Source organism: Spea bombifrons, chromosome 10, assembly GCF_027358695.1.
Source record: "Spea bombifrons isolate aSpeBom1 chromosome 10, aSpeBom1.2.pri, whole genome shotgun sequence".
Lineage (NCBI taxonomy): Eukaryota > Metazoa > Chordata > Amphibia > Anura > Pelobatidae > Spea > Spea bombifrons.
Window position 1 is genome coordinate 1,004,055 of NC_071096.1, and position 70,149 is coordinate 1,074,203.

At 47.2% G+C, this 70,149-nt stretch overlaps 5 protein-coding genes across 6 annotated transcripts in view; 4 read left to right on the top strand and 1 right to left on the bottom strand.

Annotated features, from left to right (window-relative positions):
- Positions 1 to 1,371, top strand: part of EIF4G2 (eukaryotic translation initiation factor 4 gamma 2) — a 7,864-nt gene extending 6,493 nt beyond the window's left edge. For both annotated transcript variants that reach the window (XM_053449624.1, XM_053449623.1), the window contains 3 exons: positions 1 to 42; positions 150 to 271; positions 545 to 1,371. The exon at positions 1 to 42 is cut by the window's left edge and continues 167 nt beyond it. In XM_053449624.1, the coding sequence (XP_053305599.1) occupies positions 1 to 42; positions 150 to 271; positions 545 to 610 (230 nt within the window). In that variant the 3' untranslated portion in view covers positions 611 to 1,371. The remainder of the gene's footprint in view (positions 43 to 149; positions 272 to 544) is intronic.
- Positions 1,372 to 3,587: 2,216 nt separating this feature from the next.
- CTR9 (CTR9 homolog, Paf1/RNA polymerase II complex component) lies at positions 3,588 to 13,447 on the bottom strand. The gene is made up of 25 exons (XM_053449622.1): positions 13,351 to 13,447; positions 12,315 to 12,413; positions 11,687 to 11,926; positions 11,383 to 11,500; positions 10,964 to 11,053; positions 10,471 to 10,619; positions 10,271 to 10,378; positions 9,720 to 9,827; positions 9,245 to 9,481; positions 8,957 to 9,046; positions 8,585 to 8,713; positions 8,279 to 8,462; positions 8,026 to 8,114; positions 7,596 to 7,781; positions 7,401 to 7,488; positions 7,062 to 7,210; positions 6,864 to 6,980; positions 6,603 to 6,748; positions 6,364 to 6,435; positions 6,136 to 6,271; positions 5,668 to 5,814; positions 4,927 to 5,084; positions 4,642 to 4,723; positions 4,292 to 4,407; positions 3,588 to 4,016 (listed from the first exon to the last, which is right to left on the bottom strand). The coding sequence occupies exons 1-25, from the start codon at positions 13,393 to 13,395 to the stop codon at positions 3,656 to 3,658; spliced, it is 3,444 nt and encodes a 1,147-aa protein (XP_053305597.1). The 5' UTR covers positions 13,396 to 13,447; the 3' UTR covers positions 3,588 to 3,655.
- An 11,831-nt stretch (positions 13,448 to 25,278) lies between these two features.
- IRAG1 (inositol 1,4,5-triphosphate receptor associated 1) lies at positions 25,279 to 54,062 on the top strand. The gene is made up of 20 exons (XM_053449632.1): positions 25,279 to 25,520; positions 39,100 to 39,258; positions 41,970 to 42,076; positions 42,791 to 42,867; positions 43,726 to 43,899; positions 44,425 to 44,502; positions 44,601 to 44,650; positions 44,958 to 45,497; positions 47,013 to 47,091; positions 48,939 to 49,056; positions 49,587 to 49,617; positions 49,768 to 49,908; positions 50,014 to 50,145; positions 50,237 to 50,378; positions 50,702 to 50,751; positions 51,195 to 51,302; positions 51,421 to 51,485; positions 53,137 to 53,256; positions 53,478 to 53,606; positions 53,754 to 54,062. Exons 2-20 carry the CDS (start codon positions 39,202 to 39,204, stop codon positions 53,992 to 53,994), a joined length of 2,439 nt encoding a protein of 812 aa, XP_053305607.1. The 5' UTR covers positions 25,279 to 25,520; positions 39,100 to 39,201; the 3' UTR covers positions 53,995 to 54,062.
- A 2,499-nt stretch (positions 54,063 to 56,561) lies between these two features.
- LYVE1 (lymphatic vessel endothelial hyaluronan receptor 1) lies at positions 56,562 to 60,199 on the top strand. Its single transcript, XM_053449628.1, has 6 exons — positions 56,562 to 56,738; positions 57,364 to 57,535; positions 58,161 to 58,300; positions 58,427 to 58,708; positions 59,140 to 59,218; positions 59,457 to 60,199. Exons 1-6 carry the CDS (start codon positions 56,573 to 56,575, stop codon positions 59,644 to 59,646), a joined length of 1,029 nt encoding a protein of 342 aa, XP_053305603.1. The 5' UTR covers positions 56,562 to 56,572; the 3' UTR covers positions 59,647 to 60,199.
- A 4,017-nt stretch (positions 60,200 to 64,216) lies between these two features.
- RNF141 (ring finger protein 141) lies at positions 64,217 to 69,651 on the top strand. The gene is made up of 6 exons (XM_053449629.1): positions 64,217 to 64,332; positions 65,247 to 65,450; positions 66,189 to 66,297; positions 66,883 to 67,076; positions 67,857 to 67,964; positions 68,967 to 69,651. Exons 2-6 carry the CDS (start codon positions 65,308 to 65,310, stop codon positions 69,118 to 69,120), a joined length of 708 nt encoding a protein of 235 aa, XP_053305604.1. The 5' UTR covers positions 64,217 to 64,332; positions 65,247 to 65,307; the 3' UTR covers positions 69,121 to 69,651.
- Positions 69,652 to 70,149: the final 498 nt, after the last annotated feature.

The following is a 70,149-nucleotide window of genomic DNA, read 5'->3' on the forward strand; positions in this document are numbered from 1 at the left end:
ATGCACTACAGGTCCATTGCTACAGTAAAAACTTCCCTAAAGGTGAGCGCGGCGTCCGGCTGTCCAACTCTGGATTTTCTGCCTCGTTTAATTTATTACATTTTCTGTCGCCTGCGTTACTGATGCCATGCGCGATCTCTCTGACACAGGCATGTTACTGCGCTTCTTTGTCCACTTCTACGACATGGAGATCATTGAAGAGGAGGCCTTCTTGGCTTGGAAGGAAGATATAACTCAAGAGTTTCCAGGGAAGGGGAAAGCTTTGTTCCAGGTGTGTATTAAACATCTTCCTCTAAAGTGGTTTACAAGCCAAAACGGGTGACAAATTATCTTTGGGTTTCTATTAATGGCCATCATGCCACTTATAACTTCTTGGGAATGTTTATGCGACGCCACAAAAGCCGGCACTAAAAAGTCGTCTGTATACCAACTATTGCTAATTCCAGGGGGAATGACAGAGCTTAGTCTCCTGCTGAACTTGTTAAAGAAATAAATCTGTCCTCTTAGTGAATCGACCCCTTTTTAACGGCCATGACTCTTTCAGGTGAACCAGTGGCTGACCTGGCTGGAGACGGCGGAGGAGGAAGAGTCCGAGGAGGAAGCCGATTAACGAGCGAGCAGCTGAAGCCTTAAGTTGTCGAACATACTGTTGCTACGATGTACCTGCATTTGACCCGACCACTGCGAAAAATCCATTCCGCCGTAACCTTTTCGCAATCTGCACACAGAGGCGAGTCCTTAGGACTCCTGCGTACGGATTTTAGTGTAACGTCTTAATCATAGTCTGCCATCGATATTTTAGCATCTTTAATGTTTAGGACAGTGTATTAGCAGCATGCAATAACTACATCATACGTTCACAAACCCAAGTGGTGTATGGAGCGGACGTTCTGTGCTGCCGGCTACCTTTAGGCTGTTAGGGGAAGACCTGAATGGCAACTCTGAATACTGTAGACTCTCGCCTTGCTCAGTGTATTACTTGAGTTGTTGCAATATTTGATTATACATTTTGGATGTTACAGAGATTAACTGTAATCAATGGTTGTTGCCGTAATAGTATATTGCCTGTATTTCTACCTCTAGTAATGGGCTTTTTGTGCTAGATTTTAATATCTCTGAGCCTGGGCAAGTGTAAAAGTCTCTAAAGAAACGCGAGTTTCCTTGCACACAAAAAACAAACAAAACCCCAGATCCGTTTGAGAGATTGATAGATGCCCTCAGCGATGGTATTGTGGGTGTGAAACTTAAACTGGTGACAAACTGAATCGGTCCTTATTATAGTATTGAAATTAAGTCTACTTAATTTATCAAGTCCTGTTCATGCCCTGATTTTATATACTTGTATCTATCAATAAACATTGTGATACTTGATCTGTGTGACTCTCTACTTAACTCGCCCCGTTTGGCTGCTGCGGGCGGATACGTTTTGGGGTTCTTGGGCTTCAGTGTTCTCCTTGCGTTAGGGTGGGATTCTCCAAGCGGCCATGGGTTGCATGGGTACAAGTGGGTCACCCGCCTTGGTTGGCGCTCCCCGGCGGGTATAACCTCTACACTCAAAGTAGGGAGGGGTTTCCGCTGTAAAGTCTGTTTCTTAGAAGAGGCTTTTATCCATAAACATGTGGCCACCAACTTTTTTTTTTTTTTTTTTTTTTTTTTTTTTTTTTTTTTTTTTTTTTTTGCGGTCCCTACATTTTTGGAGGTGAGATGAAGCTCTACAACCCCTGAACACCCCCCCCCCCTTCCTCTTGTCCTTTAGTACAATTATTAAAAATTACTTTGTATAATGCGTGAATCTATCTTCAGAAAGCTGCATTTGTAACATTTCTGCTCCCATTCGGGTACATTTTACTGTTTTGTGGGGCTTGTGTTGGCCCAGCAGATTGTGTGTGTGTGTAACACACACAATTACCCGTAACTGAAACCTTCAGATTCTGAGCTGTGAAATTAGACCCTGGTTGGGCTCTTAAACGCCTTTTCGCTTGTAGGATGGTGATGAGTGTTCAGAATTATGCTTCATTCAGGAATGGATGGTAATTAAACCTATAATGCACTCAAAGAAATGAGGTCTGTGCATGAAAACCTCCCTCTGCCTCTAGAGAGCATCAAGCTTGTTTTGTTCCTAGAGGTATATGGGGTATGTAAGTGTTTTGGATTTAAACCCCCCGCACACAGACTTTGAATATGGGGGGGGGGCAGCTGATGGTCACACAAAGGTTGTTTGGGTTTGTTCTGAGCTGTTTAAAGATGGGGAAGGTGAGGATTCTGCTGCCCGATTAACACCCGCCAAGGCGCAAAACCCCATTCACTAGATTAGCATATATATATATATATATATAGCTATGGCTATGAGATTGTAAGCTTGTTTGAGCAGGACCCTCCTTGCCTGTCAGTCAATGTTACATTATGTCCTGTCTACCCATTGTACAGCGCTACAAAATTTGATCTCTGTATAAAACAAATTGGCCAAAGTGAATTGTTACTCATGGGGTTAAAAGCTAAATCTGGATCTTCTGGTTCATCACCTGAAAACATATCACCGTGGCAACCAATGGAATGGTCCTGCTGATTTTACTAGTCTCTTGGTTGCCATGGCATTTAGTACATTTTTGGTAAAGAAATTTAATGGGAAACAAACTACGCAACAGCTGCACTTACTGATGTCTCTGAAAAGGGAGATCGGGGTTATTAACTACAACTAATTCAGCAACGCCTGGAGGCGCAGGTATAAAGAAACGCTACAGATCGTAAAATCCTAGAGCCGATGACAAAGTATCAAGGAAATGAACGACAAGCGCAGTGAAAGCGTGGATTGGCCTCCCCACGGCAGTAATCTGACCTAACAGGACTTTAAAACCCGCTATGGAGCAAAAAACAGCAGGGCTACAACATAGCAACAAATCCGTTTATTGAAAACAAAGATCTTTAAAGTGTTCTCTAAACGCTACAACTTTAAACAAAAATAAAAATACAAGTAAAACAAAAACCTCTCCGGGTATCTTTAAAGAAAGAAGTTACAGAACTGCTACTTTAACATTTCAGTATAAAAATTCTGCGCCTCGCCGCCAAAAGCCAGGACTGGATCCATGATCAACCTACTGGTGATGACAGCAGAGATCGCCGACAATTTCATGAACCACCGCCTTTATCGGTAACGGCCTTTCGCTGTGACGTACCGACTGCCAGCACCTGCTAGTTACTTTTCCAATCTAAATGGTGAATAAACTGAAGATATCGAGTTGGGGAAATAACGGGCTTTATTTTTGAAATTCCAATTGACTTCGTATTTAAAAAGAAAAGGGAAAAAAAAACAGCATGATTTCACATGAAGTACGTTCACGTAGAAGAAAAAAAAAAAAAAGAACGGTGCCAATTCCACCCGCAAATTCCAAAACCGAACAAAAACAAGTTTATCTTCACTCAAACTGCACAGAGCATTATTTCCATGAAAGATCAGTCGCTTGTAAAGTTATTTCGGCAACTTTGTTACATTTAAAGTCCACTTTCTGCTTCAGCAAGGTTCGGAGATGATATTCCTTACATCGTTAGCAGAACTCGTGTCTGATCACAGCTTCCGTTCTTGGAAATCATTCTGTTTTTTGGATGACGGTGAAAAATATTTACAATAAGTACAAAAGCACAGCAAGCGTTCTGACGGTTAGTCGCTGTCGTCAGACCCACGGTCGTTATTAGACATTTCTCGTTCGGATTCGTTTCCGGAGGCTCTGCCCGAACCTTCGTTATCCGATCCTCTGTCGGAAGCAGCGGGGGATTCATTGTCCGACCCCCCGGAACGGCTTCTCCGGGACTGCACGGAGCCGGCATCCGATCCCGAGTCGGACCGCTTTCTCTTCCTCGCCCAGTTGTTATCATCGGAGTCGTCAGACTGTTGGGACCGGCCGTGGCTCCCGGCCTCGCTGCCGGATTTGTTTGCATTGTCGGAATCGCTGTCAGACATGATTTTCTTCTTCGGTCTCCTTGGGCCGTCATCCGAGTCGCTGTTGCTGTTCCTAGCGTTCCTAGAGACAAAATAAATGGTTACTTAGCAACAAAAGACAAGAAAATGTGAATTAAAAACCCGCTATTAAACCCTTCGTGATGTTTTTATGACGTTTGGGTTCTAGCGGCGGAGCTTTAGGTATAAATCGCTTCCTCCTGGACTCGACGAGGTTGAGACCGAGTCAGTGCTTTCGCGACTACACAAAGCTGTCAGACGGCAGCTCTGGGACGTTTATCAGGTCCACACAAAGTCCAAACAAAAACCTTGAACCAAATAGATACGGAACGTCCTTACCCTTCATCTGCAATCTTGAGTTTGTCTTCATCAGAGGAGTCATCGCTGGAGGATATGATGGCTTTAGATTTGATCTTCCCTCGCATGGACGGTGGGGTACGGTCCTGTTTGATGGCCTGAAAGGGAGCACAGAATATTGGTTGTGACTTTTGGAGAGAATCACCAAATCTAAGCCTCCCATTTTAATGCAAGACACACAGGTTCAGAACTAAAGGGTGCCGGAAGATTCTACGAATGAGGCTGCGGCTGCTCTAATCATATCGTAACAAACGACATATAGTTCAGCCGCCTTCTCTCAAAGTTAATTCAATGTTTTCTTTCATACGATCCTGATGAACCCCCACACGTACCATTTGTTTCTTTTTAGGCTGGCGTTTCTTGGCTTGCGGCGCTTGCTCATCATCATCATCAGATCCCTCGCCTGCCTGGGGTCTAAGGGGCAGATGTAGACATTTAGAGAGGTTTCCTCACCCCCAGAGTTTAGCATCGTTTTACGCGTCCTGCGCATATTCTGTACCAGGAGGTATATGTCCAATAAGCCATTTAAATGGGTCCCCCACCCGGACCGGACCAGGAAGACAGAGACCCCCCACTTATGACATCAGACGCAGCACCCTACGTCCTGCGCATGTTACCTGCGCTTCCGCTTCCTCTTCTTCTTGTCTCCCTCTCTTTCCTCTCCTCCCTCGTGATCGCTGCTGTTGGCTCGCTTTTTCTTTTTCTTTCTGGGAAGCAGTTCCTCGTCGGAGTTATCATTAACAAACTCGTCAAATTCACCAGTTTTTTTCGATTTCTGGAACAAAAAGTAAAAATCGTCTCAGTTGGCGCGTTTTGGCCACAGATTAGACTTGATGTGTTCAGGTCAGCAACTGCTGGATATCAGCCTGACCGGACTACACCTCACAGATTAAAAATTTCACAATCTAGAATATCTACAATAATCAGAACTGGCAGGCAAAAAACGCGAGACGGCGATTACAGAGTAAAGCGCGCGTTTCTGCAGTCTGACCTGAGACCAGGCGGAAATCTCCTCAAAGTCCAGCCAGAGGTTTTAACAAACAAAGTCCGAGATCGTTAGCATTTATAGCTTTATACCCCATGCAGGTTACACCGCGCCGGGGGACAGCGACACACAGATTTACAGTGGTTTAAATATACCGCTCCAGCACAGAAAAGATTCATTGCATAAACCCGCGCACACCTCTCATATCATCATTTACAAAGCGCCAACAAATTCTGCAGCGCTGTACAATTTAAACGGGGCAGTCAGCACATATATATATATACATACACATATATTATACACATATATAATATATACACACAGACACGGCCTGTAAGCTTGCTGTGTAATAAAGGTTATAATAAACACGAACCCGTCCGCCGCCCCCTCCGCGCTTCTTCTCTTTGGGGGTATCCATCTCCCCGGAAAACGTCAGGATATTTTTGGTTTTCTCCACGAACTGAGCTCTCTGCTCCAGCAGCTTCTTCTGCTCCTCGATTTCCCTGAGACGCTTCTCTTCCTGAAGGAAAACGCAAAGATGGCGAACGGGTTAGACTTTTAACGAGCGCGAGTACAGCCCGTGTTCTGAGGCTACAGTCGCCGCCGGCTGCCACGCGGGATTTTCACCTCTCTACACGTAACCGAGTTCATGGAGGGATGAGACAAACCCGACGACAGCAGCCGGGATACGAGGATCAGATGAAAATCTACGGCCCGGGACGCGGCGTGTCAACACATGGAAAAGTCGTCTCCACCGAACGCATATCATGGACCCTGCTTCCCAAAACGCAAAGGGTCAGACAGGCTGCGGGGTAATAAGAGCCTCCGCTGGTAAACTAACCTGCTCTTTCAGCAGCTTCTGGCGCAGAAGTTCTTTCTCTTGCTCCTGCTTGGCGCGGAGCTCCTTCTCCTCCTCGTCCTGTTTGCGAGCGCGGGCTACGTGGTACTGAGCCTGACTCAGGAGATCGGAGCATTGCCTGAAACGCGGAAAACATTAAAAGAAAAAAGTTTAAAACCTCATTAAGGAACTGAAATAAGCTGCTTGACCAAAATGGCAGAAGGACCTCACCTGGCTTCCGTGGCTGCCAGGGCCAAATCAAATCTCATCTTATCTCCGACTTTGCTCAAGTAATTGAAGTATCTAAAATGAAAGGAGAATATTTGATGAATAGCCCATTAGTATTTCCCCGACGAGACCTCAGAGGTCTTCTCTAAAGATGGGAACAATCTGATCAGGAAGGCTTCATATGACACCCCCACCAGGGCAGGTGAGCTAGGATCCGTTTCCTTACGTGAACGTCACCTTACCTATGAGCCAACTCCAGCTCCTTCACCGCATTCAGTACCTCCTTCAGGTTACTCTTCTCATCCTTCAACACGGACGTTGCCAGTCGCTGAAGGACTAAAGCCACATTAAACATCAGGACGGAATCATTGGGAGCCACGTGACGTGCCTGGAATCGCATCAAAACACTGTTTTATACAATGAACGAGCGGTTGCACGCGCATGGTCACCACGCGGATACCGACCGAAGAACAGGTCTGAGTAAAGCTCGGGTCGGCGATTACCTTGAGCAGAATCTGCTTGCACTCCTGCAGCTTCCCGCATTTGAAGAGCGCCCGGGCCAGGTACAGGAGAACCTCGGTGTTCTGGTGTTTGTAGAACTTCCGTAGACAGTTTTCATACTGATGAGAGGAAAGCGAGGATCAGACCCTGTTTTATGTGCCCCCCTTTAATGTCTGGCATGATCAGTGTATAATTCTTACCATCTGAACGGCGCTGATGTATTGTTTCTGCTCCACGTAGATGTGCGCAAGATTCAGCCAAACATCGCTGATATCGGCAGTGGCTTCTCTGACCTGGGCAAACACGTCACGTGCCTCTCTCACGTACCCCTTATGAGCCAAAACAGCCCCTTGAATGAAACAAAGAAAGTCAGCCTTCTTGCTACTTACACAGAGCCTGCGCGGAATGAGAGGGATCACCGGTCGCCCGCTTCGGCCAGATGAGGCAGCAAGCAGGGAAATCCCAATTGTTTCATTTGCTGCCACGGATAACGCGCTGCCGACCGGCACACTCACCGATGCCGTTTGCCGCATACTCACCGATGCCGTTTGCTGCGTACAGATTCTTGGGATCGTTCCTCAGGACCTGTTTATAAATGGCCAGCGCTCGGTCCTGATGACGTTTTTCCTGTTGGAAATAAACAGCGGCTGATCAGCCTGGCGGTAACTTTCTGTGGCCCACATCTAATCTCTCGCAGATCTTGTAAATAATAAGATAAACCCCACAGAACGCACCTTCTCCCGATCGCGTGTGGGCTGGTGCAGCGTCTGCAGCCACACGTTGCCCAGGGCCAGCATGGAATACGTGTCGTTCTGAGTTGAAGGCTGCTTTAAAATTCGCTCAAACTTCTTCTGGCCCGGACCCCATTCCTGTTTCGCCAAATGCAGGTTCCCAATCAAAGACCAGGCATCCGGGTGATCCTGCAACACGACAGCAGAGTAATAAACATCCATGCAGTCATCCGACACGGAGGAATGGCTACCATCACTCAGTTCATGGCATGTGAGATTTGTCTAAGACCAAGAACATCCCAAGCCTTTCAAACATCGTTACCCAAACCGGATCTCACTGCGCTCCTGAAATTTAGCGTTAGCCTTAAAGCTATATTTCCGAGGGCAGCTCCTTTCGCCACATCAGAGACAGTGAACAGAAACGTCTTCCTACCTGATTGATCTGAAGAGCTTCTTTAAACCAGTCGGAGGCCTCGTAGAAGTTTCCTTTGTCTCTGGCCATGGCACCAAGACGTAAATAGCCTAAAATAATTTAAAAAACACTAAACAATAGGTTGCATGATACAGCAGGAGGCGAAAACGTCACAAAAAGATGTAAAAAAGGCCAGGCTTGGTCCATCTAACAGAAAAATACACTCATCGGGTGAAGAGCTCAGAACATCGGACAGGTCCCCCAGGACACTTACAATCCACGTAATTTGGATGCTCCCTCAGAATATTCTTATAGAGCTTCTCGGACTCGTGGAATTCACACAGGGACTCGTACAGCCGCGCCAGGTTATAGGTAGTGGTGACTGAGATGGCATTGTAATAATGCTCGTCGTGCTCCGCCTCAGCCTTGGCGCGATCCAGAGACGCCACAAAGTATTTCTAGAATCACCAGGAAAGAATGGAAAGTCTGTAAGTAAGAGTCAGTGTGGGATACGGCCAGATAATAAGCAGCAAAGCACAAACAGGACAATCATTGACATCATAAACACACAGATCGGTACCTTCGCCTCTCCCAAGTTTCCCAGCCGAAAATGAAGAGCGCCCACATTATTAAGGATCTCCGGAGGGACGTCAGCCTGGACCTTCTCCTGCAGGATGCGGGTGGCCGTGCCATAGGCGGACAAGGCATTCTGGAAACACAAGACAAAGTGAGCTCGGACAGAACCCACAACATAAAACAGGATAGTTTGTCGACACACAAAGCACAATGATTAAAACAAGGTGCTGGGAGAAGACGTAGCGCTTCCGAGATGGCACCAAAGGTCAAAATAAAAGAAACTCTGCGCCAACCCAGCGAGCTCGGCCAGAACCCATAACAACGTCAAGCACCACCATCCAAGTGAACCGATTCCAGCATCCAGAGACGGCCCTACCTGAATATCCGTCTGTTCTAGGATCTGGGCCAATTCTATCCAGGCCTCCACGTCATCCGGGTACTGCTCCGTCACCTTCTTCAAGTGGCTCTACAAAAATTAAAAGTCTTAATAAAAAAGGAGTACACGTGGATTTTCACCGTTTCTGGTCCTACCGGGACCAATCAAATGCCAGGGCATCAAAGGAATCGTGGGATAGAAGCCAAGGCAATTCAGAAGCCAGACGCGTGCAAGCTCTTCGTGGCCATTTCAACAGATCTCAGGAACGTTGCGTTAGCCGACACCGACCTTTGCAATGTCCCGTTTTTCCTGGTCGTCCGATGCCGCGTACAGAGATCCCAGGATCTTCATGGTCTCGTAGTTGTTGGGATAAGCCTTTAGCACCTTCTCAAAGCACTGAGCAGCATTCTCCTTGTCACCTCTGTAAATGTACATTTGGCCCAAACCAAAGAACGGGAGGACAAACGAGGCGGCAGCGAACTGCGTAGCCTGGTAGTAATACTGAAAGGCCTGGTCATAGTCCTCCTGGAAAACAAAAAGAAAGTGACCGCCAGACCACAACCCGCGGGCACAACGTGCATAAATAAAACTGCTGTCATTACTCAAACGCTCTTATTTTCTCACCAACTTAAATCTATTTTATGGAAGCAGCTAAAGCAGGACACCGGGGCCACAGACCAACCGCTGACAGCCGGCCCTGTGGAGCCCAAACCGCAGGTACTACCCCCTACCTGTCAGTGAAAACCCGCCAGTCCTCTCTTACCTGCACGTGGAAGGAGCGGGCCAGCTGGTAGCAGCTTTCCGCCTGCATGGCTTCCACCTCGGTATTGTGAAACGCGTGGAGGGCGAGGTGCTGCACTTTGCTGTAATCCTGCGAAAGACACACATACCCCATCAGCACACAAAGCGTCAGCGACCACGCGGCTCATCCAAACATGCCAGGTACATGAGCTAAAGCTTTCCTGTGCTTCGTTTAACTGGACTGTAAAACTTAATAACCAGAGTATGAATATTTGGTTACATTGATAAATAAGTGCTGACAGAGAAAATCATGCAAAAGTCCTCATATCGTTCAATTTATATCCCCAAATAATTGACTATTCTGTGAAATGCGTCGGCCGAGAAAGGCAGCGTTGTCAGCGGAGCACAACCTGCAAAAAGGAACGGATACAGACGAACGCACACTTCATCTCACGGTACCGGAAACGATTAATCAAATGTATTGTAAGGCAAAACCGACATGCAGAGCAGGTAAACGGGACAACTTCTGAAATTAACACGTGGACAGTGATGGAGGACCTTCATTTATCTCACCTTCTTGAAGAAGAAGTGATTAGCCAAATGGTTCAGGACCATGGGGTTGCTTGGGTCTATCGTGTAGGCTTTGGACAGTAACTGGACACCATTTTTAATCGAGTCGGCCTGTGGGGAAGAATCACAACGTCTTTCAATCATTTACATGCACAGCGGCAGAAAACAAGAGACGCGTAAAGAATAATCACAATAGACCCGACCTCTTTGTTGTTAAGCTCCAGGACGGCCAAACCGACCAAGGCACCAACACACGTGGGGTTCAGGTCCAGGGCTCGTCCAAACGCCAGGCGGGCTTTATCCAGCTTGTTCAGCTTCACAAAGCAGTGACCCATACCTAACCTGACCCCCGCTGCAAGATAAACAGCAAGACGGTCAAAAGCAGAACAGTAAGGAGGCTATCCACGTTCGAGTCAACCAGACCTGCCTGCTCTCCATAACACCTCAACGGTGTTACAGTAAATCCTAGAACCCTCAGCCAGCCACTGAACTGCCTGTGGCCCCTTGGACATTATTACAATTTACTTACAAACAATTGTGTCATTAAAGGGCCTATTTTTTAACGTAAATCCAAATAATTTTCTATTCGATACACGGAGCGACCTTTAGGAAAACGAATCTAGAGTGAAATAATACGGGAAGCGCCCGTGGTCATTATTCTCAATGAATATTTCCGGCACGAGTGGAAAGGCTCACCCGGACAGCCTGGGTTGGTCCGCAGGGCTTTCTTGTAGTAGGCCAGAGCCCCTCTGTAGTCCTTCTTGTTAAAGGAAATACAGGCTTTGCCTAAAAAGGGAAGACATATATATATTGAGGAAACATCAAACAAGACAAAAAGTCGTTAAAATTAAACCCAAAAAATATCTTATATTGTGAGACTAAACCCTTCCCCCACCGCAAGGCAGATGCGATAACGACCCCCGAGGACCCCGACAGGGTGCTGCTGGCTTCATTTCAGAGTCCAGCCACAAGAAGGAACGCGCTGGAAGTCACAGAATCTCCTCAAAGATTGCAGACCGGCAACTAGGTTCGCTTCCCTGACCGCCTGCCGGCCATCCCTTTACCATCCTCTCCCCGGTACCAGTACCGGTAGGGCCCACGGCCGCGTTTCTTACCGAGCAGAGCTGGAATGTTATTTGGCGACTGGTTGAGCACAAAATGGAACTGAGCGTCGGCCTGGTCCATCTTGTCTCCTTCCAGCAGACAGAAGCAGGCTCTCCCCAGCAAGTGGTTCTGGTTTGGGAGTAAAAACATACTTTATTAGAAGAGATTTTGGGACAAAGCCGGACATTTTACGCTTATTAGCGTTTGAATAAAGCCGTTTCGCCCCGCTGGTGGTAATTAGTAATAACTGCGTGCAGCCTGTGAATGAATCTCGCTTTATTGTCGTATAATCCGGTTCCATAAAGCGCAGGTTACCTGGTCATACATGATGATTTTATCGGCCATCGTGTACAGCAGCGTGGCCTGCGTGATCAACTCTTTCTTGTTGTCCTTGTTCTTTTCCTTGCGGGCCTGCTGCACATAATAGGCGGCCAGCGTGTCCAGACAGGTCATCTGGTCTTTTTCGTGGTCCCGATAATCTAAGTTTCCATCGATGCGAGCCGCTTCCAGCAGCTTCACGAAATCCTCCGTCTTCCCCTGCTTGTAGTATTCCAACTAGAGGGAGAAACGGGGGGGGGGGGGATCGTTATACGGCGCGTGAACTTCACAGAAAAAACCCGATCCTCGGATAATTCCCACGATGGTTCCGTCCAGCAACTGCTAATAAACCCCCCCGACCACCCCCTGCAGAGTTCCGGACCCTTCAGCTATTCCATCACGCACACACGTGAAGAACCTCTGACACGTCCCCCCGGCCGTCTATTAACAAACATTTCAACAAGAACAATAAAAATATAAAAAATTACAAATGCCAGACAAGTAAATTTAATCAAGGATTTTCACCCAAAAAGCTCTAAAATCTAGTGACCTACAGCAAGTTGCCCCCATAGTGAAGCGGGGCGGAAGGTTCAGTGTTTTGGGGGGGGACACTCAGCGAACTCACCGCTAAAGCGATCCATATGTGCAGCTGCGTGTGCTCCTGCTTGAGGATGCTGATCACTTCATCTCCCTCCGGTAACTGATCGAAGTCGAGCTCGATGACCTGCGAAGAGCAGCGGCAGAAACCGTTATTACCGTCTGAACACTTACACAGCCACGGGTACAGCTTCACACACGGGTACAGCTTCACACACGGGTAACGTTGCTGCCGGTAAACGCCACCCTCTGAGTGCCAGGAGAAAACGTGGCATCAGGTCACCTGCCTATCATCCACACACTGGCACACCGCTGATTAGCGTATTCATCAGTGAGGTATGATGTCATAGTTATATGCGCTGTTTCCACCATTCAAATTACCACTGCTGCTTAATGCTGTCATTTATCCGCTTTCACTGATGATGTCATGAAAATAACAGATATTCGCAGAGAATCGCCCTCCTCCAGACCGCAGACACGTGAAGTTGTTCTGCGGAGCACAGAGACCCCGGGAAGGTAACTTTTCCATTTATACGGCTCTTATTCCCCTCCCCGTTACCTGTACTGCTCATTAACCAAAAGTAACCTTATTTTCCACGCTTTTTGCATCAAATCCTTAAGTGGTCCTCAGCTGTTTCTGGCCGGCCCACGTCATCTATAATGACAGGCGTAATGGAACGGTGGTCGGACCCCCAGAACACAGTCTCTTGACGGGATAGAGCCCTAAACGTTTAGAAGTTGGACAAGACGTCGAATGCCATCACCTATAGACTTATTAGGGGTCAGAGGTCAGCTGCTGGGGACTTGTGTCCTGTTAGGGGGGAAAGGTCAGGTATTTGGGGCCTTCTCTGCAGGGGGCGGGAACAGTTTTGGGGGAACTGAGGTAAGTTAGGGAATTATTGGGAACTCAGGGCCAAAGTTATTTCACAAGAACTTCTGGAGGGGCACAGGGGAGCCGCCAATAAATGAGGAGCTAGTGCAGGTAATTCGGGGGATGAGGTCAGAGGTCACACTGGGGTGCAGGACTGGGGGGGGATAACTCTTCCTATGCTGCCCCCTCTCACCTCGTCCGTGTCCCGGAGAGGGATCTCAATGCTGCCGCGCGACATCCTGCTTGCTCCGAGCGTCCCCCAGCTGCGGACGGCGACTCAGAGCGGACAATCCACACACCGGAAGTGATGTCACGTCCTCAGTCTCTAGCCACATCCTCCCGGGAAAAGAGTGTCGCCGGATAGGAGGGGCGCGGCCATTTTATTGGTTACTTTAAGCCTGGGACATCTTGCACCCAGACAGGGAGATTTGGAGGTTTCTTTTTAATTAAAGTCTGATTATTAATCGGAGTCTGCCTGTTACACCTCTGTAATAATAAGAAGAATAACAAGAAGAAGCAGAAGAATAATACAATAAACATATTAGCGATCAATAATTACTCTAACAAAAATGGTAGATACTACAGTATGTATCACTAATGACTTCTATAATAATTATAATAAAAAGCAGATATTATGTATCACTAATAACCCTTATAATAACGATGAATACTGTGTATCACTATTAACTATAAATAATAATAGTAATCGGTTAATATGTATCACTAATAACCCTTATAATAACGATGAATACTGTGTATCACTATTAACTATAAATAATAATAGTAATCGGTTAATATGTATCACTAATAACCCTTATAATAACAATGCATACTATGTATCACTATTAACTATAAATAATAATAATAATCCGTTAATATGTATCACTAATAACCCTTATAATAACGATGCATACTATGTAACACTATTAACTATAAATAATAATAATAATCGGTTAATATGTATCACTAATAACCCTAATAACGATGAATACTGTGTATCACTATTAACTATAAATAATAATAAAAAGCAGATATTATGTATCACTAATAACCCTTATAATAACGATGGATACTGTGTATCACTATTAACTATAAATAATAATAGTAATCGGTTAATATGTATCACTAATAACCCTTATAATAACGATGGATACTGTGTATCACTATTAACTATAAATAATAATAGTAATCGGTTAATATGTATCACTAATAACCCTTATAATAACGATGCATACTATGTAACACTATTAACTATAAATAATAATAGTATTCGGTTAATATGTATCACTAATAACCCTTATAATAATGGAAATACAGTAATAATTCTGCATTTTACCCCCATGATTTTTAATACTTAATAGGGGGATTGCATGGTGACTTTTGGCATGTCTGTTCCTGATTATTTACCGTCAGGCCTGCAAACTCTCAGGGGCAGATTCTTGGGGTCACGCAGTCTGGAGCTGCCCTCAGTATTTTGTGGTTGATATCCCTGCTTGAATGCAGGTGACTCCATTAAGTGTATCTTTACATAATGACAAAGTCAAGGTTTCCAAGATGTATTACAGCCATTTGGCGAGTCACTACATAGAACCTTCACAATGGGCTATTGAAGGGTTAATGTTTCAAGATCCTCGGGGTCCGCTCATTCCCTACCGGGGGATTTAAATGTTGCAGTGAAGCGATAGGATACGTGGCATATCATCACCAAATGGTCAGCGATGGCTGCCAGACCACAAATTCTAAATCATTCCACCTGTTCTGTGTCAGGAATGCTGCAAGAAACGACCCCGTGGTCTGCAAAGCTTGCAATCTATCACAATTCAGTTTACCTAGAAAAAGAAAATTCTGTGAGTCCAACTCTAGGGGGCAGTCGCGAGACGACGAGAAAAAACACAGAGACTTTCAGGATAATAAAGGTTTCAGAGAGAATGAAGTATTACCCAAATTTACATACACCCCATGAGTCCCTGTTTGGTTGACCAGTCCCTCTTTCCTCCCCTACGAGGGTATCACGGGGTTCTACGGCCCCGATAATGTGTCCATGTGTTGTGTTTATGCAGATCCGCGCTCCTGATGTCTCTTTACTTTCCACGGAAATGACGGATACGCTGAGTAATAACGCGCCGGTGGGCTGTTTATAGAGCGTCAGGGAACGCGTTACGCTCAGATCTCTGAATTACTTTACTATTCATAGAAATAAGAACGCGTAAACAGAAGTGATCGGGACGGAGAACCTGATAATGTAACGGGGTTCTAGGCTGCTCCGGACCCCTTTACTCTGCCGACGTTCCAACCACAACGTGCCTACGTGACCCGGACCTTGGTGATGAAACCTCATTTAATTACGCCCAGGTCCCCTATGGCTCAGACCGTCGGCGTTGGTCAGGATACCGGGCCGTTGTTTGGAGGTTTTGGTTCATAAGGGGTGCTGTCGGTGCTTTTTCTTCTAATTTGCCATCTTTTGCACAGTGTGACCCGCCGTGCCGGCAGAGTGCGGGGTAATAACTTAAGCTTGGGGGTTTTTTGGGGGCCAATGAACTGAATAACGTTCTCTCTGCTCTCGGGAGACAAACCAAAGCTGCATTAACTCGAGAGACAAACACAGATGTACAAATCCTTTGCTTACATTCTGTCCGAGGCGCGGAGCTTCGCTGCATTCCTGTCTCTCCTGCCGCCCGGGGTCATAAATCATGGGAAGAAATGATCTGAGAACCAACCTTTCACTGTCAAGAAACACAACAAGATCCTTTTGCACGGACGTTGGTAGAAGAAAGCAGGATATCCCTGATACAGAACAGAACCCAAAACGCCGGTAATTACCCCAGAATGTCAACCATAAACCGATAAAAAAACAAGAGCATAACGGGAAACCTCCAAAACTCGCCAAATATTAACCCATCCGACAGATCCTATTCCAGGACTTTAGCTTTAATGACAGTATTTATCTAAACCATGACTTGTCAGGAGGTATTCTGAGTGAAGTCACCTGTATTCAAGCAGGGATTACAGCTGTGATATAGCAGGGAAAAAAGCGCCGATCGGGATGCTCTGATTTCTCTAACCAAGAGAATCCGGCCACTCACCCCAATACCGGGGCAGATTTTTAAGCAGGGTATTCTGACGGGAAGAGTCTATAGATATCTCTTGAGGTTGGGTGAGTTTGGAGCTGGAGCTCCTGTATGATGTGACGTGTAGGCCTTACAATCGCACGAGGTTTTCCAGTATATATTATGCTTCATACATTAAAGGTCCTTCTTCTCCTCCTTCACCAGCATCTCAGAAAGCTACGGGTAGACGGTCCAGGCGTAAACATCGGAGCAAATCAAATACCCGTCCGAATGAGGTGGCTCCTCCAGGGCTAGATACAGCAGAGGACCTTTGAATGCGACACATCTGTCGATACATTGTTACTGCGTCATTTTGCATCTAATTTCCCCTTTGACCAACCAATCACGTGTCTTCTTACAGTCAAGATGCGCCGTTCTCAGGAGCAGAAGAACCAGCGCCGAGCAAAATCACTGCCAATCCTTCAACTGCCGCCAAAAATAAAATACTTCCAGCCACGTGACGTGTCAGAAATCATGGATTTTGCAAAACTCCATTTGTCTTTGGACCTCAGCTGGGAAAACATTGTTCTGTTGATCCACTTGCTCCTAGAATAAATCAAAATGCTTGTTTTTCCTGTATTTTGTCCAAGGAAAGCAGATTTGCAATTTAAACCGTTAATCTCTGTCTTCCTCTGCACTTCTAAATGAATAATATGGAGGAGAATCAAATAAATAAAAGATAATAATAATAAATCTGCTGTTTGATATTAAATACTTAGATACCTCCAGCATGGACATTCTCATCTCCCCAGCTCTCCTCGACCCTTAGATGCCTCCAGCATGGACATTCTCATCTCCCCAGCTCTCCCCGACCCTTAGATACCTCCAGCATGGACATTCTCATCTCCCCAGCTCTCCTCGACCCTTAGATACCCCCAGCATGGACATTCTCATCTCCCCAGCTCTCCCCGACCCTTAGATACCTCCAGCATGGACATTCTCATCTCCCCAGCTCTCCTCGACCCTTAGATACCCCCAGCATGGACATTCTCATCTTCCCAGCTCTCCCCGACCCTTAGATACCTCCAGCATGGACATTCTCATCTCCCCAGCTCTCCTCGACCCTTAGATACCCCCAGCATGGACATTCTCATCTCCCCAGCTCTCCTAGACCCTTAGATACCCCCAGCATGGACATTCTCATCTCCCCAGCTCTCCTCGACCCTTAGATACCCCCAGCATGGACATTCTCATCTCCCCAGCTCTCCCCGACCCTTAGATACCTCCAGCATGGACATTCTCATCTTCCCAGCTCTCCTCGACCCTTAGATACCCCCAGCATGGACATTCTCATCTCCCCAGCTCTCCCCGACCCTTAGATACCCCCAGCATGGACATTCTCATCTCCCCAGCTCTCCCCGACCCTTAGATACCCCCAGCATGGACATTCTCATCTTCCCAGCTCTCCTCGACCCTTAGATACCTCCAGCATGGACATTCTCATCTCCCCAGCTCTCCTCGACCCTTAGATACCTCCAGCATGGACATTCTCATCTCCCCAGCTCTCCTCGACCCTTAGATACCCCCAGCATGGACATTCTCATCTCCCCAGCTCTCCTCGACCCTTAGATACCTCCAGCATGGACATTCTCATCTCCCCAGCTCTCCTCGACCCTTAGATACCCCCAGCATGGACATTCTCATCTCCCCAGCTCTCCTCGACCCTTAGATACCTCCAGCATGGACATTCTCATCTCCCCAGCTCTCCTCGACCCTTAGATACCTCCAGCATGGACATTCTCATCTCCCCAGCTCTCCTCGACCCTTAGATACCCCCAGCATGGACATTCTCATCTCCCCAGCTCTCCTCGACCCTTAGATACCCCCAGCATGGACATTCTCATCTCCCCAGCTCTCCTCGACCCTTAGATACCCCCAGCATGGACATTCTCATCCCCCCAGCTCTCCCCGACCCTTAGATACCTCCAGCATGGATCAGGTGCAGAACTTAGTAACATACTAGCTTAGTAACACAGTAGCTCAGTAACTTAGTAATTTAGGTTAAAAAAGTGGAATCCTTCTACTTTCTCTCTAGCTTTTGATTAAAGTGCTAGGGCCACCTCTTCATCGCCAGTCCGGCTCTGATTTCAGGAATTAAAGTGTCAGACGTGACGAGTTAAATCTTTATTGGTCCTAACTGAGTTTAAAGGCCCCAGCACTGTGTATAGGAGCGAGGTTCCAGAGGGGCCCTATGGAGGGCCATACTTAGGGCCCCCTTTGCTGCTGCAACCATCCCCAGCTCTCCTATCCCCCAAGATCATAAAAACGAAGTTTGAGTAGAAAGAAACGAGCTCTCGAGAAACTGATGACCTCTCGGGTCGCGCGAAACGTCTTTCCACCGAGCCGCAGATATTTTCTGGAGTCCTAGAAAAACAATGAAACGTTTTCCTGCCGATCTGTAGAAATGCGTCGGCTGTTTGTCCTCCGCTTGCCGGCTCGGTTTTTTTTGGGCCGATAACATCTGGATTTGAAAGAGATGTCACAGAAATGAAGAGAATTCTAAATTTGTCGCCGTGACCTTTGCTGTTACTTGGCTGCTTGAGTTTTATTTCGGTGACTTCGTCGCTATGAGAATCTGATCACAAGCTGGAAAGTTCCTGTTATTTTAACCCCTCGCGTGTGTTTTATGTGATTTTAATGTTCTCAGAGCTGTTGGGGTAGGAACAAAGTGTCAGGGGCAGAAAAAAGGACCCTCTGTCTGTCCGTGTAATTATTATTACCCCATTATAGAGATATTATAGAGCGCATCGAGCCCCAGAGGAGACCTTTTCTCAGCGACCCGGCCGCGATCTACGAGTGCATGGAGGGCAAGCTTTCAGAGACCCCCAAACCGCAGAGCGTTTAATCCCCGCGTGCCGAGAACCTGCGCAATGGTTCCATTCCAGTTGGGAATTGGGGGGAGACCTTGCCGGTTCCTCTGCCTCTCTCTCTGCTGTTTGCTTTTATTTTTTCTTAAATGCCCAAAAACCCACAACCTGCCAGCTGATCGGCCCCCGTCGGCCCCTGTCAGCCCCATTTAGTCGTCCGTTCCTTAATACCTTAATCAGTCGTTGGTCTCGTCTCAGATTGAGGAGCCGTATGTCTATCCCATGCATGTTTAATCCCCTCACTGTATTACCCTCTACCACCTCTGCTGGGAGACTGTTCCATAACTATTACTTTTGAGTTGAAAGGGACTGGTCTCTAACCGTTTCAGCACCCGAGACGCGTGATCTCCAGGGACCGGACTCAGCGCCTCCGAGTCGTGCACCGGGGATTAGAGTGAGTGACGTAAATCTCAGGTCCCGGGACGCACGTCTTGCAGATCTACTCGTTTCCCGCAGTTTTTTGCAGAATTTGTGTTTCTGGTGAAAAGCTGAGCGTTTTTGTGTCTTGTTTTAGGATGGGTTGAGTTAAGGCAGGTCCCGGCGGTTTAAACGTTCTCGGCGGTTTGTTTATCGATATCCCCAGAGTTTGTTGACTTCCGAGCGGAGTGTTTGGGGTCTGGGGCGCGCTGCGCGTCTGAGTAACCTAAATATTCCACGATATCTTCCCAGAACGATAGATGTGACGGCGGAGGCACCGGAAAGACTCGGCCCAATTACCCGGTGACATTAACCTTCCCTAATCCAGAGTCTTAACCGCTTCAGTTCCAGAAGGGTGAGCAGCCAATGGCGCTGAAAGGGTAAAGCCGGGTCGGAATAAACAATGTACCGGCTGCTAATATTTAGGATTTCCGGCACCGACTGGAATCTCTTATTTGGGATTTGTCTTTCTATGCATCCCGCAGGATAAATACTCGGCACAGGCAGCCCGGCCCCCAAACGAAAATAAAGCCGGCAAATTGTTACATCGCGAAAAAACGCCAACCGTAGCCAAACATTTCAAACGGTGCGGTTTTGCTAACAGTAGCAGTAGCGCAGTCATCCTGTAAATAAACATTCCGGGACTTTAAAGCGTCCGGGGGCAAAGAGTCACGTGTCCCTGTTATAGAACGGAGATTAGATTGCCAGCTTGTGAGCCAAGTCCCTGTCAGTTATACATAGAATGGAACCTACCAATTATTACACGGGTCTAACAACGCACCCCCGGCTCGGCCCCCCTAGTCCTCCTCTGTCGGCAGATGCCCCTGGGGTAACTTTACTAATATTTGCCCGCCCCCTTGTCCTCCCGTGTCAGCGAATGCCCCGGGGGTTGCTAATATTTCCCAGGATTCTGAAAGGAAGAAAAGTAAAGCCGTGTGAATGCGGCCCCCATCTCCCCGCGCACTCCGTAATAATTTAGACCGCCCGGCCCTCTGTGCGGATTTTATATAAAGCCCTAAAATTCTAAAGATTTCCCCAGAATATCAGCCCCATGGGGAGAGTAACCGTATCCATGGTAACATCTTCCAATACGATGTTCTAATGCACTAGGTATTATAAAGCGTCGGCCCCCATGGCCCGGTCCGGCCGCCGGCTCCTAACCGGGGATCTCGGGGAAATATTTTCTTTGCGTTCCGCTCCGCGCCAAGTGGAAGTAACGAAGCGGCCAAAAATACGGAGATCAAAAACGCATCAAAAAGAGGTTTTCTCTGTAAATGCTGGAATCGTGCAGTTTGGCGGATGCTTCTTTTCTTAACCCTTTGGCTCCCAGAGCAATGAACACAAATTCATGAAGACAAAATGAACCCACCCTGCCCAGGGGGCTCCACGCAGCATCGTGCTGCTCTTTTACCCCATAGGGGTCTTTTTTTTAACCCCTTTCATGCTGCATTGGTTGCCTTAGAGGGAACGCTGGGCCGGTCATTTCTCGGCTCCCTCCCGAGCTGCAGATTTTATCGTTTTGGGGAGATAAGCGGCTGTTTGCGGCACTCGGATACTAATAGGATATAATGAATAGATGAGAAACCCCCCACCGCCCCCCCCTTGAGCCCCAAGCATGGGGCAGATGGGAGCTTTCCAGTAAAAACATTCTCACGTCCCGGCCCGTTCTTTCCGCATGGACTCCATAAATACACTGTGCTGAGAGTACGCGGGGAGGAAAAAGGACCGGAGGAAACCACGAAACGACAAATCATTTGGCTACGAGGCAGCACTGCGGGGATCTGATCTCAGATTTAATGAGGATAAATGGAATTGACCTTTTCTTTAAATTAATTAACAAGGAATGTTGGATCATAAAATAGAGAATAATAATAATAATAAATCAGCTTTTTGTCTCCGATCTGTGGATTCCTCATCAGCGCTACGGAATATGACGGCGCTATATAAACAGCTATATAGAAAATAAATAATAATAATGTCTGTTTACCCCGCACCGTGCAAGGCCCAATCCATGCGGGTGGACGGTTTAAAATAGTGCAATCGTTAGGGAAATCCCATTTGTTGCTATGGTGATAAGACACCTTTTTTTATTGTTTTATTGATGCATGAGCCCCATTTATCGGAGTCTCCCCATCGCCCCCACGTCGTTAACAGGCGTGGACCGGGCCCACGTTACCCAGCGGGACAGAGGTAGGGATTCGGATCCCGGTTGCATACTGCACATGTGCAGAATAGTGCACATGTGCAGTAGCGCTGCCAGTTTGAGTGACACGCTGCCTCCCAAGCTCCGCCCCCCCGACGGTAGGTAAGTAATTAATGATGGAGGATGGGGGGCGGCCAAAGAACCCGAGTCCGTGAAACGAATCATCGCTGCGTTTGGCTGCAGCTTTTTATTTTAATTATTTCTCTAATAAATAAGAAGTTTATGCTGTTTGAGTGAAAATGTTGGGATAAAGCAGCAAACACCGGCACGGCCTGGACTTCCTTCTGCTTCCAGCCGGTAACCGCCGGCACGAATGGATCATACGGTACACCGCAGAATAACGCTAATGCCAGTGATCTTAGATTAACCCTTTGTGGGATAATAGCTAGCCAATGTGTGGGTGGTATGCTAATATTTGCCTAAAAGTGGGCGGTGACCTTCGATGCCGCCATCTGTTCTGCTTTTATTCGTTTATATGCAGAAAAGTCTAATTTCATCTATTTATCCGTTCCGCTCCCGTCACCGGGTCATAGCGGGGAATACTCGGAAAAAATGGAAAATAAACGCTTTTTTAGAAATCTCCGCACGCCAGCTTTGTATCTTTGCCAAAAGTTAATACTTTGTTACCATTAAATAGAGAATCTCACCAGATTTATTTATTAAACAAGGGGTTTATTGGAGCAAAATTAGATCAAACCAGGTTATTTTCAACACCGACCGGTGGGGGTTATATTACTGTATACAACACTGGGGGTTATATTACTGTATACAGTGCTGGGGGTTATATTACTGTATACAGCGCTGGGGGTTATATTACTGTATACAGCGCTGGGGGGTTATATTACTGTATACAGCACTGGGGGTTATATTACTGTATACAGCGCTGGGGGGGTTATATTACTGTATACAGTGCTGGGGGTTATATTACTGTATACAGCGCTGGGGGTTATATTACTGTATACAGCGCTGGGGGGGTTATATTACTGTATACAGCGCTGGGGGTTATATTACTGTATACAGCGCTGGGGGTTATATTACTGTATACAGCGCTGGGGGTTATATTACTGTATACAGCGCTGGGGGGTTATATTACTGTATACAGCGCTGGGGGTATATTACTGTATACAGCGCTGGGGGGTTATATTACTGTATACAGCGCTGGGGGTTATATTACTGTATACAGCGCTGGGGGTTATTACTGTATACAGCGCTGGGGGTTATTACTGTATACAGTGCTGGGGGTTATATTACTGTATACAGCGCTGGGGGTTATATTACTGTATACAGTGCTGGGGGTTATATTACTGTAGACAGCGCTGGGGGTATTACTGTATACAGCGCTGGGGGTTATATTACTGTATACAGTGCTGGGGGTTATATTACTGTATACAGTGCTGGGGGGTTATATTACTGTATACAGCGCTGGGGGTTATATTACTGTATACAGCGCTGGGGGGTATATTACTGTATACAGTGCTGGGGGGTTATATTACTGTATACAGCGCTGGGGGTTATATTACTGTATACAGCGCTGGGGGTTATATTACTGTATACAGCGCTGGGGGTTATATTACTGTATACAGTGCTGGGGGGTTATATTACTGTATACAGCGCTGGGGGGTATATCACTGTATACAGCGCTGGGGGTTATATTACTGTATACAGCGCTGGGGGTTATTACTGTATACAGCGCTGGGGGTTATATTACTGTAGACAGCGCTGGGGGTTATATTACTGTATACAGTGCTGGGGGGATATATTACTGTATACAGCGCTGGGGGTTATATTACTGTATACAGCGCTGGGGTTATATTACTGTATACAGCGCTGGGGGGTTATATTACTGTATACAGCGCTGGGGATTATATTACTGTATACAGCGCTGGGGGGGTTATATTACTGTATACAGCGCTGGGGGTTATATTACTGTATACAGTGCTGGGGGTTATATTACTGTATACAGCGCTGTGGGTTATATTACTGTATACAGCGCTGGGGGTTATTACTGTATACAGCGCTGGGGGTATATTACTGTATACAGCGCTGGGGGGGTTATATTACTGTATACAGCGCTGGGGGTTATATTACTGTATACAGTGCTGGGGGTTATATTACTGTATACAGCGCTGTGGGTTATATTACGGTATACAGCGCTGGGGGTTATGTTACTGTATACAGTGCTGGGGGTTATGTTACTGTATACAGCGCTGTGGGTTATATTACGGTATACAGCGCTGGGGGTTATGTTACTGTATACAGCGCTGGGGGTTATATTACTGTATACAGTGCTGGGGGTTATATTACTGTATACAGCGCTGTGGGTTATATTACTGTATACAGCGCTGGGGGTTATTACTGTATACAGCGCTGGGGGTATATTACTGTATACAGCGCTGGGGGTTATTACTGTATACAGCGCTGGGGGTTATATTACTGTATACAGTGCTGGGGGATTATATTACTGTATACAGCGCTGGGGGGTTATATTACTGTATACAGCGCTGGGGGTTATATTACTGTATACAGCGCTGGGGGTTATATTACTGTATACAGCGCTGGGGGTTATATTACTGTATACAGCGCTGGGGATTATATTATTGTATACAGCGCTGGGGGTTATATTACTGTATGCAGCGCTGGGGGTTATATTACTGTATACAGCGCTGGGGTGTTATATTACTGTATACAGCGCTGGGGGTTATATTACTGTATACAGCGCTGGGGGGGTTATATTACTGTATACAGCGCTGGGGGGTTATATTACTGTATACAGCGCTGGGGGGGTTATATTACTGTATACAGCGCTGGGGGGTTATTACTGTATACAGCGCTGGGGGTTATATTACTGTATACAGCGCTGGGGGTTATATTACTGTATACAGCGCTGGGGTTATATTACTGTATACAGCGCTGGGGGTTATTACTGTATACAGCGCTGGGGGGTATATTACTGTATACAGCGCTGGGGGTTATAGTACTGTATACAGCGCTGGGGGGTTATATTACTTTATACAGCGCTGGGGGTTATATTACTGTATACAGCGCTGGGGGTTATTACTGTATACAGTGCTGGGGGGTTATATTACTGTATACAGCGCTGGGGGTTATATTACTGTATACAGCGCTGGGGGTTATATTACTGTATACAGCGCTGGGGGTTATATTACTGTATACAGTGCTGGGGGTATATTACTGTATACAGCGCTGGGGGTTATATTACTGTATACAGCGCTGGGGGTATATTACTGTATACAGCGCCGGGGTTATATGATTTTGGTGGGACTCCCCCGGGGTTGTCTCGTGGTGTAGCGGGGGTAATAGACAGCAGACTCGCGTGGCCCCCGTCCTGTATTTACTGAAGGCTGAAGGGAAGTCGCGGAGCCGTCGGGAGAGAGCGCTTTATTTATTTTATGCGCAGAAAGCGAGTGGCTCGGTGGGCTCCGTGTCACTGAAGCCTCCGCTCCGTTTGTTCTGAGAAATGTAACGTTGACCTTAAATGGTAAAAGCTCCACGGAGTGAAGGGGAGGCCCGACGGGGAGAAAAAACTCAATATCTGACTTTTTGGTTGGTAATCTGCATAACTAAGAATAAACTGCATTTCCAGCCGCCAGCCGGGAGTGGATTTTTTCCCCTTTAATCTCTCGTTGAAGATGCAGCGAAGCGGCGTCCGGAGAACGTTCCGGAATGATAAACGCATCTGATAGAAGCCCGGCGCGGACGGGACCTTCTCGCCATCCAGCCTCAGACGGCATGCGCCGGGGCCAGCGGGGTAAGTGACGCTTCTAACGCGGCGAGAGGAGGGTAACCGGGAACTTTCCGAGAGACGCCGCAAACATTAACCCTTTAATAGCCCAGCACAGAGATACTATTGTAGCCACTTGCCCCGATGGCGGCAGCCAAATGGCTCTAATAACGGTCCTGGCGGGAGGTAAAGATATTCTGAATGGACTCACCTGCATTCAAGCAGGGATTCCAGCTGTGATATAGCAGGGAGAAAAACACCAATCGGGACATTCAGATATCATTAAATCAGAGGAGAATATGAAGGCTCCAGACTGTGTGACCCCAGAATCTGCCCCTTCACCCCGAAACTGGGGTAAAAACCAGGATAATCTGCCCCTTCCCCCCCGAGACTGGGGTACAAACCAGGATAATCTGCCAATTTAATCCGAGACTGTCTCGGGGTGAAGGGGCAGATTATCCTGGTTTTTACCCCAGTCTCGGGGTGAAGGGGCAGATTCTGAGGTCACACAGTCTGGAGCCTTCATATTCTCCTCTGATGTAATGATATCTGAGCGCCCCGATTGGTGTTTTTACCTGGGGTAAAAAACCCTGGGAATCCATTCATTCACCCCAAGATCTTGAGACTGGGGTAGAAACCAATAGACTCGGGGCAAAACCTGATGGTAAATAAGGAGTTATATGGGATCTCGTTACCTACCACAGAAACCCAAAAGAATGACATTTTAACCCTACGCTGGGCTACAGATTCGCCGGGAGCGCTTGGCGTGCGATATTAACCCTTATTGAGTGATAACCCGCGGGCGTTCTGACGCGTATACCTGTTACATACGTGTGCACGGAGACGGACGCGGAGCCGGAGGGGGTGTCAGGTGCTGCCATTTTACCCAAACGGGTTTATTCTCTTTATTGCCGAACGATTTCTTTATGATGTAATAATAGTGTGCGGGGGGGGGGCGTAATAATAACGCAGCCTTCGCGGTAACCCCCGCCGTAGGTTCCGTGGCCCCGCGTGTCACGGGGGTTTTCGTAATGAGGTTTCTATGAGGGGGCAAAGTGTGTCCGGACCCCGTTTCAGACTTTGATTGACGGTTTTGCTGATTGGGGGGTTTTGTGGGAATCCCCCCTTCGATAAACGGCATTTTTACAGAAAAGTTCCTGCTTCACTGTTTTGCTCGTCCGCTTCTCTTTTTTCTTGATCTGCTTTTGTTTTTTTAATTACTCTTTTATGCTTTAATTGGTTTTTTTTTGGTTATTTTGGTTTTGGCCCAGTGCCTTCACCCTTCTCTTCTCCCCCCCTAAACCCTCATCTCCCCCCTTTGATCCAAGCCTCCTACATCAAACGGCCAAGGGCCCTTAGGACCCGATCAATGTATCGGAGCCAGAGCGGGGCATTAATGTCGGAGTCACTGATTGGGATGGCGTCTGTCCTTCCATCATAGAATATTTAAAGTATTACAGACATTCTAGAACAGAATGCGGCAATGAAGAGAAAATGGCGGCGCGTTTCTTCCCAAAATCCGCCACCTTGGAATCTGTTTTTTTGGTGATTGTTTGGGAGGATTTGTCACATTTCCTCTCTCGCGCTCGTTTTCTGTAATATTACATTTTGTTCTCGTGATCTATAAACAAACTTCTGACGGTGACCGGATCTGAATTTATACAGTTTAAGGAAATGGACCCTTTTTTTCTCTGGAATTGCTCCAAACATCACATTTTGGGAAGATGCATTAGTCGCTGTGTGATAGAGTCCATTAATCCCCCCCCCTGATCCCCCCCCCCGAACCAACCCCCCCCCCCCTGATCCCCCCCCCCGAACCAACCCCCCCCCCCCCGTGTCTGGACGATCTGGATCCAGAAAATGTAAACTTCTGTGAAATTCAGTAAAGCTCACTTTTTAAACACAGTTAGCCGGAGATACCGGAAATTCCTTTTTGGTGATAAACGGAGGCTTTTGCAGCACAAACTCTGGGGAAGGAAATAAATGCCGGACTTTTAAGTGATCGGAGCGCTGGCCTCATCCAGAACGAGAAGGTCATTAGGGCCAATGTTCCGTTCCACCTTCCCTAATAATTACCCCCATCCCTTAGGCGGCTGGGCACAGCTCTGACACACCGACACACCGACACACAAACACTGACACACAGACACACAGACACCGACACACAGACACACACCGACATACACAGACACACCGACATACACACAGACACCGAGACACACCGACAGACACACAGAGACACACCAACACAACGACAGACACACAGACACCGAGACACAGACACACCGACACACAGACACAGACACACTGACACACAGACACACTGACACAGACACACCGACACACAGACACACCGACACACAGACACACTGACACAGACACACAGACACACCGACACACAGACACACCGACACACAGACACACCGACACACAGACACACTGACACAGACACACCGACACACAGACACACTGACACAGACACACCGACACACAGAGACACAGACACACACCGACACAGACACACCGACACACCAACACACAAAGACACAGACACACCAACATACCCCCTTAAGGACAATAGGGGTTATTACTCGTAGTATATTGTGGGACAATGGCTATTTTAACATTTTTCGGTGTTCCTGTTTAGCTGTGATTTTCTTCTTTCTCATTTCGTGCTCCCACACATATTATATATTGTTTTTTTCAGGACAAACAGGGCTTTCTTTAGATACCATTAATTTTATCATATCATCTAATTTACTATAAAAAATGATAAAATTTGGGGATTTTTTGTTAAAAAATTACTTTTTCTCACTTTTTAAACAAAAAACTTTTACTCATCTGCAAAAACGAATGAAAAAACCTGCTAAATAGATTCTACTATTTGTCCTGAGTTTAGAAATACCCAATGTTTTTATGTTTTTTTGCTTTTTTCTGCACATTATGGGGCAATAAGTACAGGTAGCGTTTTGCTATTTCAAAACCTTTTTTTCCAAATCTGGTAATTCTTCCCCCCATGTGCCATTTCGGGTATCTTTGAAGCCGGCCAATGCAATTTACCCCATCAAGTCATATATTTTTAAAAACTAGACACCCCAAGGTATTTCACATGCTGGTAATTTAACCCTTTCCATGCACTAATTTTACCACCAGCCTTTGTGAAACTTTACGGTAGTAATTCTTTTTGTATTTTTTTCACACATGTTGTACTTCAGTTATAAATTTATCGCTCCTGGTATATGTCCGTGTCACACAACACCCCAATATGTGTTCAGTAACATCTCCTGAGCGCAGTGATACCCCCCATGCATGGGTTTGTTGGGTTATTTGGGAGGTAAAAGGCCGCCTTTGTGAGGTGTGTATTGTTTTTGCCATTTACACATCTGCCCCATGTCCCATATTTGGGACACCTTTGAACCCGGCCAATTCAATTTACCCCATCCACTCATGCATTTTTTAATACGAGACACCCTATGGCAGGGGCGTCCAACATGCGGCCCGCGGGCCAAATGCGGCCCGCGAGACCTCGAGGTGCGGCCCGCGTAAGATCGGCAGCCAGGGCAACCGATCTTACGCGAGCCGCACCTCAAGCCCTGCTACTTACTTGTGGGAGGGACTTCTGGAGTGCACACAGAGGAAGCGGAGTTCACGTGACATCCTACTTCCTCTGTGCTTTAGCAGAGAAGGCAGAGGGAGGCCGCGCCCCCTGCTGAAGTCTGTAAGCGGCATCGAGGAGCTGCCTTGCAGGTAAGGAGGTGGGGAGGGTGTTTGAATGAGTGTGTGTGATTGAGGGAATGAATCTGTGAATGAATGATTATATGAATAAATGAGTGTGTGTGTGTGTGTGATAGCATGGATGTGTAAGTGCTGGAACCTAGGCATGATGGGACTGTGATTGCTGTTAGCAATCACACTCCTATCATGCCAAGTCAGCCAGTACATGCTGAAACCTGGCCAGCTGCCCCCCTTGTGTATTGATGCTGCCAGCAGTATGGGGTCTGCACTTACAGCCACCTTGTACCAGCATGTACTGGCTGACTTGGCATGATAGGAGTGTGATTGCTAACAGCAATCACAGTCCCATAATGCCTAGGTTCCAGTATTTACTGGATGGATGTGTAAGTGCTGGAACCTAGGCATGATGGGACTGTGACTACTGTTAGCAATCACACTCCTATCATGCCAAGTCAGCCAGTACATGCTGAAACGTAGCTAGCTGCCCCCCTTGTGTAGTGATGCTGCCAGCAGTATGGGGTCTGCACATCACTTACAGCCACCCTGTACCAGCATGTATTGGCTGACTTGGCATGATAGGAGTGTGATTGCTAACAGCAATCACAGCGAGCACAGTCCCATCATGCCTAGGTACCAGCATTTACTGGTTGCCTGCATTTACTGGTTGCCAAGTCATATTGCTAATTTTGTCCAATTGTGTGTTACCTACTTTTATTAAAAATGTGAGTTTTTATTATTATTTTTAAAGGTGGGGGTCATTTTCGGTTTTGGCTAAGTGAACCCTGAATGTTTTGGTCCAGAATTTTCATTTTAGTTCATCCCTAGAATAAATCTAGGGAATCCTGAATTTGTATTCGCAAAACTTTCTAGGCCCAGAAATCAGTGAGAGGAAAAGTAAAGGTTTTGTGTCATTTTACTTTATTTTAATCTGCATATTTTATTAAAGGCCATATTTTTTGTCACAGTGAAAAATGAGTGCGGCCCGCGCACGTATACAATTCTGATGAAGTGGCCCACTGCAGAAAAAACTTGGACACCCCTGCCCTATGGGCATTTGTAATGCCAATATTTTAACTCTTTCCATGCTGGAATTTTTGTAAAGATAAAGAATTTTAGGACTTGCTTATTAATTTTTTATTTATTTTTTTTGGTGACAGTGGGGATTTTTATATGTTACCATATTATTTGTATTTTTTTTAAACATTTTTTTAAAATTTTTTTTAAAAATTTTTTTTTTATTTTTTTATTTTTTTTTTTACTAATCACTTATTAGTGAGCTGGGCTCCATTGACCTTGCATGGTTGGATGCAGTACCTGCATTCAACCTGCAGGAGGAGCTCGAGAGTTCTCAAGAGGGTCTGGATAGACCCTCTATGAACTCATTTCTATTGTTGATGCCATCCTGTGAATGACGGCAACGTCATTCACAGGATGGCACTTGTGGTTGCTCTTCGGAGCAATCACAAGGTGATCGGGGGTCGGGGGCTAGTGTTGCTGATATGCCTCGATATCGAGGCATGTCAGTAACACCATTTATGCTTAGGAAGCGATTCAGATCGCTTCCTAAGCTGTTTTAGCCGGGCGCCGCCGCGATCTTTCAATAGCGGCGATGCAGCTATTTAACGGCAGCCCGTACATGTACGGGCATTGTCGTTAACCCGTTGCACGGCAACCCCGTACATGTACGTGGATTGTCGTTAAGGGGATACACACCGACACACTGACACACACACCGACACGAATGAGTCCGCAGGAAACTCTTCACAATGTATCCGTATCCAGCGATTCATTAAAGTGTCGCTTGCAGCAGAACGTAAGATCTGAACTAAAGAGTAGAAGACTTAGGAGGAGAACCCCAGCGACTGCCGACCAGACGGGCCAGATGGGGCCGATCTGCCGACAGCTTAAGGTCTAAGATCTAAAATCCACAAATTTGTAAGAAAACAATAAAATACGTTGCAGTTTTATGAACTGAGAATCTATATTTATCCAGAGATTTTTCCAGTGTTTTTGGCTGTATTTCCCAGAAGTTTAGCAGAGGAAACGGCCGCGGGTCACATGATCAGCCAATAGGACGATAGCAAAACCTTATTATATAATAAAAAGAAAAAAATAACATAAATATAATAAAACGGAACAAAATGGCTCAAAACCATTTCCGCTCGCAGCTCCAAATGTATTTATAGTATTATAGTGCATTACAGAGTCCGTCTGATTCCTTTTTGGGGAATTACGTAAAACTCTTTTTAATTTCTTGTCCACTTTATATGTATTATTTCACCCATTTTTTAATTAATTCGCCTGGACAGATGGCCACAAAAATCCACATTCACAAAAAACAGTTCAAGAATGCAGGAGGTTCTGCTGATCCTCGTTGCCAAGGAAATTAAACAAATAGAGTCTAAATTGGTAAATGAGAGCAAAAAAAATAAATGTCCTGGTCGTTGTATCTAAAATTAGAAAGATGTTTAAACATCTGTCAATTACACTAAAAATTTCATCCAAAGATGGACAGAAGAGCCGGCAGTCCGACCGCGGATACATGCGCAGGTCCTTACAGCATCCGCAGACACCGCAGCCACCCTGCTAGGGTTCTCAAGAAGAAACATTTCCATCACCTCGTCCATTGTACAGCACCGCGGAGTATGACGGCGATATATACAGAATAACAGTGTACAGCGCTGCGGAGTATGACAGCGATATATAAATAATAATAACACACATTGTACAGCGCTGCGGAGTATGACGGCGATATATAAATAATAATAATAACACACATTGTACAGCGCTGCGGAGTATGACGGCGATATATAAATAATAATAATAACACAGTGTACAGCGCTGCGGAGTATGACGGCGATATATAAATAATAATAACACACATTGTACAGCGCTGCGGAGTATGACGGCGATATATAAATAATAATAACACACATTGTACAGCGCTGCGGAGTATGTCGGCGATATATAAATAATAACACACATTGTACAGCGCTGCGGAGTATGACGGCAATATATAAATAATAATAATAACACATTGTACAGCGCTGCGGAGTATGACGGCGATATATAAATAATAATAATAACACATTGTACAGCGCTGCGGAGTATGACTGCGATATATAAATAATAATAACACACATTGTACAGCGCTGCGGAGTATGACGGCGATATATAAATAATAATAACACATTGTACAGCACTGCGGAGTATGACGGCGATATATAAATAATAACACACATTGTACAGCGCTGCGGAGTATGACGGCGATATATAAATAATAATAATAACACACATTGTACAGCGCTGCGGAGTATGACAGCGATATATAAATAATAATAACACACATTGTACAGCGCTGCGGAGTATGACGGCGATATATAAATAATAATAATAACACATTGTACAGCGCTGTGGAGTATGACGGCGATATATAAATAATAATAATAACACATTGTACAGCGCTGCGGAGTATGACGGCGATATATAAATAATAATAATAACACATTGTACAGCGCTGCGGAGTATGACGGCGATATATAAATAATAATAATAACACATTGTACAGCGCTGCGGAGTATGACGGCGATATATAAATAATAATAATAACACACATTGTACAGCGCTGCGGAGTATGACGGCGATATATAAATAATAATAACACATTGTACAGCGCTGCGGAGTATGACGGCGATATATAAATAATAACACACATTGTACAGCGCTGCGGAGTATGACGGCGATATAGAAAACAATAAGTAATAATAAATAACAATAACCTTATACATCATTAGAAGATTATTATTATTTATCATTATAATTATTATTATTATTATTTGGTTATATTAAACCATGTTTGATATTCTCTTTGTTAACAGATGTTTCTGTCTGTGAACTCAAATAACCCCAGAAGGTAACTTTTTATTTTCCCCAGAGTTAACCTATCTTAGTTATTGCAAAAAATATTATTATTAATTATTATTATTATTATTCTTTTTTATATAATTTAATTCCTGTGCAAAGAAGCAGCCGGCTGTTCAAAAGAAAAAATTAACTTATGCCAAAGTTTCCGCCACAAACGGCCTTCTTTATGGCAAATAAATAATATTTGTTGTTTTTTCATCTATGACCCAGCGCTCGGAGCTGTTTCGCTTTAGTGTATTGTGTAATTTTGTATTTAGTAATACATTCAGGAAAGAAACAAATGTCATTGTATTTACAGGTCGAAATAGAGCACCTATGTTATGTGTATCTCATGGGAGCAGCCATCTTGACTTCCTGTTTTCGGGATCCGCATGGTTATTCCTCCCCGTTCAGCTATTCCTCCCCTTTGGCGGAAGCTGATTCATACACCTTGACACCTAAGATATAACGGTCCTGTTTTTTTATCCCAATTTCTATCTTGTGCACGGCCTACTGAGAGCCTGGTGAGCAGGCGTCTGCTGCTGTGAGACAGGAAGTGGAGTGTGCAGCTGGAAATGGCGTCCCCCACGTATTCTGCCAAAAAAAAAAAAAATTGTAATTTTTTTATCTTGTAGTCGTGTACGGAGTGTTTGCGCATTCCTTTTTTGGGACTTTTGTAGAAACTCGTGTTTTAGGAGGTTTCCAGGATACAGATCTTTGTCGCGCTGCTGGATCACCGCTGTTACAGGATATAGAATTCGCTATTTTAAGCCGGCGTTCCGCGCTGATTGTTATATTTAGCCCAGAAGTTCTATTTCTGTCCGTTCCGATGGTTCAGGAGATAAAGCTGAGTTATTAGCGATGGAGAAGATGGAGCGCAGGACGCGCCCCGGGCTGAACCGCAGAATTAATAAAAAGGGGATTTTAATGTCTAGAGAGCAGGCGCGGGTATTATTTACGAGCAAATACCCCTCAGAGGACACACTGGGGGCAGGGAAACTATTTTACTGGCCGGCTATACGGCTGATGAATAAGCCTCGTGGCTCTCGCCGGCTGGATGTGAAACCGAATCTTTCTGCCCCATTAGGGGTGGTCGGCGACATGAAGGGAATTATACACTAAATGGCGACACGTGGATGTAATGCTCTGGGATTTTAGAAGGCCATGTTTTTACTGTGGTTACCCGGTTGGTGAGCCGTCTCGCTGCGGTTACCCGGTTGGTGAGCCGTCTCGCTGCGGTTACCTGGTTGGTGAGCCGTCTCGCTGCGGTAACCCGGTTGGTGAGCCGTCTCGCTGCGGTTATCCGGTTGATGAGCCGTCTCGCTGCGGTTACCCGGTTGGCAAGCCGTCTCGCTGCGGTTATCCGGTTGGCGAGCCGTCTCGCTGCGGTTACCCGGTTGGTGAGCCGTCTCGCTGCGGTTACCCGGTTGGTGAGTTGTCTCGCTGCGGTTACCCGGTTGGTGAGCCGTCTCGCAGCAGTTATCCGGTTGGTGAGCCGTCTCGCTGCGGTTACCCGGTTGGTGAGTTGTCTCGCTGCGGTTACCCGGTTGGTGAGCCGTCTCGCTGCGGTTACCCGGTTGGTGAGTTGTCTCGCTGCGGTTACCCGGTTGGCGAGCCGCCTCGCTGCGGTTATCCGGTTGGTGAGCCGTCTCGCAGTAGTTACCCGGTTGGTGAGCCGTCTCGCTGCGGTTACCCGGTTGGGGAGCCGTCTCGCAGCAGTTACCTGGTTGGCGAGCCGTCTCGCTGCGGTTACCCGGTTGGCGAGCCGTCTCGCTGCGGTTACCCGGTTGGTGAGCCGTCTCGCTGCGGTTACCCGGTTGGTGAGCCGTCTCGCTGCGGTTACCCGGTTGGTGAGTTGTCTCGCTGCGGTTACCCGGTTGGTGTGCCGTCTCGCTGCGGTTACCCGGTTGGTGAGTTGTCTCGCTGCGGTTACCCGGTTGGTGTGCCGTCTCGCTGCGGTTACCCGGTTGGTGAGTTGTCTCGCTGCGGTTACCCGGTTGGTGTGCCGTCTCGCTGCGGTTACCCAGTTGGTGAGCCGTCTCGCTGCGGTAACCCGGTTGGCGAGCCGTCTCGCTGCGGTTATCCGGTTGGTGAGCCGTCTCGCAGTAGTTACCCGGTTGGTGTGCCGTCTCGCTGCGGTTACCCGGTTGGTGAGTTGTCTCGCTGCGGTTACCCGGTTGGTGTGCCGTCTCGCTGCGGTTACCCGGTTGGTGTGCCGTCTCGCTGCGGTTACCCGGTTGGTGAGTTGCCTCGCTGCGGTTATCCGGTTGGTGAGCCGTCTCGCAGTAGTTACCCGGTTGGTGAGCCGTCTCGCTGCGGTTACCCGGTTGGGGAGCCGTCTCGCAGCAGTTACCCGGTTGGCGAGCCGTCTCGCTGCGGTTACCCGGTTGGCGAGCCGTCTCGCTGCGGTTACCCGGTTGGCGAGCCGTCTCGCTGCGGTTACCCGGTTGGCGAGCCGTCTCGCTGCGGTTACCCGGTTGGGGAGCCGTCTCGCAGCGGTTACCCGGTTGGTGAGCCGTCTCGCTGCGGTTACCCGGTTGGGGAGCCGTCTCGCAGCAGTTACCCGGTTGGCGAGCCGTCTCGCTGCGGTTACCCGGTTGGCGAGCCGTCTCGCTGCGGTTACCCGGTTGGCGAGACGTCTCGCTGCGGTTACCCGGTTGGCGAGCCGTCTCCCTGCGGTTACCCGGTTGGTGAGCCGTCTCGCTGCCGTTATAATGTTCAGTATTTAGTAATCTCATGGTCATTTCGGTGAGCTGTCGGTTGTCTCGTCGAGGAACGAGACGACATTCATTTCCAGGAGACTGAATCCAGGGGTCTCTCTTCCCAGGCCCTCCAAGTGGGTGGTCCTATAAACATAGTAAGCCGGTACACGTGTGTAGTATGTACGTGTAACGTGATTTATATGGCTCCAACATGGTGCAACCAGCTCAGAACGGCCGTAATGCAGTAACAATGTGTCTAGAACAGACCTTTATTTAATAACAGACAGTGGCAGGGCGAGAGCCGAGGGCCCAGAAACGCCGGGGGAGTGTGATTTAGAGATTGTCAGCTCCGGTGCGCAGCCCCCCGCACAAACCTGTCAGATATATTATACTACTTGTTATGTCCTGTCTGTCCATTGTACAGCGCTACGGAATATGACGGCGATACAGAAAACAATAAATAATACATGTGGTCATTTAGCGCTATCATTTTTATGACATCAGAGGGATAATGATTGGTGGATACGGATCTCGTTCCGTGGCTGGGAGTAATGTGAGTGAATCTGCACAACCTCTCCCCGGGGTCTGTTTAAAAACGACGTTAATGACCCCAGAAACTTAATAAAACCGTTTCCGTTAACGGCCCAGAGCGTGGAAGGAGAACCCGTTAGAAGGACCCCTGGCAACGTACTTCACTTGGAGACGACACTCTGTGCATTACCGGCACCGCAGGACCGACCCGCCGCCGGTAACAGAGCCTCTGCCATCATTCATGTAATCAATAACTCTATAGAATTTTTTATGGAATTTTGGGTTCATTATACGGAGAATTGGTAAAATATACATGAATTAGAGCGTTGTGGGGAATTAAAGGCAAATGTGAAACCTGAGGATTTCTAACGATGCGTGAAACAAAAATCCCGGCTTCCCGGCAGAATCACCTTTTTTGGAAATGTATCATTTTCTGTCAAGCGTTTTTGGTTAGTCGTCACTTTTCGTTATTTCCGTCTCGTTGGGGTTGAGTCCTCCGGCCGTAATTTAGAATTTAGTTGGCACTTTGTAACTTTTTTTGCCCTCCGATTTCTTGTGCAATAAACGAGTTTTGTTAAAAAGTAATATTTTCAGTTTTTGAGCGGCCGGGGGGGCAGGAACGTTTCGCATACAGTTTGGGCTGACATTACTGCGTACCCTGGGGTGGAATAAATCCGTTTCCTCTGGTTAGTTGCCAGCCTGTTATTTTATAAATGCCACCCGGCAGCGATGTGGCACCCTGGGCACTCGGATATTATAGGCAGTCTGGGAGGCCAGCGACCTACCCCAGGTCAGCCGTTCGCCCCCGGACAGTGGAATGGACAGTGGCCGCTCTTGCCCCCAACGGCTCTGTTTATTGCGTTATTTGCCCCCGGTTTGGTTGGGAAAATCCCCATCTTCTACACACACCCCCCATCTTATTCCTCCTCGGCAGCGGGCGGTCGCCGGTTCTTCACCCCCCCCCATCTTATTCCTGCTCGGCAGCGGGCGGTCGCCGGCTCTTCACACACCCTCCGTCTTATTCCTCCTCGGCAGCAGGCGGTGGCCGGCTCTTCACACACCCTCCGTCTTATTCCTCCTCGGCAGCGGGCGGTCGCCGGCTCTTCACACACCCTCCGTCTTATTCCTCCTTGGCAGCGGGCGGTCACTGGCTCTTCACACACCCTCCGTCTTATTCCTCCTCGGCAGCAGGCGGTGGCCGGCTCTTCACACACCCTCCGTCTTATTCCTCCTCGGCAGCGGGCGGTCGCCGGCTCTTCACACACCCTCCGTCTTATTCCTCCTCGGCAGCGGGTGGTCGCCGGCTCCAGCAGGGAAGATGAATTAGCAGATTCCATGATTTGGAAGTCAAATAAAGCACTTATTGGGCTGGATTTGGGGCTTTTTTGTGGCCTCGTTACGGAGGAACAGCTGTTACCAAAAACCTATGGAAATAGTTTTCCCATTTATGGCAGAAGCTCATTTCCTGGAGGCCGTCCGCAGAGCCGAGCCGAGGGCCTTTTATCCTCCCCATCACCAGCTGCCTACAACCGCGCGGTCCAACGGCGTGGGAACGGTGGCCGGAATCTGACGGCTGCCCTGGTGGTGGTGGGGGCGGCGTTTATATAAATATGTAAATATAAATTATTAATTGAATCCCCCAAACCATTGGCCAGAAACCTGAAATCATGAAATTACTAAAAGGGTGGCAGATAAGTGGAACAGCCTCCCAGCAGAAGTGGTAGAGTCTGATCAAGGTTTGAGTCTCGGAATTTTGATGGAAAAAAAAAATTAGTCTCAGGAATTTGGGTGTTTTGTTTTCTGCTAATTCTGCAGGCAATTCATTCTCGGACTGGAGGTTTAACTGGGTTTTTGGATCCCATATAAATAGATCCCTCAACAGATCCCATAATGCCATCTGGCGCCTAATAATTCCCTTTTCCGGTTATCTCCTGGTACCTGGGAGAAAAAATATTTAGATCCAATCCAGCCGGAAATATCACCAAAAGGTTGGGGGGCTGAAAAGGTTTAGGATGTCGGGGGGGCGTGTCTTAGAAAAACAAAATGGCTCCGCACGCGGCGTCGCGGTACAGCAATAAAATAAAAAAAAAGAAGCTATTGCACCTTTTTACACAAAAATGGTCTCTTGATCTGGAGCCTGAACTCTAAAAGAGTAAATATATTCAGAATTCACATTCAGCACGGATTAGAGCGTCACTGGGTGGGGGTAATTACTGTTATTATTACTGCTTATTATTACTGCTTAATATTACTGCTTATTATTACTGCTTATTATTACTGCTTATTATTACTGCTTATTATTACTGATTATTATTACTGTTATTATTACTGCTTATTATTACTGCTTATTATTACTGTTATTATTACTGCTTATTATTACTGTTATTATTACTGTTATTATTACTGCTTATTATTACTGATTATTATTACTGTTATTATTACTGCTTATTATTACTGCTTATTATTACTGTTATTATTACTGTTATTACTGTTATAAACGATCAAAATCATCACAGAAACAAAATGACGGAAAACGTTAATATTATCATGAAGCGTCCCAGGACGGGGTTTTTCCTGTAAAACGTGAATCCCATTTCTGATTATATAACTGTTTCCAATTTCGTAGCTCCGCATATTAAAAATGCCGGAGAGAGACCACCGTGTCTCGCGCTGTTATTGTCTCGCGGTCCCGTCCTTGGAAGGTAGTGATCCCGAGCTCTTGTATCTCTTGGCAGTGAGTAGCAGATGAAAATCTTTAAATTGCCCTCGCTTGGGGTTAACCTGAGGGTGCGCGGTCAGCCAGGGACTCCTCCGCCTCACGCCTGCCTCCTCGCACGATGCCCACCCTACCCGCAGACCAGGAGGACTCCGCCGAGGCTCGGCACACGCTGAGGGTGAGTATCCGCTCCTCCCTGCCGTAACTTTGGGGATTTATTTGGGGAAATCACTTATTCCATGGGGATTTATTCCGAGGAGGTCCCATTAACCCCCCCTTTCTTTTCATTATATAATTGTTTTGTTTTGAGCCGGATAGCGCAGATTTAACGAAAAGTCTCTGCTTTGCATGCGAATCTGAATGTATTTGCTGTCCGGGTTGTGGCCATTTTCAGTGATCATGTGACGTGCGCGCAGCAGCTCGGCCCCTGTACTACACTGCGTGCTCGCTTTATGGCAGATAAGTAAAAGTCACGTTAAATATTTCCCCCGATAACCTGAAATCGGTTTTACGGGGCTCAGAAGGTCTTATGGATTCTGAGAATTAATTTGGAGGGCTCTTTACACGCAGCTCAGATTTCACATCCGTATCGCCTGGAAAATCTAGGAGAATGGGGGTTTTTGTAGCTAAATAATATCAAATCGCCCCCCCCACAGCCCGTTTCCACAGACTAAGACCCAAATTCCTCAAACATGTACCCTTTCAAAGACTTCTTACCCCGGCCCTCAAAATGCATTGTTTTCAATGGGTTTAGGGACCGCCCATTGTCCTTAAGGGGTTAAAAGCCTTTAAATGAGGGGAACAAGGAAACTTTTACATTTTGGCACATTTTCCAGAATAAATAAATAAAATAAATGCGCTGTGACTTCTTTTTATGTCACAAACGTCGATTGTAACAGAAATAACCGTTACAAAATGTAACATTTCAAAAGTTGGAGAATTGTTGCTTTTTTCAATTATTTTCAGCAGAAAAACATTGGGTATTTTGTGGGTTTTGTCGACTAATCATTATCATCAAAAAACTGAAATGTTTTCTTCCAGTAACTTTTTGGGCATAAAATACACATATTCCTGAGAGCCGGACCATTAATATTAATAATTATTATTGACCAATTAAGTTTGATAAAATAAACATTCTAAAATTATTAATAAATACATAAAAATACATTCTTAAAACCCTCAGCTATGAAACATTTTGAAAGAAGGTAACAGTGTTGTAGATACTTTAATGAATTGCATTTAAAGGAATCTTCAGGATTCTATATAATAATAATAATAATGCTAATAATAATAATAATAATGCTAATAATAATAATGATAGTAATAATAATGATGATAATAATGCTAATAATAATAATGATAGTAATAATAATGATGATAATGATAATAATAATAATAATGGGGGTTGAAAGAGCCCTGTTACTTTTTGCTGCTTTTCGGGGTCCAGCATACGTTTTTTTTTACCGCTTATGGATGGAGTTTTTACGTAATCGGTAAAAACAAAAAGAAAAAAATAGATTTTTCGCAATATTTTTTTGTAACCAGATAAAAGGATTCCTGTTTTGGCTCGATTCCCCAGTGGAACCGTACATTATCTCCGTAGCAGGTCACACGACATCCGCTCCCTTCAGATGATAGGAAGAGACCCCCGGGGGGGACGGGGCCGTCACGTACCCCATCGCAGAGGAACTAATAATCCCTTTCCTGAATTATCATGTAAACAGTGCACTTTGGGTTGAGGTTATGGGATTTGTGCGTGGAGCTGACAGCTCCTGATATGTGAAAGCTGGTGCTTCTTCTAAGGTGCACAATACAGCACTGACACCGTTCAGACTGTTCCTTAACTGAGAGAGTGGTAGATGAGTGGAATAGTCTCCCAGCAGAGGTGGTAGAGGCTAATACAGTGAGGGAATTTAGGCACGCATCGCATAGGAAATGTCACTTTATGCCCTATGCCAGGCCGGCCCCCCGGGACTTGGAAAGCTCGCCCCGTGACGCCGGCTATCACATTCGGTTAGCTTGGGTCCTCTGCAAATAGGTTAACCCACGAAGCAGCGGACAGCTTTAACGAGAAGTTGTAAGAACTTATGATCTAATAATCCTATCACGACAGTAAATGTCCTTTTCCCTCCCCAGACCCATAAGCTCCCCATCTAATTACACTCATACACAAAAGGGTTAATACAGACGGGTGCGTTGCTTTGTATCACTCACTTTCGCCAAATGCTACCCTCGGTTGGTTAACATTCTTATTTCTTGGGCTTCTGTGAACCACAACTCCCACATTGCTGAGCCAGCCGCCGGAACGCCCCGGGCTGCGAATCCCTTTATAAAGTAAAACGTGGTTCTATCAACAGATAATCCGCGCAGAATATGAAACCTGCCAAAGGGTTAAATATTTTAACCCTCTAAGCGCAGTGTCCCCCCCTTGTCACTTAAATGGTTAGTACATGTTCCACATTTTGCAGAATCTTTCTCTGGACCCAAATCTTCCACACGCCAAGGTCATATAGCCATGCGTGTTCATAAATAACATGTATGTTAAGCATGGCTTCTCTTGAATATGGTTAACCCTTTAAGTCACCGAGGGAATGCAATGCGTTGCTCTGTGGCACTCGCTTTTCCAACATCCAAAGGGTTAATGTTTTTTTTTTCCTCCCCGCTCCTCTCTTACTAAATCTGCTTGCTCATTGACTATGGATCCCCCATACATCAGCCATACGGCGTCTGCATGAACCAAATATACAGAGCGGATCTACTACGAGATGCAGGGAGCAGGGATCCGCTGCAGCTTCCCCCGCGCCATCCGATCATTAATCCACCCCGTTAATAATGCAGAGAAATGTACAGTCACTCCGGGGCTGCGCAATCACTTATCATGTATTTTAGGATCCGGCTGCAGCGGGGAGGACGTGCGTGACACCTGCCATCATCCTCCCGGAATGTCAGCAGTCCCTCAATGACACCCCCGAGAAAAACTGCCTTGAAAAGAGACGGTAAGAGCGGCAACGGCTTCTCTGGCAGGGAGAACGGGGGGATCGGCAATCATTTCGGGGGGAGAGACAGAAACCTCAGCTTATAAGCCAACCTCTGTATACTGCAACAGGGACATAAAAACCCACTTCTCTGCCTCGCTTCCCGGCACAAGTCGGGGGTTTTAGTGCACGAGGGGTTAAGTAGTAAATTCTCTCTGAAATGGGTGCAGATGATGCAAAAAATATCAAATTTTAATACCGAAGCAACTGCCTTCCCCTGTACCTGGGGGTGCTTTCAGAGGATGCCTCCTGTGGGGCAGAATAGATGGTGATAGAGAACTGCGGGGTGCCCCCGATTAACCCCCTGGGGCAATCTCACTGATGATTTTTGTTACTGTCATTAGTATCAATAGAAATATACAAAATGGGGAGAAATCTCAGTTTTATATGAAACACGGAACGAGCAGTCCGTTGGCTTCCGCTGCTCCCCTGCCGGAGCTGACATTCGTGGTAACTGCTAGTCTATGATGTAATAACCCTGCGCTCTCAGCCACTCCCCCGCGGAGCCGTGCAAAGCAAAGGCGATTCGACTTCATTCAGCTACAAGGGCTCTCGAAAAACCCTTCCCCCCTTGGGATCAGTTTGGAAAACTGGGGGGGGGGACATGTGACCAGATGCCCAAAAAGGGTCAAATATCCAAATAATTAACAAAATGTTTTTCACCCTCCCGTCCAGGCCGCACAGCCCCTCTCTGAGAGTCCATCGTCACTCGCGCTCCTCTCTCTCTTCGGCCGGCTCCTTGATATCTGTCGGTAAGATGTCGTTAATGCATTATTGGCGCTTTATTGTTTCTTAATATGGTTACATTATAAAGAAAATGTTTATTTTTATAACACTTTTTTTCTTCTATTTAACCTAATATAATGTTTTATTGATGTTTCCTAAAAGTTTTATTTAACTCTGGAATATTTCATACAAACCAAAAGTTCTCAGAACACCAAGTTTCCAACCCCCGAGCCTCGCAGGTGGCACCGAGCTGGGGGAGTGGGGGGGGGATAGTTTTACCCCGGATCCCAGGAACTCACTGAAAATCCGCACCCGTTGCCAGGACATCCGACGCATTCCGAGATCGTCTGTACAGCGTGGAACTCTCCGTGTGAGGATGGACGCCACTTAACCGCGTTTACCCAAATCCGTCCCGCTCTCCAAAACACCGCCGCGTTTAAAGGGAGAAATACCCTGCGCTTTAATACCCAATAAAAACTCTGAGCCGGAGGTTCTAAAGAGGAATCCGCCGCTGGTTAGGGAAACGCGCATCGGCCGGAGAGAAGATTAGGGCTGTCCAAGCCATGTCTTCTTCAGGGGCTTAACGTCATTCCGAGGAACTGTTCTAGCAAATAGTATCAAGGGGGTTCCGGGTTATTAAAGTCAGAGATTTACATTTCATAAGATCTGAAAATCAGCCAAAGTTTTTGAAGGCTTGTGAGGGTCCATTGCAGAAACCAGGTGACCCAGGTGGTCTTCATGGGTCAGCCCTGCCAAACACATGGATGTGCATTTGACATGCGCTGTAACGTAGGAACCAGGGACACCCTACACCTCAGCCCACGGACCCAACCAGCGGTATTATTCATGGTTCTGACGTCCATTTGGTGTCGTTTCCCCTGCAGCCACTAACGGGCAGGTGATTGACCTCGTAAACGACAACTTACCTGACGTCAGGATCTCCGAGGAGGACAAACAGAAGAACCTCGAACTATTGGAAGAAGCAAAGAAAGTGAGTGAGCGTTTTCTGACCCGGAGAGGTAGAAGATCCAGATGCAGCCTCACAGACTCCCCGACAGGTACTCCGTACCCCCCCACATTGTTTATATTTCCCCTGGTGCCCCCATACCCCCCCACTGTTTATATATCCCCAGGTGCCCCCATACCCCCCCCACTGTTTATATATCCCCAGGTGCCCCCATACCACCCCACTGTTTATATATCCTCAGGTGCCCCCGTACCTCCCCCCACTGTTTATATACCCGATACACAAACACTCACACAAAATAATAAATACTGCTCATGCCATTGCACACCCTCACCTGTAACTTGCAAGATTTAGTGTCTCATACCCTCACCCATAACTCGCAAAATCTAAAGTCGCAAGCGCTTGTTTTGCACATGTTAGCATGCTGGGACCTGCAACGGGAATCTGGTTAGTTGAGGTGCGTTGCATGTGTCATATACCCACCAGCGCATGTGCCAGCAGCGCATGTGGAGGGGTTTCCAGAGGAGACGGAGCCATCATATCCACCCGTGCATCCTCGCATCTGCTGCGTCCCGACCTCCTGAGATCTCACGTCTTCTCCTTGTCTCCCTATCAGGGGTGTCTCCGGCGCTGAGCCCCAAGCTTTCCCCGGTGCCATCACCGAGTAATTCATTCTCCTTCCCGCCGCCGCCAGGTAATCCTCATCCTTCCTACTTCACGAGTGATACCGCTCCAGCGCTACGATACAGCTACCAAAAATCAATGTTCTGAAAATGACACTTTTTATCACAGGTTCTGACCCGTATCCCCCTGCGCTCCTCGGGGCGGCAGCCATATTGCAGGTAAATGTCTGAAATTCCCTTAATATACAACAAGAATCAGAAAGTTACGAAACTTACAGCCTCGTGATTCTAATAAAGCTGCGTCGGGGACACTTTGCGTTAAACCAACACTTTGTTTTAATTACATTATTCCCGGCTGGCTGGCGGTTAGCAGAATAAGGGGAAATCAGATTTTTTTGTGCAGATATTAAAAAATATGTACATTTTTAATATTACATTCGTAAGTTTTGGAGTAACGGTATTAACCCTAAGGTGTTAACCCTAACCCTGCCGTGGCACAATATGATATCTCTCTTTCTGTTCGTAGAACGTCACAAAGGGACTGGCGGACAGAAAGCAGAATGATCAGAGGAAGATATCTCAGGGAAGACTGACCCCTCGCTCCCCAGTCTTTGTAACCTCCAAAGAGACGCTTTCCGAGCATAAGGAGAACTTTGACCCCTTAAAGAACATGGCCGGCGCGTACAAAGCCGGAGGGGCGGAAAAAGGCCAAACATCTCTCAGTAAGAGTCCCGACAATGAAATTGGGAAGTCGCTTCTGAAGAAACAGCGGGAAAGTGACTTGGTCCAGGGGGGCGCCGCGCAGACCTCGACTTTGGGATCCCCGCAGGACTCGCCTGCCTCCAGAGTTCTGCCCCAAGCGCCCGGGAACCGACCCCCTTTATTGAGAGCCCTGTCCTGGGACAGTTTGGGCCCCGGGAACAAAGACAAAGCAGGTTTAGATTCGCCAGAAAAAGACCTTCTCCATTCACAAGACAAATGCAGCGGTAAGACGGCGAAGTTTGCAGACCTGAAGGACTTCCACATCCAGCCGGTTCGCCTGCAGAAGCTCACCAAGCTGAGAGAGGTAACGCTTTAAACATTTACCCCGACCCCCTTCAAACATTTACCCCGCCAAGAACCCCCATTCTGTACTGACTGAATGAGGTAACGCTTTAAACATTTACCCCGCCAAGAACCCCGATTCTGTACTGACTGAGGTAACACTTTAAACGTTTACCCCGACCCCTTCAAACATTTACCCCGCCAAGAACCCGATTCTGTACTGACTGAGGTAACGCTTTAAACATTTACCCCGACCCCTTCAAACATTTACCCCGCCAAGAACCCCAATTCTGTACTGACTGAGGTAACGTTTAAAAAATTTACCCCGACCCCTTCAAACATTTACCCCGCCAAGAACCCCGATCCCACGTGAACCCCCGAGACCCCGGTGTAAATCCTCTCCTTTATAAATATTATACGGCGTGGAGCGTCCTGCCTGCTGCCCCCACAAGGTGGCGCCAAATTTCCCTGTAACCAATCCGCATCTAATTTACCCCAGAAAGACTCCCGCGTTGCTATGACACCTAAACTTCCATGCTTTGGAAAAAGCGAAAAGGAATTTCCCGATTATTTTAATGAATTTCTAGCGTTTCCCTAATCCGTTACTTTCGTACTATTTCCTCAGTCTGTTTCGATTAAACCCAAATACGCTATTTGTGAGTTACGGAGCCCGCGGGACGGACGGACGGCCCCCCAACGGACACGCGATTTACTGAGCCCTGGGCATCCGAGTATCACGCGTGACCTGTAAACAGGAACACGCTGATTAATTGGTGTGTCAGATAGAGGGCTGCTCGGGAATCTCTCCGCCGCAACATTTTTTCCCAGAGCTTTTCCTTCCTGAATTGATAGCAACACCCTGGTGCCATTACTCAACATCGGGCGTCCAAAGGCACATAAATCTCTGCGCTGACGGGTGTGAAAATATCGCCCCGCGTGCGGTACGGGACCCCCACACACTATACACGTTATAGTGTTATATAGGAACCCCATTGTGCAGCGCTGCGGAATATGGTGGCGCTATATAAAACAATAAATAATAACTCCTGAGCAGTAACATATCTCACAGAAATGTTCTCATTCCGGGGCTCTAGTGATGATATTTCCCCCAAATCTCGGCTTTCTGTTAATATAACAGAATATAGAATATCGCTAAACTTCCGCTGTGAAATGTTTCGGGTTTTCCGAATACTGCCAGAAAGTGTCAGTTTTTCGGGGGGTTCTGTTTAGTGCGTGAAATAAAGTCACGCGATGATGTCAAATAAATGTATGTGTCAGAAACCCAATTTACGCAGAAACCCTGGGAGCGGCCGGCGTAACTTCCTGTTTGAAAGAAAACGATTGAAATGAACCCAGAACGGGCTGGCGTCTCTGTTTGTGTCGGTTTTTGGGATAATATTAGATTCTATCTTATATTATCTAGGTTGTATATGTATGTTGGTTGTATATGTACGTTGGTTGTATATGTTTCTTGGTTGTATTCCTTTTGCCTGCGTGCGTTCCAGCCCGGTAACCGTGACCGTGTTTTCTGCCCCAGGAACACAAGCTGATGCGGAGTCATAACCTCACCGGGCAGAAACTCCCCGATCTGAGCGAGGCCGCCGAACAGGAAAGAGGTGCAGTCCGAGACCCCCGGGGTTTCCACCAACAAAAGGGCAGAGAGCGGGGCGCCCCGCGTCACGCAGTAATAGGGAAGGGCGGATTGTTTACGCGTTATCTTCTAAGTAAGGTGAAAAAATGAGATAAACGGGATGTGTCTTCCTCCCGTAACGCCATGTATGGAGCGTATTCACTAAAGTATGTAAGGCCTCTCCCACGTTAGTGCATAGATTAGGCTGCCACGTGCAGGAGACGTCAAAGATTCCCCGACACGACGCTCCCACATGCGTCCCGATGGAGCGACAGGAGACGGGAGGTGCAGTGAGTGGTGGCCAGCAGAGGGCAGTATGGAGATCCTCTCTCACCTCTCCATGCGAGACTCAGGGTGCCGGGAGATGACATCACAACCTGCGCCTTAAGGGAGGGCTGGGAGAGGAGCCGGGCTGAGAGATATGGAGGGACGCTCTTACGGTTCCATCACAGCTCCTCTGACCCTGCTCCGCCTGCCGAAACAGAAATACCCCCAAAACTTGCATTTCACAATATTGCTAGATCCCCCGCTCTCTCGTTATTAATGAGCGACCCCCCCCTCCCGAGCTGTGTGGCTCTATCAGTAAAAGCCTGCCTGCCGCTGATAAAACAGCACCGAGCGGCGAAGCGCCTTATTCACATCCTGCTGCGGTCCGTCTAAATTTATTGCCACAAACGGAAAGATTAAAACGCGGCAGGGACTTCATTACTCCCAGATCCCGAGCCGCGCCGAGCAGATCCATGGACGCGTCAGGTGCTTCATTCCTTTATTCAGAGGCATTTTATAATAATTCGAATATACAATAATTATTACATAGAATATATTCTGATAATACAATCGTTTTACAGGCGCAATTTTATATTGGATTTAAAACTTGCAGTAAAACTAATTATTTAATAATAATAATAAATAATAATAATTATATAACGGGATATTAGGAATCCAGTACTGGATACTTCTGTTACCAATTTATGTTGTTTTATTGCACTCTAATTGATCTTTTGCCCCTCTGCCATTTTTGCTAATACCCCGGCAGTCCCTTTTCCTGCCCAATGCATTTTGCTCTGATGAGGGCCGTCTCTTGACTGCCCGATCCAAACGTTAATAATTTTAAATGGGTAGAAATCCCCCCCCCAAAAATAGGGAGAATTCATCTATTACTGGTCTGGAAGACGATACAATGAGTTCCATTCCAAGCAATGAGACAGCGGGGCAGATTATGATAAATGACGTGAATAATTCTAAATAAAGTTAACGCAGGAAATAAAAAGTAATGAATAAAGCATTGTTACCGTGGGGGGCGAGGATTTATGGTATAATGTTGAGCGAGGGTCTTGGCCGCCATTAATAAGCCGGTTAATGGGGGGGGGGGGATTGTATAAAAGGGCTCGTTGCACAAACTCATCTTCTCAGAGAGGAAGGAAATTGATTTTATCTTTTGATTTGTAAGCAGTTTTAACAAATTACATACATTTTTTTTGGCAAAACTTTATGTCCCCTACAGAGTTGAAGTCAGGAGCCGAGGGGGGGATGGGGTGGGAAGTGACATTTCCACATGTGAAATAGCTACTCATTAACCCATTAAAGGGTTCCCCAAACATCGTACATTGTAGGTTAGGGTAGCTGTCGTCGGTGGAATCTCAAATGTTGCTAATTTTGTTGGATTTGGGTTCCTGTTTAATATTTAATAGCGATATTATAAATGAGCTTATATATAGCTGATTAGAGAAGATCTAGGGCCAGTTGGCCTCGTCATGGGAGGTCCGGGCAGCTTATTGTAGGAGAAGGTCCTCTCCGCACCAATATGGAACCCGCCATTACCGTGTGTTGCAGGTTCTTCTCCTGTCCAATCTGCGGATGAAGACGAGGGAAAGGGAGACTCGGACGTGATGCCCAATATCCCGGACATCTTATTACGCAAACTGCGGGTCCACAAGTGTCTTCCCAACAGGTATGGTGTGATGCCTCCAGACAGACGTTATACTGACCCTTCCGGAGAATGGCTTCCGAAGGCCTGCAATTCAATGGATCCAATGGTTCCTTTCACGAAATATAAGCATAGACTTCAGTCCGGTGGCCGTGGACTTGTTTATAGTCTCCAGATCCCAGTGGATCCCAGATCTATACTGATCTCCCACGGGATCATGGCTTTCTAGCATGTGATGGGGTCCTTAGTGCCGAAGGGCCACTCGATCTCACTGTTGGGAATAGCCCAGGACTCCAAGACTCTTGACACATAGAAGACCCCATCATAGTTATTCGTAGCCTCGCAACATTAACTTATTTTCAGTTACTCTGTTTATTCGACAACATTTGGTTTTAGGGTCTCAAATTTAATCCAATCTTGCAGAAATCACCTAGAATTGGGCAAAATTTGTGATAAATAGTCTTTTCATGGAAAATAGTGAGTTTGACGACTTTAGTTATAAATGGAGTTAAAGTTTTCTACAGAAGACAGTAATGACTTCTCCTTCATTCTAGCGCTCCGCCGCTGACCGAGAAAGAAGTAGAGGTGAGTAATATATATAAAAAAAACATCACAGGAGTGTTTTCTGCTGCAGTGGCAACAAAGTCTCCAACAAATCAGTGTCTTCTCCATCTGTCACGTGACTACCAGCGTGTCACACCAGCTATAATATTCCGTACGCCGTCTCTTCCGCAGAACGTGTTTGTTCAGCTGGCGCTGGCGTTTCGGAATGACAGTTATACCCTGGAAGCTCGGCTGAGTCAGGCCGAGAGAGAGAGAAATCTCACCGAGGAAAATAACGAGAAGGAGCTGGAGAATTTTAAGGCTGCGGTGATGGTAAGAGCGAGCGGAAGCCATTCTGATAATGTTTTTGGCGGCTGAGGGTAATGAGAGTTACTGGTCCCGCTTCTGAAGGCCCGACGCCTCTTTGTGTTTCCGCAGTCTTCGGCCTCCATATGGCAGAGCAGCGAACACCGAGAGACTTTCCAGAAGCTCCTAGAGGACATCGCTGTCCTTCATCGCTTAACCACCAGACTCTCGAGCCGGGCGGAAATGGTGGGCGCCGTTCGGCAGGTGAGAACGCGCTGCGTGCCGGGGGAATCCGCCCCGGTGTCACCCGCCTGCTGCTGAATATTACAACACAATTTTATTCCACCCCCCCCAGGAGAAACGAATGTCGAGGGCCACAGAAGTGATGATGCAGTACGTGGAGAACCTGAAGAGGACGTACGAGAAGGACCACGCAGAGCTGATGGAGTATAAGAAGCTGGCCAATCAGAATTCCAGCCGGAATTACGGCGGATCCGGTAGATTCTGTCCCTCCATTATTAAAGCGTAATGTGTTTATTGAAATGACCAAAAAGTGACAAAAATAAGGAAAAATTGGGCAATTCTCCATATTTTTGATGAAACAGTCGTCTTCGTGGACCCAGGTCGCGGTGCAAAGGTTAAAGTATTCGTGGAAAAGGAGGGATTCTGATAGATTCTCGTCACAGAACGTCTGGCAGTAAAACGGGGAGAGGCTTTAGTGTTTGGGGCTCCATGAGTATATTGGGTTTTTTTTCTCACCGATATTATATATTGATTCGTGTTTTTAATTCTCAATTTGCCGAATGTGGCTTTATTGTAGATGATGGCGTACCGAGGTCCTCGCGCTCCATGTCTCTAACCATCGGCAAGGTATCAGAGCATTTACCGGCGTATCCGCGAACCGTACTTTAATACCCGCCCGTATAGGGTTAACAGTAAAGGTATCAAATCCATCATGTCGCTGCTCAATACACGAAATAAGCCGACATAATGATTGATGACGTGATGATTAAAACGATTAACACTTCCTGTTCCTAGGATCTGCATTATTATTCCTCCCCATGAAGTTATCTCTCCCCTGTTGTTAAATTGCTAATTGGTTCGGGCAGCCTGTGTAAAGGGGTGGGGCTTTATGACATTAATATTCATGTTTTGCCAACTTTTGGCCTTTGACTCAACTTTCTTATACTTTAACAAATACCCCCTTATAAAAAATAAGTACATTTTATTAATATTAACAATAATAATAATAATAATAATAAATGTGCCAAAAAATGATTTTATCTTAAAAATTGATGTTCCTTCTCTTGCAGAACATGCCGCGCCGGCGAGTCAGCGTGGCCGTTGTTCCGAAATTTAATTTATTAAACATTCCCGGCCAGTCTCCCACCTCGTCCCCCATCCCTGCCCTGCCGTCCTTAGTGAGTAGTCTCCTTCCGCTTTGTATAAGCGACCTTCCTATCTCTTCTACGGGTTTCTAGACCCCAAAAACGTATCTTTAAGGACCCCCGACTTAATTCCGTGTCTCTCTGTGTTCAGGCCGATTCGCCGGCCGCTAGAAGCAGTTTACAGAACTCACTGGGATTATCGCCGCTCTTAGAGAAGTAAGTATCGCTATTAATATAACGGCGGCGGCAGGGGCGGTGTGTGTCGGCGGGGGGGGCTGGGAGGGGCGTTGTTACATTGTGTCGGGAACCGCTGATCTTCATATACAGTATATAAATAAAATATATAAAATGTATAAAAACGGACTTAAACCACATTTTATTCACCGTATTTCTAGCCGGATATTAGTTTTTATTGTATTTTCTGTACCAAGGATATTATTATATAAATCTATAAAATAAATGTTTTTTTTAGTTATTTTTAGTTTTGCCCAAATCAGTGCAGTCTGATTGGTTATCTTTTGCGATGTGAAAGTCTCCCTTTTGCGCGGCGGAGATAAGACGAGTGTTTAAAATAGAGAACCCACCCAAGTCCCCGATCTTTCCGTTCTGGAAATAAGCGGACCTCCCAGACGTGACTCCGACTCCCAGAGATTCCGTTATCTTCCCAGGAAATCGTTTCTGCTCTCAAGAAACAAACTCGCTGACATCACACAATGAATGGAACATGAAGGGGGGGGCGAGAAACGGCAGATGCTGTAAAACTTGGGAAAATACCGTTGGGTGATTGGGGGGGGGCGGATGGCGTGGGGGGGGTTCATTCACCGTTTGCCCAGAATCTGTTCATGGATTGTAAATGTTACCCGCCGTGCCAGCAACATGCGCAAGGCACGTGCTCTCTACGCCCTTTATTTAAAGAAGCCTACAGCGTGACCTTGAAGGGACGTTCACGCATTTTCCTCGTATTGTTCGCGAGGATATTCAATATTTTAGTGTTTATCAAGCAAATCCAAACAGGATAAAAGCCCTTTTAGTTCTGAGCTGCGCATGGTCACTTTCACACCCAGGTTTCCGCTTGCCGCGTGCCCTTTAAATCAGCGAGAAGCGCAGGCGAGGATCCACACCCTATTTTATTTGGACGCCTATCATGGAAACCATGAAATTACAGCCCAAAAACAGTCTTTTAGCACTTAAAAAACGTAAAAAAAATAACCGCCCTCCGTTTATCCAGTTTGTGTATGTGTGTGCGCGTGTGTATGTGTGCGTGTGTGTGCGCGTGTGTATGTGTGTGTGTATGTGTGTGTGTGTGTATGTGTGTGTGTATGTGCGTGTGTGAGTGTGTGCGCATGTGTATGTGTGTGTGTGTATGTGTGTATATATGTGCGTGTGCGTGTGCGTGTGTGAACGGGTGCGCATGTGTATGTGCGTGTGTGTATGTGTGTGTGTGTGCGTGTATGTGCGTGTGTATGTGCGTGTGTGTATGTGCGTGTGTGTGCGTGTGTGTGTGTATGTGCGTGTGTGTATGTGCGTGTGTGTGCGTGTGTGTGTGTATGTGCGTGTGTGTATGTGCGTGTGTGTGCGTGTGTGTGTGTATACAGTATAGATATATATGTGAATATACACAGCAGACACCCGCATGCTTTGTTGCGGACAATCACTGGAATCCTTTATCTGATTAAATCCCGATATTCCGGCCCTCGTTCCTCGCTGATCCCCGGACGCCGCCCTCGCTGTTCGGATAAATAGACATTTTGGGGCTGAATGCATCATTTTTAGTTTCACGTTCGTTAGAATAGATTATTTTCCGCGTTATTGATAGGACATTCTTTTTCTTAATATCCCAACCGCTTTACGTTTTACGTTCAAACAGCGGAAAACCAAACGTGGACGCGGAATGTGAGATGGCGGCCGGATCGATGCCCCCCGGCGCCCAGGATGAGATTAACCCCGAGATAAAAGCCAAGATAGAAGAGGACGCGTATAATAAAGGGTACGGATCTTCTCTCTGTATCAACATCGTTATTATCCCACACCAGAATATATTATTACCATGGCCGACACAGGGGGAACCATCATACGGGCAAAAACCCACCCAAAACACCAGATCCCAACAATACTTTGAGCCAAAACACCTAAAAATTCCCCAAACAAAACAATTTACCCGGCTGCCTAACAGCCGATGTTCTTATCGTATTCGTCTCGTCCCCCCAGGTATCAGGAAGGGTTAAAGAAAATCCAAGTAATACAAGAGTTCAAAGAGGAAGATGAGGAGAAACCCAGCGATGGTCCTGCGGGATATGAAGAGGAGGAAGAGGAAGGGTTAACCGAGTTAAGGACGAGGTGAGAGTCGGGGGAAGTTCCGCTTCTCTTGCGGCCGTTGCCGGTGTAGAAAGCGCTCCGCGGACGCTTTGTGGCGTTTAGGAGACGTCGTTGCGTTAGGGAAGCGGCGGGGTGTGATTGTGACGTCTCTTTTCTCTGTTTTTCCAGTAAAATTGACGAGTGCGTTGATTACGTGCACATGCTGTACCCCAAGTTACTGAACCATTGGAACGTCTTCTCGCTGGTGGCCGCCGGGGTCATCCTGCTGGCCGTGATGCTGAGCGTCTACAACTCGCTCACATCTTGTTCAGAAATCCCTGATGGAGCCGACAGCAAAGCCACCTGTTCAGCGTCCCAAAAATACTCGTGGTGGACATCGGGGCTCCAACAAAAGCAGCGCAGGCCGTAGGAAGAGAATAGAACGTTACCGGCGGGCCCTGCGGACACTTCCGGGGCAACGGGCCGGGGAGCAGGACAACGGGCCGGGGAGCGGGGCAACTGGCCAGGGAGCGGGACAACGGGCCGGGGAGCGGGACAACGGGCCGGAGAGCGGGGCAATGGGCCGGAGAGCGGAGCAACGCGGGTGTTCTTGGCGGACGGCAAACGTCGGTCAGCGCGTCTGAACGGTCATCCATTCTTTGTGTTTTATTGGTATTTGAACAGAAACTTTTTTAATGTAAACGCAGCAATTTGATATCATTTGAATTCCGATAAGAAGAATAAGGAGTCGCTGCCGGGGCTTGGAGCGTCACCTGAAGAAATACATTCCGGATAGTTTAGATTTCCTTGCCACTGAATTGTCAGAAGTCTGGCTTTTTATTCGTATCGGAGATTCCTTGGTGAATAGATGAATACCCAAACTGTCTGCGTCCGTACGGGCCGGCTGGAGCTCCCAGCGCCAGCCAGATTAAAGAGCGCAAAGTATGGAGCGTGCACCTGGCGGAGGGCAGCCAATGGGCAGAAACATGAAAGTCGGCTTCAGATCCCACAATAAACTGTACGGGGGGCTTCTGTACGTCAGATAACTGCCCAGGGGCTTTGGCTTCTTGGGTTCCTCGGGCCAGATGCAAAAAAACACCCTGCAATTTAAGGCGTGATCAGGCAAACGCACCCCGATTTATTATTAAACATTTCCCAACTCATAGTCTCTATGCAAATGTTTTCTCCTTCTCTTCCTATTTTATACGCTTCATTCATTCTTCCGGCTGGGGGGGTTAATTACAGAAACCCGTTTCCCCGGCACGCTAATTACGCGGTAATTACTCTCGGCTCCTGTCCTAATAATCGGAAAGACCTGTTCCTGAAGTGTGCGGTTATCTCGCGCTGCGGCGGCGGCGGCTGTTAGATTATGAAAGCTGAGCTACGTGAATAGATGCGGTGAATGTGTCCGAGGAGTGCCGATCGGTGTTAGGTGCGACTTCCAAGGGGTTTGTGATACTGAGGACTGAGGTGGGATCATAGAAGACCCCGTTAACGCTGTCCAAGCCATAATCCCTGGTGCTTGCAACAATGACATGCGCGGCCAATTAGACGTTAATAATAAAGAATAATCCCGGGGGTCCGCGCCTCCCCCCACTGAGTCACTTTGTGTCTCTAATCACTAAACGTGGAACCAACAGGTAACGGAACAGAATTATTACATCTCAAGCTTTAAAATACCTAGAACCTGGAACCTGTAGGCAGACAGGGGATGATGGCAGGATTAGGGACTTCCCTGGAAACCTGAGACATTTGGCAGGTATGACGCATATAATTGTCCATCGGACGGGTGCTGCTCCGGTTTCTGACGGTTGCTGCTCTGGTGGCATCGCCGGCGTATTTATTGCCCGTTTCTGTTATCCGGCACAGGTTGTTTGGTCTTGCACAGCACTGAGTATTTTGAGACGTGGGAATGAAAAGTCACTACTTTCTGTGTAGATTATTTAAGTTTTTTAGAAATTGTTACGTTTTGCACTTCAGGTGCCCGCATCGTACTGTAAAATACCACATACTTGAGTTTGAAAATAAACGAGAACTTATTTCACGTCTGTTGCGTGTTTTTCCGTGTTTAACTCGTGAAGTTCCTGCCCGCGTCATGTTCTAAAGTGTGTGAGAAGCAGAGGAGTCCCCGGCCACCTCTTCCGGGATCACCTAAAGCTCCGCCTGTCACATCTGAGCTCCTCGTGGGCGGGACCTTTCTCTGCTGCTCCCCATAAACTGAAATCCCCCTCCCATCACTATTTATAATTATAAATCAGTTACACAACCAGCCATCAAATAGGGCACAAAGACACGTGATTACCTGTACAGGGGAGTGTCTACTCTTAGCCCCTGGGGCAATTAGACTTTGCGCATGTATATCCTTCTCACAAATCATTATTAAGATGGAAACCAGGTCAGGACTGACAGAGGGGACAATTACCCCCTTAGCTGCTCTAATCTGCACCTCCACCTACAGCCACAAGCGTCTCTAGAGTAAAGGAGACTTTAAGCTACATTTACACCACTGTTGGGTCCTTTTTGTGCATTGTCTGCCACATGTGTTCTGTTGGTGTATTACTGGACCATGTGGTTGACCCCCCTCCCCAGGGCAATTATTTTCTGCCCTCCCCTGATGTGAACCAAGAAACAGTTATTGTTCCGATAACCGCACACAGAGGTACTCGCTGGTGTCCAGCCTCTGGTGTCGCCCCGTGGGGTAGAAACCCGGGACCTGATGGTTACTCGGTGTCAGCTCTGTGAAGAAGATCTTGACTGTTTGCCAGCTGTTTGTAACTCGGAGTCCTAAACACCGTTATCTTACTTCCTCAGTTTGACGGCTCGTTGCTTGGATCAGCATTAGTTCAATTTTCCAGACTGCCCTCCACCAAAGGACCTCTTCTGGATCAGGGGCTGGAGGACGTCACAGGTTTCCACCCATTGTTTCCCAATAGCCAGGAGCCGAGGGAAGTTTATCAATCGAGACTCTGATTTCAGGATTTCATTGCTGATCTCGGCAGAGCCGGGGTATGAATGCGGAGCCCGCAGGTCCCAGGGTCTTCATAGGCGTCCGGCGGTCAGGACCTCGGAGTCCACATCCCACCAAGATGACTTCTCGGGCTGGATTTATCTCTTTGCTCTTATCCACTTTCCTCGGGATTTCTTTGGCACAAAGATCAGCTTTTGATATAAACGGTTTGTATTCCAGTTTCTTCGTAAATTATTCAGAGATCCTGGTGAACAAGCAGGGCAAATGCCCGAGTTCCAGAGGGAACCAGGTAGGGCAAATGCCCGAGTTCCAGAGGTAACCAGGTAGGGCAAATGCCCGAGTTCCAGAGGTAACCAGGTAGGGCAAATGCCCGAGTTCCAGAGGTAACCAGGTAGGGCAAATGCCCGAGTTCCAGAGGGAACCATGTAGGGCAAATGCCCAGAGGGAGAGGTGATCAAGTAGGGCAAATGCAGGGTGCAGTGAAGCATCTAGTAGAAAATGGGGTCCAGGAGCCAGGTGTAGAATAGAAGATCTTCTCATAAAACTCAATAATATTAATTTAGGTAATTTAATAAAATGATTTTGAACGTGCCGACCTGTGCAGATTTAGTGGCCCTCTTTAGGGTTAAACATTTAACCTGAACATTCGCTTTTTTTGTTAATAAATCTGCATGATTTTTTGGCACTTTAGAATTTTTTTTTTTAAATCAAGCAGTGGTTGAGGGCCGTAGCCGGACAGCCACAAACATGTCTGCCAGCTGGAGCTTCCAATGCAAGCAGCGGTAAACGGGCTCCGGATGTCGCATGGCGCTGACCCTTTCTCTGTTACAGACCTGGCGCCGTTAAAGTGCCGGATCGCCGGGGTGGTTGTGGCCGAGGCGAAGGATCATAAATACAGATTTAATTACACGACGGCGGAGATCGTGTGTCAGCAGCTCGGCTTACAACTGGCCAGCAAGGCTGAGGTGGAGAAGGCTCACAGCTACGGATTCGAGACGTGCAGGTAACCGCATCGGTTATTTCTCCGTCAGCCGCTCTCGTGGTGTAGAATGGGTGCTTTACCATAATAATATCTGCATATTGTACGCTGTATAGACATATTACTCGCCATCTCCTCCTAAACCATTGGCTTCTCGCCCCATCCGAGGGTCTACCCAATGGTAATAGCTCCCCAAAGACCAGTGACCCGTTGGTATAGCACCCCATAGACTCCTGACCCGTTGGTATAGCACCCCATAGACTCCTGACCCGTTGGTATAGCTCCCCAAAGACCAGTGACCCGTTGGTATAGCACCCCATAGACTGCCGACCCGTTGGTATAGCACCCCATAGACTGCCGACCCGTTGGTATAGCTCCCCAAAGACCAGTGACCCGTTGGTATAGCACCCCATAGAATGTTGACCCGTTGGTATAGCACCCCATAGACTGTTGACCCGTTGGTATAGCACCCCATAGACTGCTGACCGGTTGGTATAGCACCTCACAGACTGCTGACCCCTTGGTATAGCACCCCTTAGACTCCTGACCCGTTGGTATAGCACCCCATAGACTGCCGACCCGTTTGTATATCGCTTTTGGGTGCACGAGTAGCCCTGACCGTGACATGTTGCCTGCATGTTGCCTGCAGTTATGGATGGGTAAAGGACCAAACCGGTGTCATCTCACGGATTCAGCATAACGAGAAATGCGGCAAGAACAAAACCGGCGTCGTTACGTGGAGTGCGGATCTGTCGACCAGTTTCCATGCCTACTGCTTCAATGCATCGGGTGAGTCCAAAGAGTCAGGAAGCAAAACGCACAAAAATCAGTAACTTGTGATGTTTTCACCAATATCGCCGGGGAGCTCTGTATCAGTCACATGACGGATTCTTCTTGCCACTCAATCTATTCCAGATAAATGGATTAATTCTTGTAAACCAGAGTTCCCCACCACGGCAGTCCCCACGACAGAGCCGCAGTCCGCCACGGCCAGCCGGGGCTCATCTAACGAGACGGCGAGGACAGAATCCCAAACCAATCCGACAACGTTACCCCCTCTGCGAAGCACAACGAGAAAGAGTGACGCCGTGACGGCATTTACCAAATTATTAGAGATCGTGACCACCCGTCTGACGCCAGCGCCCCCCACACCGGAAAGCCAAGGATTGGGCAAAAATGGAAACAATGCCTTTGGAGGTAAAAGAAAAAAAAGAATGATTTCTTCACTCTTTTTAACTTCTCCAACCTGGAGGGATGTAAGATGAGAACAGACCCCAGAAACAAAAGGGTTAATATTCACAAAATAAATGTAAGAAATCATAAAATATTCAGAAAATACGGGGCACCTGGTCCGTTTGCAGCCATCGCGGCCGGGGGTCTGACACGCGTGTCTTATGGGAAGATTAAAGGGGGCACTCCGGTCATCACACGCACTCTAACGCCTGCCTGCTTCCCTGCCGCGCTGTCCGTGGTGCCGGTGAAGCAAGCGATTAAATCACCCAAACTCCTCCGATCCCCCGGGACCACGCGTGGGGAGAACCTTCTGGGTCCGGTGCAGGTGCGGGGCGATAACGGCCGCGTATGAAGTAACTGTTTAAAGTAACAGAATTATTTTATCCCCAACGCAGGCTTACCCGCCGCCCTCCTGACACTGGCATTGCTCTTCTTCTTCCTGTCGGTTGTACTTGGCGTCTGCTACTTCAAGAAGTGAGTACTTTCTTCCCTTTATATACTAGCTGTATGTCTATCCCATGCATGTTTAATACCCTCACTGTATTACCCTCTACCACTTCTGCTGGGAGGCTGTTCCACTTATCTACTACCCTCTCAGTAAAGCAAAACTTCCTTACATTCCAGCCTCTGATCCTCTAGCTTTAATTTCTGGATATATATATATCATTCCCATAATATTATTCCCATAACAAGTCCGCGTCTCGCACTCCAGGTACAAAACGCATTTGCTGTTCGACAAAAAGAAAGAGGAAGAGAAAGAAGCCGTAGAGACCAAAGTGTTCAAAGAGAACGGAAACAGCGAGAACCCAAAAGCAGACGGGCAAACCCCCAACGGGAAAGGCGCAGAGGAGGTCCAAGCGGCCACCACGACCACAAGAACCTGCATGGAGGCTGAGGTGTAGCGAGCGCTTCCCTCCGGCGGGAGACGGAGCCGTGAAACGGACTTGGCGAGGAGCCTCATCCACGAGAGCGATGGAAGCGGCCGTGCCGGCAAACAGTGGAACTGAAGCGCTGGTCAGCGACCAAACTGCTCCATCCTCCAGAAACCTGCCTCGTCCTCCATCGGAGGCTCCGGCTTTTTATTGCTTATGACAAAACATATTTGGTTACAACACAAGAAGAATGTCAGGAACTTTTACAATTCTATAAAAACTGGGCTAAAAACCAAATCAATGAGGCTCGTCCTTAAATCCTAGGAATTCCAAGAAAAATCCTGTGGAATTTCTGGCACCCGTGAGACGCAACGAGCTCCACAGAGACTGTCAATAAAAATGTATATTATTGTCTTAACGCCTGTTACAATATCGCCACGGCTACGGGTTTAATGTCACAAACTCACTCCAGGCGGGGATGGATCCCTAAATCACGCGAAAACTCAAACAATCCACGTGATCCAAATCGAAATCGCTTAAAAATGTAGTAATAATAATAAGTATTTTTATTAATGAGCAATGAGCTTTGAAGTTATGAGGATAATTCTTCCGGTTACACAAAAAAAAAACGGGGGGGGGATGATAACCACTGGTGAAATAATTTCTGTGAAATCCCCCATATTGCGTGAATCTTTTTGGGTGTAATACCTCTCCCATCCAGGGGGGCGCTGTCCTGCGAATGGCAAACTATCCCACCAGTAACGAAGGCTTCGAGAGACATCGCTCCCAGACTTTTATCAAAGGACGTCCATAAGAGCTGACGATCCCCGCGGAGCCGGCGCTCTCGCGATCGTCCGTCGCATATAATATATAAATGACATTTCTGTATGATGTAACCAGCAGAAAATGTTAAAAAAAACTCAATAAAAGAACAAAAAAAAAAAGAGAAACTGCTGTATAATAAAAAATACTGCTACGTGCCGATGACTGTATCTGATGTCATCATGTATCACATAGCGCTTTGTGTCTCACGGAGAAAGCCAGAGGTTTATTGTTACTTATTTAATGCGGCCAGCGTTAGCGGGACTATGGCTCCTGAATCTAAGACTGAGAGGGTGGTACACGAGTGGAGCAGCCTCCCAGCAGAGGTGGTAGAGGGTAATATAGTGAGGGGGAATTTAAACATGCATGGGACAGACATATGGCTCCTGAATCTAAGACTGAGAGGGTGGTAGACGAGTGGAGCAGCCTCCCAGCAGAGGTGGTAGAGGGTAATATAGTGAGGGGGAATTTAAACATGCATGGGATAGACATACGGCTCCTGAATCTAAGGCGAGACCAACGACTGATTAAGGTTTGAGTCGTTACAGCAGGAGAAACGGGCGACTAGCCGGGGGCCGGATGGGGCCGATCTGCCGGCAGGTTCTGGGTTTCTATCTGATTTACTTTAGACCGACCGTTTCCTGTCCTTTAAGATGGAATTTTCCTTAAAACCTCAGCTGATTTACTAAGTAAATCCCTCTTATTATTAATTAAATGACAGTCATTTCATCTTAACTTAAGATATTGATGAATACGGGGCGGTTTCCAACATGTAACTAAAAGGCAGCGACGGGGAGATTGTGGAATTTATAGAAATGGTGAAATCGCACTAATAAAATGAATGGGTTCATATATAAAATTTGTATATAACTAATAATAATAACAATAATAATGCTAACAAATAATAACATAATAAATAACAATCATAAATAATAATACTAACTAATAATAATAACAATAATAATACTAACTAATAATAATAACAAATAATAACATAATAAATAACAATCATAAATAATAATACTAATAATAATGACAATAATAATGCTAACTAATAATAATAAATAATAACATAATAATAAATAACAATCATAAATAATAATCCTAACTAATAATGACAATAATAACATAATGATAATAATAATAATAAATAATAATAACAATAATGATCATACAAATAATAATAATAATAATAATCATAAATAATAATAATAATAATAATAATAATAATCTGCCTGCATCGGGGGTCGGAGGAGCCGCGTTCAGGATTTTAAATGTAAAGTTTGCATTAGGATGAGGATTTACGGGATCCGACCCCAATATTAAGCTCAGGAGCCGGAAGCCGGACTCAATCAGACCCCATCAGGGGAGGAAATAGTAAATAAACATCAGGGAACGGAGGGAAGCTCGCAGGGCGTGGGGGGCTGTGTGTTCCCACCCCGTCTCCTGCCCCCGTCTCCTGCCCCTGTCATCAGGACTATTTCGGGAATAGGGAGAGCTCGCAGCAGTTGCCCCCCCCCCCCGATTACCAGCATTTTGATGTGGGGGCCACGCTGCGGGAGACCCCAGAACTATCTGTTAAAGGGACCCTATCCTGTGAACATACCCCACTGACGCCTCGAATGGGGGTGAAAAAGTTGGGGTCCCCTCCACACTGATTGGCTACTCAGTAATTTAACGCAAAGCTATCATTATTCCAAAAATTCTAACTAATATAAAAATGTATTCATTCAAAATAAAAACGAAGCAAAATTAAGATAGTTTACGGCTTTAAAAACACAAATCAGGAACGGGGAACGTGAAGGGGATTTATTGTTTTATATAGCGCCATCATATTCCGCAGCGCTGTACAATGGGCAGTATACTATATATATTATGTATATATCTATCTATATATAGGAGCTTACAATCTATGAGATCTCCTATAAATGTAATAATAACGCTGATGAAATAACCTCAGATTCAGCGATTTTACCTTTTGCTTTTTATGACATTTTTCCAAACATGTTTTTGATACAAAAGTTTATTTCAAAGGAGGAGAGAAGTTACAACAAGAGACCAGAATCTAACACTAGAGAGTCAGAGACTGAGATGGAACGGAAGGATGTTTTACTTTACTGAGAGGGTGGTAGATAAGTGGAACAGCCTCCCAGCAGAAGTGGTAGAGGGTAATACAGTGAGGGGATTAAAGATGTGTGGGATAGACATACGGCTCCTGAATCTAAGACGAGACCAACGACTGATTAAGGTTTGAGTCTAGGTTTGAGAAAGGGCGTCTAGATGGGCCATCGAGGGCCGATTTGCCAGCAGGCTCTGTGTTTCTATGTACAGTTTCGGACGGACTGCATTTATGTTCATGTTGCCCCAGACACTCGTAACGCGGGGCGTGGAAGACGGTTCCTCTTTACATTAAAGGCGTCCCAGACGCTGCATTGAGTAGGATCCAGTTCCGGTGTAACGGGCTATTAGCGGTTTATAAAGTAATATATTCATTTAATAATAAAAATCAGAAAATAGTTTCTTTAAATCTCTCCCGGCCAGACCTTGAAGCAGAGGAGGTATTTGGGAGGTATTTGGGAAGTTGCCCCGGACCCCCCGGCAGTCTGAGGACCCCCATATAACACGCGGTGATTTGTGTGAGCGCCCGGGAATACAGATGTTCGGCGACCTTTTCGTGGGTACGGAGCACGGAGTGCAGGAAATCCTCGCGCAGGAAGACGGAGCAGCCAGACATTAATCACTGTTTGCCCCTCTTTGGTCACTGGACGTGTTGGGAGGTCGAAGCACATGGATACATGCACACGCGTGTAGTCTGATTTTCATGGTTTAACCCTATATGCCTGGTTCAGTAATCTGACGTTCCCCGATATTCGACTTAAACAGCGGCGTGATATTAGCAGGACGGCCCACTGATATTAGCAGGACGGCCCACTGATATTAGCAGGACCGCCCACTGATATTAGCAGGACCGCCCACTGATATTAGCAGGACCGCCCACTGATATTAGCGGGACCGCCCACTGATATTAGCAGGACGGCCCACTGATATTAGCAGGACCGCCCACTGCTTTTAGTGTACTTCCTGCCGGGGGGGGGTGCGCCGGTGCACATGCTGCCAGCATTTATTTTTTTGGGGTTAGTAATGGGCCTGTGTCAGTCTTTACCATCGATGGTGGGTGGGGCATTGCATTTATTAGAAGAATAATGGGGTTTATATACACATTATCGGGGGATTTAGGGCTGTAGAACCCTGCGAGACCCTCATACCCAGCAAACATTCTCACCTCCTAGAAAAGAGGGGCATCAGGGGAGGGAAGAGGGGCATTGTGTAGGAAATATATGCACAGCCCAAAAGGGACTGGCAAAACTACATAGGGACACTTAGCAGGTATGGAAACACTGGCCAAACTAAACAAGGACGCCTGGGAGCTATTAAAAAATGGGCGATGAGATGAATTATGGACGATGCACCTTATAGCCCCAAGTGTTTAGCTGCCGCCATGAATCACTGATTGTAAAACCATCCACTGCCTCACCTGGACAGGTAAAAAAATGCAACTTCCCAAAACAAAGATGGCGCCGGCACCCTCGTTCCTGGCACCACAGGGCACGCAGCACGCAGTGTCCTGCTCTTGGTGGTGTCTCCATTGCGGAGGCTACAACCACAGGTCGTCGGCCATTTTTCCGAAGTCCATACCTCGGTGAGGTCAAGGCAATTGTCTTAAACAATATGCCTCCTGTAAAGCGCAAGGTTTATGTCTCTAGAACATAGCGCTCTGTGTGCCCGGAGGACTCCGTTGAAGGCTTGCGCCGCGGCTTGTGATGATGTCACGGAGGATGTGCCAGTCGTTGGTGTCTGTGGGGTTCGTTCCGCGCACCATGCCGGACACTGACGGTAAGGGGCTGGGCTGCTGGGTACGGAGAGTCCGAGGCCTGAGGCTCAGGGGTGCAGAACAGTTGGGAGCATGGCCTGGGTGTCAGCGAATATACATGTATGCAGAGCATGTCACAGAACATGTTAATGGTATTGTATGTGTACCTGTCAGTGGCGTTATGTCACAGAATTACAAGAATATGTTCATTTTATATTTATTCCTAACAAATAATCTGCGCAACCCCCCCCGCCAAACGCAAATAATCCACACCGCCCCCCACCAAACGCAAATAATCTGCGCCAACCCCCCGGCAAGAACAAATAATCTGCGCCAACCCCCCGCCAAATGCAAATAATCCACACCGCCCCCCACCAAACACAAATAATCTGTGCCAAACCCCACACACACAAATAATCCGCGCCAACCCCCCCTCCAACTGCAAATAATCTGCGCCAACCGCCCCGCCAAACTCAAATCGCGCTGCCCCCCCTCCGCCAGCATAACACAAATAATCCATGACGTTACGTGTTTAAACACCGGAGATGACGAGAGCTCTGACCCTAAGAGCTGACACTCTAGATCAGGCATGTCCAAACTTTTTTTTGAAGCGTGCCAGATTTGATGAAGTGAACGTGCGAGGGCCGACCGTTTTGCCTGACGTTCTTTGAACCATTAAAATTAAATGCAAATTTACTTGGGCAATTTATCTGTGGGGCCTTATCAGTCCGGCCCCCGTCCCGGACTTTGGACACGCCTGCTCTAGACGTACTGAATGCTGTAAGGGTGCCGTGGACCCGAGCTGTCAGAATAACTCCAGAGGCCGCTCTCTTCATAGTCTTTATATTCAGGAGGTCATGGGAGTTGTAGTTGTGACATCATTCGTGTGGCCGTGTTGCATCTCTTGACCTTTGAACTCTTCTTGTCGCTCTTTTAGGGCTTCTGCACCTAAACGAGACTTAATTTGTCCGACGAGCCCCCCTCTCCGCGCCTGAACAATGGGACAGCAGCTCTCCAGCCAGACCCAGAGTGTTATAAACAAGCTGCCGGAGAAGGTGGCGAAGCACGCGGCTCTGGTGCGCGACAGCGGCTTCCTGACGTACGAGGAATTCCTGGGGAGAGTCGCCGAGCTCAACGATGTGTAAGGAGGGGAGACGGGGATATCGCTCGGCATCGCAGAGAGCGCGCTCGGGGGTCTAGAACCCCGCAAAGCTTTTTTAACCAGGGGCAGATCTGACTAATACCCCTGCCCTGAGCGGGGGGTCACACAATGCCTTTGACAAGTTGTCCAGATGGAAGCTGTCGCCGGGGGACGTTTAATACGCGTGATGTTACTGCGTGTGTTTTATTCTATACGCATCATATATATGATGTCATAAAATGGGTTTACGAGCTGATCCGACCTCCGCCATAGCTTTTCCTGGCAACTTGGCGGCCATCTTTTTACTGGACCGTATAGGTTCGTGTTTTTAGATATCGCCCCTAAATATATTATCTGGGGAAATGCGCCCCGCCAGAGGGGATTGCAGCTACGAACCTCGTTAAAAATACTACAAAGCGGTTACTTCTCGCCCCGGGAGCTGACGTTCTCCGTGAGACGCGCGGTAACTCGCCGTGTGCCTGTCTCCGTGTGACGTTCTGTGCGCAGATCTTCTGGTTTTGGTGCGGTTGCTTCTCGCCCCGGGAGCTGACGTTCTCCGTGAGACGCGCGGTAACTCGCCGTGTGCCTGTCTCTGTGCGCAGATCTTCTGGTTTTGGTGCGGTTGCTTCTCGCCCCGGGAGCTGACGTTCTCCGCGAGACGCGCCGTAGCTCGCCGTGTGACGTTCTGTGCGCAGATCTTCTGTTTTAGGCGCGGTTTAAAGCCCGGTTTTCTTTCAGGACGGCCAAGCTGGCGTCGGGACAGGACAAACATCTCCTGTTTGAAGTGCAGCCCGGATCCGACGCCTCGGCGCTGTGGAAAGTCGCCGTACGTGTTTTGTGTACAAAGGTGGGTGATGCGGAGGAGAGCCACCCGTCTCGCAGCACGATCGCTGAGTAAACACGACCTTTACCTTCACGCGGGGCAGGCAGAGCGAGCGGGGGGGGTGATCTATAGGAGAGCAGATCAGTCGGTGATAAGGAAAGCTAAAAAAAAATATTATATATAAATATACTATATATAATAATATACCATATCATAAATACATTCTACGCTTATATTTTTATTTTTATATGTACATATATGTGTGTGTGTATATATAAGAGCAGTTATGATGAAAAAAATGGAGCGGTTACCATAGTAACCAGTAGAATATCGCTGCTAGTTGCTCGATCCTTGAAAAAGTAAATTTATTTATGAACCAGGTAGAGAGGAGATGAGGAAGGGTAGAGGGGGTAGGATGGAGGGGTTAAAATAAATTGGGAAGGTGAGGGATCACTCAGATTGGACGCGGCCGCCGGGGCCGGGCACCAGCCCGGTGTTTACACGCGGTTTGCGTATCCGTTGGGTTTGTTGGCAGCATCTCGGGAAGAACCGCATTTGTTGAGTTTGTGTGTTTTTAATTGTTTTTTTTTTATTATTCTCCCCCCGTAGATTAATAAAACGAGGGGCGTTGTGGAAGTGTCCAGAATCATGAATCTGTACCAGTTTGTCCAGCTCTATAAAGACATCACGAGCCACGCGGCCGGGGTATTTGCCCAGGAGGGCAGCGGCTCCGGGGAGAACGCGGAGAGCGTGGAGAGCGCGTCGTCGGTGTCCTCCTGCCAGGCCAGCATCCTGATGGGGAAGTACGTCGGCTCGCTATCTGTAAACACGGAGTCCCCGAACGCTGTCCTCTGGATGGGGGCCGGGGGGCCGACTCACCGCTGTTTTCTGCCCTTTTCTCTGTTTAATGCGGTACATTTTGTTCGCTGTTTATGTTGGACTCTCTGTGGCTGACAGGAGAGTCAGGAAGGAGGCTTCTGTGATGATAGAGAATTTGGCAGAACTCGCCATTCAGGGACAGATCGCCAAACAGGAAGTGAAATCCGTTTATTTGGAACACCGTTTGACGCATTATTATGTATTGTTCTTTATAAACTCCGTCTTCCTCTGGCATGCGCTCCCCCGCACCTGCAGCCGCCGAACATACCGTCCACGCTGCCCGGTGACCAAAACACCGGCACAGCCAAGACGTTTATGTCCTAAGGCGGCCGTAACGGAAAGAGCTGGCAGATATCCCGGCCAAAGGCTTCGTTTCTCGAGTGGTTGTGGAAACGTTTCACTGGGAAGGCGCAGAGTGTGTGATCAGGCGGCACGTCAGTTACCGCTCCGTGGCGTGGCGCCGGTTACCGTTCCGTGGCGTCGCGATGGTTACCGCGGCGTATGACGTCGCAATTTTTTATTTTTTTTTTATTTAATTTGTCCATGAAGAGCCTCCGTTATTTCACTAAAGTCCGGAAGTTCCACGAGTTCTAATTTTAAGAATTTGTAACAATGTTGTCTTTAGGGCTGAGTTTCTGCGCATGGGCCGCGGGGTCCGTCGCAGTAAATGCTCCTCATTACATGCGTCGCGTTCTGTGTTTCAGGGTGAAGCAGCTGACGGACGAGGAGGAATGCTGCATCTGCATGGACGGGCGAGCCGATCTCATACTTCCCTGCGCCCACAGCTTCTGCCAGAAGTGTATCGACAAATGGTGAGCGGCCGGGATTAACCATCCGGTGACTGGTTACTCGGATCTACATTCTCCGTAAATGCATTAAAAAGACAAAATCTGTATAAATTCCTAGCAGACGCATGGAGCGGCGGGGGATTCACTTCTTCCCCCCCAATACTTTCGCTGTAAGTGATGGATCTGCTGCGTTTTGATGCGTCACGGGACCCTGTCTGCTGCGTTACCGACGCGTTGCCACTCGCTGCCCCGCGCCCTGTTTTTATAATGCGCAGTTTCTGTTCCACCTTCATATCAAAGGCGCGGATTAAACATAAAAAAAAGTCCCCTTTTGGGAAAGTAGCAGCCGCACAAAACAAAAGGAAAGCCTTTGCTGACCTTTGAACCTGACCGGGCCGTCTCTTTTCCGACACAGTCCCATCAGGTCTGTTACAGAGATGCCGTCGCGGCCCCCAGAGGCTGACTTTACCAGCAGGGTCAGTAAGGGAGCGGAGGAATTTATCACGCTGGCAGACCGTTATCAGCGAAACGCAGCGGGGGTAGGAAGAGGTTTGTCACGAGCCGCTACGGGAAAATAATGTAACGTTCACCTCTAAACACAAATCATGTTTTTAGGTTTGTGCGGATATTCGTGTTTCATGCAGAGAAATACAAACCGTAATACTTTAACCCTTCGTGATCAGCGGGCTGTTAAATATCCTGGCTCGGGGGAGGTTACGTCGCACTTGACTTCAGACAGAGTGTAGCATAGATGCTCGAGGTGGGACTCGGCTCAACATCGTACACTTACTGGCCCCGCGGCACATTTTCCCCGCTCGTTATTCTCGCATGCATTGCCGTTTAGGAGAACGCACCCTATTCCCGTGTAAGGACTGGCAGCCCGTCTGTCTGTGTCGGGGGTTTAAGCAGAAGGGCAGCTCATTACATGCCCTGAATGCCTTGCGGCCCACACGGTAACGGCTCGGCCCCAACGCGGTCCGCGGCAATAACTTAACATCGCGTTGATGTTGCATTTTTACCCCCCAGGAGCGACCGGCACCGTAGCTGCCCTATCTGCCGCCTGCAAGTCACGGGAATGAACGATTCGTGGGTCGTTTCGGAGGCCCCGACGGACGCGGACGTGGCCAGCTACATCCTGAACCTGGCTGACGAGGCAGGGCAGCCGCTCGACACGTTCTGACCGCCGGGGTTTCCACGGACTCCCCCCGAAGTAACCCCCCCCCAGTAACACGGAGCGTGTTCTAATAATCGCTCCTTTCTTTCCTCTCTGTATTTATTTCTAAAACGTCGTTTGACTCTTAGTGTAAAAACGAGTAGTTACGATAGCTTTAGCCGATAGTTCTAGACACTGGTAACGCGTCGTTAATAATGATTTACATTATTTTTCTGCAGATCCTTGAGAAATGGTGCATTATTTAATCCTCCGGAGGCTCTGTAGCCGGAAGCCTTCCCCGCGCGTTTGGGTTAATAGTTATTTTTTTTGCTTCTGTTTTGATTTGGTTCTTTTGCACTTTTTGGGTTCTCCTTGAACCTTTCTCGTCAGTAAACGGTTGTCTAAGTGCAGTATCGTTAGGACGTTCGGCGGGGGAAGCTCTAATCCGCTTTGCTTGTCCGCTTGGTTAGCCGTATTGCACCCTTTGACTTCCTTACTAGCCGGAGAGCTAGAGGGGGACGTACAGCGCATGTCCTGAGCCAGCATGTGCACCACGTGAGGGCAATAAGAAAAATTACCACTGAAGTACATAATATAAATAACAAAAAAACCAGACCTTATCCCTTTAAAGCAGCCCTACAGTCCCAATTTCTTTTTTTGGCTGTTTACGATGGGCTACAACAACTCCCATCACATAAAGCCCGGGTCTGTTATTTTTTTTTATGGCTTCCCTGTAATGTGCGAAGAACGGCTGCCCCTGCGCACGCGGGTCTCCTGCTAACATTCCCACCTCGCTAGAAGCAATATATAGTGTTGTGCTAAAAGCTTCCAGCAGATAAAGGGTCCTGCGGTATAAACCACTCGCTGTTCGCGCGAATCTCCTGCATCTTTTATTTGGAGCTGACCTGGAGTCCTGCACCGGTTACTAACTCTAGGCTTTCAGTGTTCTCTGTAATCCGCTTCGCCTGAGAGGCAGAATGTGGAAGCGGAGGGGGGGGGCAGGTGTAATTTACATATCATATTTTACATTCCAGATATACCACTGGTGGCACACGC

Coding starts and splice junctions, on each gene's coding strand:
- LYVE1 (XM_053449628.1), top strand. CDS start 56,573: ATGAATGCGGAGCCCGCAGGTCCCAGGGTCTTCATAGGCGTCCGGCGG. Junction 58,301..58,426: donor CTACTGCTTCAATGCATCGG/GTGAGTCCAAAG, acceptor AATCTATTCCAG/ATAAATGGATTAATTCTTGT. Junction 59,219..59,456: donor GGCGTCTGCTACTTCAAGAA/GTGAGTACTTTC, acceptor CTCGCACTCCAG/GTACAAAACGCATTTGCTGT.
- RNF141 (XM_053449629.1), top strand. CDS start 65,308: ATGGGACAGCAGCTCTCCAGCCAGACCCAGAGTGTTATAAACAAGCTG. Junction 67,077..67,856: donor GCCAGCATCCTGATGGGGAA/GTACGTCGGCTC, acceptor TCTGTGTTTCAG/GGTGAAGCAGCTGACGGACG. Junction 67,965..68,966: donor CAGAAGTGTATCGACAAATG/GTGAGCGGCCGG, acceptor TTTACCCCCCAG/GAGCGACCGGCACCGTAGCT.
- IRAG1 (XM_053449632.1), top strand. CDS start 39,202: ATGCCCACCCTACCCGCAGACCAGGAGGACTCCGCCGAGGCTCGGCAC. Junction 44,503..44,600: donor CTCCTTCCCGCCGCCGCCAG/GTAATCCTCATC, acceptor TTTTTATCACAG/GTTCTGACCCGTATCCCCCT. Junction 53,257..53,477: donor GAGGACGCGTATAATAAAGG/GTACGGATCTTC, acceptor TCGTCCCCCCAG/GTATCAGGAAGGGTTAAAGA.
- CTR9 (XM_053449622.1), bottom strand. CDS start 13,395: ATGTCGCGCGGCAGCATTGAGATCCCTCTCCGGGACACGGACGAG. Junction 9,828..10,270: donor ATCACTTCTTCTTCAAGAAG/GTGAGATAAATG, acceptor TGTCTTTCGCAG/GATTACAGCAAAGTGCAGCA. Junction 8,115..8,278: donor GCATCCAAATTACGTGGATT/GTAAGTGTCCTG, acceptor AAATTATTTTAG/GCTATTTACGTCTTGGTGCC.